We start from the raw sequence: 72,089 nt of genomic DNA, 5'->3' as shown, positions 1-72,089 counted from the left end.
AGGTGACAGTGGGGTATGCAGAGTTCAGTGTTTGCAGGAGGTGATTTGGTCAGGGGCCAGCTGGAGGGACGCAGGGAGAAATAAATGGTAAGTTTGATGACAAAGTCACTTTTGAAAGAAATTGAACAGTGGGAAACTAAAAGGGAGTTAAAGGGAGCAGGAAAAGCAAATACAAGGATGAGAAGAAGAGTATTGATGCAGAAAACAAATATTGAATGAATCCGACAGAAGATTGGGTAGAGAGAGCAAACATTCTTGGGATAAAATCTGGACAGAACCAAATCCATAAGGAGAAAGATTCTAAATGCAAAACATAAGACCAGTCAGACCTGAATTGGAGTCCAGGGATGTGGACCCAGGGAGCATCCTGACAGACGGACTCTGACTCTGACCCCCAACCAAGGGGCAGTTGGCATGGTCACAACCTCACCACAGAGCCCCTGAGCTCATCTGCAGGGGAAAGGTAGCTTGTTACATAAGTGGAATGATTATACAGGGCCCATCACCAAGGGAGAAGCCGGCTCCCTGCACAGAGAAAAACAGCCCCCAGGGAAAATAGTCCTTACAGAACACAGGGCTGTGTGCACCCTTTGTATATAGGACTGAAGAAAAGAACAATAATCGAGTGTTCTTGCCACAAGTACAAATGTTGAGAACCTGGGTTATTTTTAAATTCCACGCAGTGGCAATTAAAGGTTCAAAGGAAAAACAACACGTGACTCAAGGGACAGCTTAGCTGAAGAGAACACACCGAAATGAAAATTGACTCAAGCTTCCCCCAAGCCCGTACCTTTGCCAGTAAAATAAAACTAGAAAATCAGGCAGGTTCATGTAGGAGTCGCTCAATGTTCTGATCTGTTAAATTAGTTGGTTTGCTGTTATAAAAGAAAGATGGCGGGGCACCTGGGTGGCTCAGTGGGTTAAGCCTCTGCCTTCGGCTCGGGTCATGATCCCAGAGTCCTGGGATCGAGCCCCACATTGGGCTCTCTGCTCAGCGGGGAGCCTGCTTCTCCCTTCCTATCTGCCTGCCTCTCTGCCTACTTGTGATTTCTCTCTCTGTCAAATAAAAAATTAAATAATTTAAAAAAAAAAAAAAAAAGAAAGATGGCAGCGAGGGAGACGCAGTGGTTGGCCCGTGTTTGCTGTAGCTGTGTGAACTTGGGTACATCACCGAACTTCTACAGAAGAGCTCGGCTTTGAGAAATGAGTAAGGAATATTTTATCCCTAAGGTCTTTCTGGATCTCAAACGGTTGGATACCAGAAATCATTTCACTTGGGTAATGCCACATGCCTGAGAGTCAGGCTCATATCACGTTCAGGAGGTGTGTGATGGGTGAAGGGAAAGAAAGGACATCAGCAGAGAAGGTCCACGGTGAGATGATGTAAGCTGTATACAAAGCCCACACTTCATGGCGTGTCTTTCCCAACATCTACTTCCCACAGACTTGCTATTGCTTTCTGATTTCTATTCCTGCAGAGACATGGAGAAATGAAAAAATGTACTCTACCATGAAAAGTTTCTCATTTGTTAGTAGTCAAAAATTCAATGCATAGCACAGAAAATAAAAGAACAATATCAATACTTTATTCTTTCCTTGAAGTCTTAGGAGTTAAGTCAACAAGATGTTCATGGTTTGCTCACAGAGAGGTCCTTTCATGGGCACAATACACAGAATAATTCTTAAAGGTTTACCTCAAAAGTAGGTCTGAAGAAAGGAAGATTTTTCAAATGGAAGAGCCTATTGTTTACCATCTTCTGTTACACATTATCTTTTTTTCCCCTAGCATTCAGGGCCATGGCAATTAAAGGCACAGAAAAGCTATGCAAAGCTAGTCTAAAAAGCCAGTGAGATAATAGAAAAAATATATATATATATATTGGTTTCTGCCCCTGGTCCTGGTACAGAGCTCCCAAAACCCTTATAACATTCCTAGTTGATAAGAACATTTGGAGCATTGTTTTTCCTAATAGTTGGTCTTTGACCCTGGTTGCTAACACCTAAATCCCTCGGAATTTTCTGGGTCATTAGCCCATTAATTCTAGTAAGGTGCCTAGAATTCTAATAAAGTGATGGCTCCTGGATGGGGGGCTGGTTCCAGCAAGACCAAGGCATGATTAGAAGTTAGAATTTGCAGCCTGCCCCCATTCTGCAGAGAAGGGAGAGGGGATGGAAATGGAGGTAATGATTGATCATGCCTACATGAGGAAGCCTCCATAAAACCCCCAAGAGTACAGGGTTCAGGGAGCTTCCAGGTAACAACACATGTGGAGGTGCTGGGAGAGTGGCCCTCTTGACAGGCCATGAAAGTTCCATGCCCCTTCCCACACACTTTGCCGTATGCATCTCTTCCATCTGGATGTTCATCTGTTATCTTTAACACATCCTTTTATAATAAACTGGTAAACAATAAATAAACTGTTTTCCTGAGTTCTGTGAGCATCTCTAGCAAATTCCTTGAACCTAAAGAAGGGGTTGTGGGAATCTCCAATTTATTTGGTTGGTCAGAAGCACAGGGGACAGCTTGGACTTGAGATAGGCATCTGAAGTTGAGGGGGGCTGAACCGTGGGACTGAGGTCTTCCCCTGTGGGATCTGATGCTACCTCCAGGTAGAGAGTGTCAGAATGAGTTAAATGGCAGAACACCCAGCTAATGTGGCAGAACTGGTGTTGGGGTAAGAACCACACACACCTCGGGGTCAGGAGGGATGAGTGTGGTAGTCATGTCAAAGTGAAGGAGAGACACAGAATTAGTGTAGATTTTCCTTTTTTTTTGTTTTTAGTGTAGATTTTTCTTAATTCAGCACAGGAGGAGGAGTGAATTTTTTCTTTTCACTTCCATATGTACAAATATAGTGTTCCTTCTTTTACAGTTTGGCCTTAAAAATAATCAGGTAAGCCCACTGGATGTCATTTAATGTCCATGTCATTTAATGTACAGGATTCCCATAGTTCTTCTCAAATGAAACTGTAATCAGTTCTGATGAGTAACAATCCTTCTTTAAAGAATGTTCTGTCTGAGCTTTTAGGGTTTAAGTTGGATACACATCCATACATTTTTATAAAAATCATGATTTCCTTACTAACCTTCCAAAATTTTCTCTTAATAATATCTGCTGGACATTAGGAAAAGGAAAGGAAAAGTTAAGTGGGGGAAATTGGAGGGGGAGATGAACCATGAGACACTGTGGACTCTGAGAAACAAACTGAGGGTTTTGGAGGGGAGAGGGGTGGAGGGATTGGTGAGCCTGGTGGTGGGTATTAAGGAGGGCATGTATTGCATAGAGCACTGGGTGTGGTGCATAAATAATGAATCTTGGAACACTGAAAAAATAAAATAAAATAATATCTCCTTTAGTGAACAGAAAAAATATTAATATTGTTTGATGATTGAGTTCACTATATAATTTGACATCGTAGATTCACATATTCATCCTGCATTTAAACTTTTGGTTTTAAAAAAAAATTGTAGCACATTTTAGCTTAACACAACTTCTCCCAGTAAGCACAACCCTGACTTGGCCTGAGAAATGCGATCCCTGCAGAACCTAGAACTTCTCTGCCTTGGAAGAGCGCTCAGGTTCTTACTCCTATTCTTATAAGAAGCATCTGGACAAAGTGACATCAGTGATTTTTCTTGGAACAATAAGAGAACCGAGCTTGCAGGAAAAACTGGCCATCCCCAGATCAGGAGAGAATGACGAATACTGAGAGTTACAGCTGAGATCTCTTACCTGGAGTAGGAGCCCGAAGTCATAAACTCTCTAAGTGTTAAGAGACCCTTGAGTGTTCATTTTGATGAATTTCTGGAGGCTGAGTGTGCACCAGCATGAGAGAGAGAAACTCCTGATGGCCACTGTCTTAAGGGAGTCCTCATATTCTTGTAGGCTTTATTTACAGGAACCCTACCAGACGTCATGATGAACATCTGAGAAAGATCCCCTTGTGCTTGGTGAACATCTGAGAAGGATCCCCCTGTGGTTCTGGCAGGGTGATGGAACAATTCTTGTGTAGGGTGTCCTGAGCTTTCTCCAAAACAAATGCCTACTCTCCAGGGAAAGTGCTTAACCACAGCCTTCTCCCAGAGCTGTGAGGAAAGGGCACTCCTCTCACACCAGCCCCCTCTAGCCTTCCTGTTTTGCTTAAGGAGGGGGAAGGAAGTTCTACAAGAAAAACACATGTAAAGGACACAGGCCAGAGAAACAAGCCCACCATGTGACTGAGATTTAATTAACTGAGACCTCTGCCCCATTCCTTACAGCTTACCACAATACCAACTGGGCTTCAGTATAATAATAGTGAGTTATAGCTGGGAGACACAGCTAGCTTGTTAACAGCGGCAAGACCCAGATTTTCCCCGAGGAAGAGTAAAGACACCCAAAGTCTTGAGGGATAATAAAAATGAACAGACAAACAACAACAACGATGACAATAAAACTGAAGGAATTTGAATCTTCTGACCCTATAGCTATAGGAAACATGAAACGAAGCCCAACTCCATTTAGAGTAACATAAATCTTCACGCTAGAGGCCCGTTTACCTCAGTTCCTATTATCCCATATGACATATCCATCATTCAGTAGAAGATTATAAGATATGCCCAAAACAAGGAAACACAATCTGAAAAGACAAAACAAACATCAGAACCAGACTCAGATATGCCATAAAATGTGGAATTATCAGATAGGGAATTTTAAATAGTTATGATTAATATGTAAAGGCATCCCTGGAAAAAGTAGACAAGGTTAGATGCAAAATAGGTGGATAGTATAAGCAGAGAGATGGAAATTCTAAGAAATAACAAAAAAGATATGCTGGAAATAAAAATACTGTAACATTAATAATGTCTTTGAAGAGCTCATGAGTAGACCTGTCAAAGCTGTTGAAAGAGTCAGTGAACTCGAAGGTAGGTGAATACAAAATTCCCAAACTGAAATGCAAAGAAAAAAAAGGGATAAAAACAGAACACTACATCCAAGAACTGTGGGACAATTTCAAAAGTTGTAGCATATGTATAATTGAAATACTTGAAGGAAAAGAAAGAAACAGTACAGCAAAAGAAATATGTGATATAGTAATCATTGAGAGCTTTCCAAAATTAATGACATACACACATAATGATCCAAAAATCTAGGGAGCTCAGAGATTACCCAGGAGAATAAATACCAAAAAATAAAAACAAAAACAAAAAAACCCTATACCTACGTTTTAAAAAACAATTACAAACACTATTTATACCAAGTATGTCAATAATCCCTTTGAATGAATAGTCTAAATACACCAAATAAAAAATTGAGATTATCAGATAAAAAAGAAGACCCAATTTTATACTGCCCATGCAAAACCCACTTTAAATATAAAGGGTTGAAAACATATGTACTATGCTAACATTAATCAAAAGAAAACTGGAGTAGCTATATTAATTTCAAACAAAGCATATTTCAGAACAAGGAAAACTGTCAGGGATCAAGAGTGGCACTACACTATGTAATGAAAGATGAGTCAATTCTCCATGAAGATATAATTCCAAATATGGATATACGTAGCAACAGATCATCAAAATACATGAAGCAAAAATGGATGCAACTGAAGGAGAGATAGACAAATCCACCATGATACTTGGTGACTTTAACATCACTTCCAGGGATGGATAGATCAAGCAGGGAGGAAATCAATAAAGATACAGTTTATCTGAATAGCACTATCAATCAGCTTGATCTATTTGATATTTGCAGAATACTATATTCAACAATAGCAGACTCTCAAACTCAAATGGAAAATTCTCAAACATGGACCACTTTCTTAACCACAAATTATACCTTAGCAAGTAAAGAATAAAGTTAACAATTCTGAAACCACCATACACACACACACACACACACACACATATATTAGAAGTGAACAATTAAGTAAATGGGTGGCAGGTGTTGGGATTCATGTTTCTCACCATTGGTATAGGATATTATAGATAAGCAAAGGGGAAGAGGCCAGAATGAACCATGTGACGATGGATTAGTGTTGGACATAAGTATGAAATTATGTTAATATAGATACAGATGGTTACATATCGAAATATTTATGTGTATATACATAGGTTAGTATACTCATATGTATCTCTGTCAGCTGGCAGTGTCTAGAAGCAATGGCATTCCAGTAGCAATGTGCAACTTTGTGTCCAGGTTTTGGTTTCTGATACCATTCTCCAATAAAAAGAACCAGAGCTCCTTGGATCAATGAGTGATTTTAGGACTGGGGCAGGAAATATACAAGAAAAGCTTGGAACATCTTGTAGTACCCATATCCAGACTGTGTTCAAAAATATGAAACAAAATGAACGACATGGTTTAAAACTCAAACCTTACAATAATAGGTGGTAGGCCAAAGGTATGCAGTAGCCAAGTGAAAGAGCTCTCCGTGGTCAAAACCGGGAGAATTTGAGCAAGGAAATTAATAAAGTAGTATTGGATTATAACTCAGAGTATAAACTAAATATCCATGAACTTAGACTAATATAAATAAATGATTAAATAAATAAATGGAAATAAATAACTTTGCTGTGCTGGAGAATTCCAAATAATTTGTGTAGCTATTTTGTCCTTAAGAAGTAGAGCAGAGCTTTATTCACAATATCCAAGAGAGAGCAACAACCTAAGTGTCTGTCAACAGATAAATAGATAAAGAAGATGTGGTATATTTATATGACGGAATATTATCCAGCCATGAGAAAGAAGGAAATCCTTCTATTTGCAACACCATGGATGAACCTAGAGGACATTATGCTAAGTGAGATAAGCCAGACAAAGAAAGACAAGTACTATATGATCTCATATGTGGAATCCAAAAGAAAAAAGTCAAAGTCAGGAAAACAGAGAGTAGAATGGTGATTCCCAGGGGCTGGGGGTGGACAAAGGGAACAAACCTTCAGTATAAGATGAGTAAGTTTGGGGAATATAATGCACAGCATGTGACTATAGTTAATAATACCATACTGTACACTTAAATTTGTTAAGAGAGCAGATCTTACGCATTCTCACCACACACACATATGTACAAAAGTAGCTATGTAAAGTGATGGATGTGTTAATTGACTTGATTGTGGTGATCATTTCACAAAGCACAAGTACATCAAATCATCACATTGTACAACTTAAATATTTACAATCTTATTTGTCTGTTATACCTTAATAAAGCTAGAGAGAAAAAATGTAGAACATAATCCCCTATCCTTTAACTGTGGCTTATGCGTAGTGACTTTCTTCTAAAGAGCACAGCATGGAAATGTGGAAAAAAATCAAGGGAACCTCACAGCAGAGGCTCCTTCTGGTGGTGTTTGAAGCCAGATGATCCATGTTAAGACCAACAGTGATAAATCTCATTGATAGCATGTAGCCTCGCTATTACATGATGAGAATGGCCCTTTACCTCTATGGTTTTCCTCTCCCAACACATATTACCCTAGTTTAATCATGAGAACAACATCAGAAAAATCCCAGAGAGGGACAATTTACAAAATACCAAAAAACTTTAAAGGTTATCAAAAGCAAGGAGAGTCTAAGAAACAGTCATAGCCAAGAAGAGCCCAGGGAGACCTGAAGACTGAATGTAATGCGCCATCCTGGAACAATAATGACAACAAATGAACATTAGGCAAAGATTAAGGAAATTTGAATAAAGTATAGTCTTGTTAATGAGTATCAGTGTTCATTGATCATGACAAGGGTACCATAATAATGTTAGATGTTTTTAATAAGGAAAACTGAGTGTATAAGCAATAATTGCATAAATATGAAACTGTATGATACTGTGATGGTGGATACTTGTCATTATACGTTTGTCAAAACTCATAGAACGTACAATACAAAGAGTGAAGCCTAATATAAACTTTGGATCTGGTTAATAATAATGTATCAATATGGGCTCATCAGTGGTAACAAGGTGCCACACTACGGCAGGGGATTGATAACAACAGGGGAATTGGGTGGTAGTGGTGGTGTTGAGGGGGTGGTCATGGAAACTCTCCATACTTTACTTAATTTTTTTTCTGTAAACCTACAACTGTACCCCAGAAGTCTATTAAATGAAACACACACACACACAAATCAGAAAAAGCTAAAACATGTAAAAATTAAAAAGTCTCCAAACCTATAGCTCAGAGGATTTATCCCTACAAGTTGAATATAGAGAAAAAACAATCTAGAAAGGGCTTTAACAATAATTAGGGAAAGGCTCAAGCTGCCTGAAGTATCTTTTGGCCTCGAACAAAGTTTAGCAATGAGGTTTGCTGACAAAACAGAGTGGCTTATGGGGTATGTCAGAATGGAAGAAGGTTACCTACGGCCATGCAGGATGATAGAGCAGTTGTTTCTACTCCCCAAATTGTGTTCTCAAGGGAGGTGGTGTTCTGCTGATTCATGTTTTTGCAACATCAAACAAAAGAGGTTATCCACATTTCCGTCCAAACACATACCTACCACCTGGGATGGTAGATCCATTAAGCTTTCCCCAGTGTTTGATAAGGGACAGTCTTCACAGCTTCATTAGCAGAGACAAATATTTGACTTCATGAAGGAGCAATGTCCTGCTGATTCCATCTAAAAGAGACTTTGAGTCCCAGGGCCAGGTAGTGAGGCCCTACCCCTTTTAGATGAAAAGGACAACTGTCTCCTTTCTCTTTTCATTAGAGGTCTTAATGGCTCATTCTGAGGACCATGTCCTTTCTTCCCCTTCTTCTTATGTGCTTCCTCTCCCTCCTCCTCCTCTCCTTTATCTTCTTCTCTTTCTCCTCTGCCTTCCTTTCTGAAATATAATTGACATATAACATTATATTAGTTTCATTGAACATAATGATTTGATATTTGCAAAATGATCACCACAAGTCTAGTTGACATTCAACACCACATACAATTGCATTTTTTTCCTGTGATGAGAGATTTTAAGATCCACTCACCTAACAACTAATACAAATATATTATTTGTATTATTATTGCGTTATTATTATTAACTATAGTCATCATACTGTTCTTTACATCCCCAGGACTTATTTATTTTATAGTTGGAAGTGTGTGCCTTTTGACCTCTTTTACCCTGTTTGCCCATCACCTGTCCCCTGCCTCTGACAACTGCCAATCTGCCCTCTGTTTTTGGTGAGTTTGGGTTTTTGTTTGTTTGTTTGTTTGTTTGTTTTAGACTCCACATGTAAGACCATTCAGTATTTATCTTTATCTCTCTGATTTATTTCACTTAGTATAATGCCGTCAAATTCTGTTTATGTTGTTGCAAATGTCAAGATTTCCTTCTTTTTATAACAATTATAGATATATATACATATATTATACATAATAATACAATATATATACATTATATATATTATACATATATATACATACATATCTATATCTATCACATCTTTATCTATTCATCCATTGATGGACACTTAGGTTAATTTCACATCTTGGCTATTGTAAACAATGCTGCAATGAACATGGAGTGCAGATATCCTTCTGACTTAGTGTTTTCATTTCCTTCAGATAAATACCCAGAAATGGAATTGCTAGATCTCATGGAAGCTCTATTTTTACCTTTTTGAGGAATCCCCATACAGTTTTCCACAGTGGCTGCACAAGTTACACTCCTGCCAACAGTGCCCAAGGGTTCCCTTTGCTCCACATGCTCGCTAACACTTATTAGTTCCTGTCTTTCTGACAGTAGCCATTCAAACAGATGGCGGTGATGCCTCATTGTGGTTTTCATGGGCCTTTCCCTGATGATGAGGGCCAGGTACCTCTTTGCCCATAGGGAATCATCCCATAGTTTGTGGTTAAAGCACACTTTTCACTTTGCTCCTGATTCAGAGAGTCAGGAATTTGGCAAAGGTACGTCTGGGTGGCTGTCCTTTGATTCCATGGCATTGGCTGGGCAGTGGGAGCTGGAGGAGCCACACTCCAGGCCCCTTCTTCACACACATGTTTGGTGTCTTTGTGGTCCTTGGCCTCATCTCGGTGTCTCATCTTCCGGGGTCTCTTCACGTGCCATAGGCTTGTCACGGCGTGATGGTCCTGGAGAGTCATACTTCTCCTTCTCCCATGGATCCGGCTTTCCTTCAGAAGAGTAGTTTTCATGTTTTTGTTCCACAAAACATGAAGTGGAAGCTACTGGTCTCTTGTGGGCCGGGCCCGGAGACGTGTTGTGTTACTCCTGACACATTCTATTGACAAAGCAGTCCCAGAACCTACCTAAACAGTGGCACTGGAGAGGAGTGTCAGAGAATGAGTCCCCCTCATTAATCTGCCCCATAGCTTCTAATACCCAACACCACCGTCAAGATACAGTGTCTAGTCTAAGCTGGCATGTGTCCTATAAGCCAAAATAAATAGAATAAGAAAACCAAACTTCTAGGGAAGCGCAATTTTTTTTTTTTTAGGAACATTCTATCAAGTAATCAACAAAACATGGACAAAGATGAATATAAAACTATCTAAAAGGATGATGGAAAAGAATTATTGTCATACTCCATAACAAAACCTCTATCTTATTTCTTTGTTTGCTTTGTATCACGCTCTATCTTTGTCTCACTTAGTGGCAAGCAAACAGGAGGCCTTTGTGATAATAAATCTCCAGAGTTAAGTTGTTTGTCATTAGTTTTGTTATCATGCCTTTTTGAAAGTGAGAGACATTTTTTGAAATGTTCCAGAGACTTTCATTAGCTGCTACGTAGGGGGTTTAGTGCTGTGAACAACGTGCCTAGCATTTAGTACACAGTTCCTTCTTTTAGCTCCAGAAGAACTGTGGCCGGAGAGCTAAGTCAGCTTGTCCAGGGTCCCACAGTGACTTGGCGCATTAGCCAGAACCAGTATCAGGTGGTCAGTTTGGGGCTCTGCCGTCATATGGGGCATTGTGGAAAAAGGCAGGACCAGATTTATCTATAAAAGTATGCAGAAGAGCATTTAATCCCCACTCCTCAAAAACTACTCTTAATGCCTGAAATTCTTCCCGTTGAGACCCATTTGATATTAGTCTGATAAGTGAAAGTTATTATATATCAGAAGAATGGGAAGAAATTAAAACATCAGATTACTAAGGTTTGATGTGAACCTGCTTCTTATTCAAATCTCCCCTCCTGTCTGGAACAGCCTAGAACATGAACAACATGTACGAATTCTGAGCTGGAGATATGACAGAGGGTGTCAAAAAGAGGAAGAACAAGAAAGATTGGAAAAACAATGGGCCCTAATGACTTTTGTTTGTTTGTTTGTTTGTTTTTCCATGTGGCTGAGCTCCTTCTCTAAAAGGACAGATCTGCTGATAGAGGGAGAAGGAAGTTCCCATCCTTTGGCCCTCAGCTCGGAGCCCTGGCAAATACAGATGGGAAGTACAAAGGTGCGAGTTAGAAAAAGTAAGAGAAAGAACCAAGATGAGAAACTGTTAGCTGTCAAATGAAACCGAAGAAAAATTCAAGCCTAGATGTAGCATAACTGTTACGGTATATGTCAGGCTGTATCATGTGATTAAAAAAAATTAGCAGTGTCTTGTCTGTCTTTTTGTTGGTGTAGAGATGCTGCATGCCACAGATGTTCTCCATAGAAAGATGTCAAACCTGAAATGACTGTCCCGGCAATCAAAGACATTGTACATCAGAGAATGCAAAACGCAACAAATCGCCATCTACTAGCAGTAAATTCCCTCTGATTGCTGCGCCGACCGGCTCCCTCCCAATCATCACAGCTTAAGGATGTGACAGTCCTATGACAGGCAATGCAGTTTCCTGGGAGCCCAGTGCTAGCCTGGACCATCAGAAAGATACACAGCTGAGGAAGTCAGGTGATTCAGCCTACCACAGTCATAAAAGAAATGAACATCCACAAAATGCACACCTCCTTGTATGAAGTGTCAGCTTAGTCCCACTCAAAGGGTTTGAGCTTTGCCGAGTTGCTGCATCATGGACGTAACACATCGCTTGCCTCTTGGTGACGCTGTTGAATGTGGGTAGAGTCTAGATATCCCCACTTGCTTTACAAATATCCTACTGTGAAGACGTCTGGGGACAAATATCCAAAATGATGCCTAGAAACTCTATGGGACTAAGGGTTCAAGAACTGTGGTTTTAAAGACTTTAGAAATAGATCCATCCAAAGGCTATGTTGAACATACTCCATGTGACTTTCACTAACCTAGATTCCCCTACTATCGCCTTTTTTTAATGTCCCAATCAAGCTCTGGATACACAAAGATATGTAAAATACAGCAGATATCCTTAAGGTATTTCCAATTGATGGGAAGAGAGGGACAAATGAATTAATGATGCAGATTGCATTTGATACTCTCTATACTAAAATACACCTAGGAGGAGGCCTGCAGATTTTCTGGTCATTGGCTGGTCTTAAAGAACTAGTGAGAATGAGTTAGGTGGATTGCATGACAAGGCGTCGGAGGGAATGGGCCAGCTCATGTCTTGCACACATTGGAATGACACACAAGAAGCAGCTAGAGCTGTACCAGAGCATCGTGCCTGTTGAGTGGGGCTGAATGGCTAGCCAGAGCAGTGAGCTTGCTGCGGAGGGTAAGCCCCAGCTAGGAAAGGTTCCTTCATTCTGAAAGACAGGGAGAAGTGAATCCCAAAGAGGTTAGTCGCTTAAGGCAGCATCAGCCAACTGAGGAAAGGGTTCTGGAGTTGAGCCTTCACTGTTGGTATGTTTGTCTTAAATGAGGAAGTGCATTCTATAGATCACCTCCTCCCCAAAATAATTTCCTCTTTCTCTTTTAGGAAAATCTAGGGAGCCTATAGAAAGGGACTTTATTTGTGCTTGATATTCTACTTCCTCTTCCCTCTCCCTAGCTTGGCTCATGCAAACGTCCTGTGTTTGCTTAGAGGTTTGCTCTTTTTCTGCCTACCCAATCAATTCCCCCCACCTACTTTTTCCATTACACATTTCCACAGCCAGGAAGACCCATCTTGCCCTTTTAAGCATTCAGCCTTACTTTCTATCTCGAGACCTTTAAAAATATGACACTTGAACACGGCTTCTCCTCTGGGGCTTCTGAAGAAGCAGGCTTTTCTCTCTTGGATCATATTCTCTCCATAGTATTTTAAATGCATTTTTGTTACAGTGTGAAACAAGATATTCTGTTTTCCTGACAGTGATTTCGGATGGGTTCACTCATTATATCTCACTGCCTCATTTCAACTCTTTTGCAAAGCTTATCTCAGTCATTACCACGGCAAGGGTGAGAAAGAACTCAGCGGTCCCTTCTGAATTCTAGGGCTCCTTGCTCCTATGCGGATTGTTGTCAGTTCTATAGGGCCAACTCCCCGGGTGGAAAGGCAGTAGACAGTGGATCTGTGGGGGCAAAGGGAAGATACTCTGTGCTAACGTGAAACTGCACTTACCTTAATTACACAACTATTTACGCACGACTTACAAAGAAGCAACTGAACATACTTTGTTACTAACGACACAGAAAGGAGAAGATGCCCCACAGAATTACAAACACTCAAAAACCAGTTTAGTAAGAAGAGACTTGCAGGTTCTAGATGTTCATAGTCACAAAGCCATACCAGTTTACCAGCTGTATGACAAGTTGGCTCTTCTAATCTTATTATAAGGCAGAGTGGTGGGATGGGAAGCGTCGGGTACGCATGGGACTGAATTGAATTTTCCTATTTATTAGTGGTAAGATCTTGGGTTAGTTCCATAACGACTTAAAGTCTCAAGTCTTCACTGTAAACTGTGACTGGAAGTAGCTTATCAGAAGCGTATGAAGATTTTTCATTTTTTTTTAAGATTTTATTTTTTATTTGAGAGGGAGAGAGCAAGTAAGTGAGCACAAGCAGGGGGAGCTGGAGAGGGAAAGGAGAAGCAGGCTCCCCACTGAGCAGGGAGCCTGATGTGGGGCTCGATCTTGAGACCCTCGGATCATGACCTGAGTGGAAGGGAGATGCTTACCTGCCTGAGCCACCCATGTGCCCCTGATTGTCTCATTTTTTTATTCCTTCAGAAGGGAATCCCTGGTGACCCTTGTTAATAACAGTGTATGCATATTTGTGAAAGATGCTTAAGATGGTAAATCTTAAAAGTTCTCATTATGAGGAAAAAAATTGTACTTATATTATAAAATGTTAAGTAGACATTAACTAGACTTATTGTGGTGATCCTCTTGCAATATATACAAATACCAAATCATTCTGTTGTACACCTGAAACTAATATACCGTTCTATGTCCATTATACCTTAATAACAAACATTAGAAAAATAAGGCATGCAAAAAAAAAACAACAACAAAACCAGCTAATTTTCAGACAAGGATTATTTGGTAGAAAATCCCAGGGAAGTGTTAAGATTGTGGGAAGTGGGGGTGCACCTGGGTGGCTCAGTCAGTTAATCGGCTGCCTTCAGCTCAGGTCAGGATCCCAGGGTCCTGGGAATGAGCCCCACATTGGACTCCTTGCTCGGCAGGGAGCCAGCTCCTCCCTCTCCGTCTGCCACTCTGCCTGCTTGTGCTCTCTCTCTCTCTGTCAAATAAATAAATAAAATCTTAAAAAAAAAAAAAAAGAGTGGAAGAAGTGGGAAGTGGGATGGGGAAGGGAGGGAAGGGTCAGTACAGAGTACATTAGTGAGCAAGATGTAGTAAGGGCAACCAGAACCTACATGCTGCTGGGACTTCCAGGAGACAGCACAGAACATGCTTCTGATTTGTCCCATGAAGGGCAAAGAAACTAGGGTATGTGTTCCTGTCTGTTCTGGGCTGATCCTCAGGGCTGGAACACCCTAGCACAATGCACAAGCCTATCATACTGTGGGCCCCCCTGATAATATGAATGATAATAATAATAACCTAGATGGAAGGGCGCAGGGTACTGTGGTAGGAGTCTGATGGTGTGCAAGGCAGCTGGGTGCTTAGGGAACATGAGCAGTGTGCCAGCCACAAGAAGTATGACAATCAGGTGAGTTAGCCACGAGGACAGCCCTTGGGGCCTGAAGGCATTTAAAATATAGTGACATTAAAACAATCACAGAGAGCATGAACTGATTTAAAAATCAAGTCTCAAGGGAATCGATAGCTCGGGGGTCACATCACCTTCCAAGGCTTCAGGAGCAACCTTTCCACAAATACTGACAAATACACATAATCACCCACTGGGAATAACTCAAGTGTTTCAGGACCCCAGAGACAGGCACATCGTCACCAGTCATGTCAAGCATAGTCGGCCTTTACTTAGTCAAGCCAACACCTTCCTGCCAAGTTCTCCTAATATATCAAGAGTGAACACGGCAGCTACAGTATGTCTAGGGAACAATGCCCACTATTTCAAAGTTCTACTTGGGAAGGAAATAAATAAACAAAACAGTTCAAATTTTGGAAAAGTTAATTTGGGATAAAATAAAGGTCATTTAATTTCTGATGTTATTTTGGTCATGAGAAAAAGGTACAGGAAGGGAGGGGAGAAATGTCTGTGCGTGAAAAAAAAAAAACCATTTTTCTCAAACTCCTCAATTACCTGAACTGTCTGCATAATTATTTGGCTTTCAGGAAGTGGAGAGAAGTTCTGAGAAAACCGGTTCTAACTTCTTCATGTATTTTGAGCTCTGTTGATGATGTGTGAGTCTACAAAGCTGTATATCTTAATTAGCCTACTACAATTCCTTTTCTACCAAAAAGAAGGGTACATGTTAATTATTTCAGCATGAAGCGTGCTTTTTCATGTTCCATCGGCCCAAACTCACCAGATCACAAGGCTGCAGGCTAATTGCTTTATTCTCATTCACCGTTATGATTCGCTATTATAACACATGGACCCACCTTGAATCTGAACATCAGTACGAGAACCTCCTGTCAAAGAAAAAACCTTGAACCTCCCACAGTCATCTCTTATAGAAAAGGCAGCTGTGAGAAGTGACATTTAGGGAAGAAAGTTTAAGGGACGAAAGCCTAACCCCCTCCGTACTGTCTGAGTTCTGTCCCTGTAATAAATTCTATCACTGTCAGACCCCCTTCTTGAACTACATCGGCTTTATCTGATGCAGAATTGCTTTGATTGTGCAATGATTTCATTTTAGGCCCTCACTTGATCCAAGGTGTATATAAGTAGCCTTCATACAGAAACTTTTCCACATTTTAAAAAAATATTTTTTAATATTCTTTAAAGATTTTATTTATTTATTTATTTGAAAGAGAGAGAGAGAGAGCATGGGTGGGGTGAGGGGCAGAGGGAGAAGCAGACTCCCCACTGAGCAGGGAGCCCAATATGTGGGTTAATCCCCACACTCCGGGATCATGACCTGAGCCAAAGGCAGACATTTAACCAACCGAGCTACCCAGGTGCCCCTTCTGCATTTTTTTTTTTTTTAAACTGGTCTCAGGAAATCTTATATAAAATTTTGCAAGAAAAATATCTCTTTAGAATTATTGCCAAGGTAAACTGGTTTCCTTCCTTCCTTCCTTCCTTCCTTCCTCTCTCTTTCTTTCAGATTTATTTATTTCAGAGAAAGAGAGAGTGCATGTGCATGCAAGTGGGGGGGTTAGGGGGAGAATCTCTAGCAGACTCCCTATTGAGCATGGAGCTCAGACTCTGGGCTCAATCTCATAACCCATGAGATCACAATCTGAGCCAAAACCGAGTCAGAGCCTTAACCAACCCAGCCACCCAGGTGCCCTGATAAACTGGTTTCTTTCTTTCTTTCTTTTTTTTAATTTTTTCAAGCTTTTTTAAATTTTTGGCAATCTATTTTTTTATTAACATATAATATAGTTTTTGCCCCAGGGGTACAGGTCTGTGAATCATCAGGCTTACACTGTTCACAGCACTCACCATAGCACATACCCTCCCCAATGTTCATCTTCCAGCTACCCCATCCCTACCCCTCTACCTCCCAAGAACCCTTAGTTTATTTCATTGAGAGATTAAGAGTCTCTTATGGTTTGTCTCCCTCCTGATCCCACCTTGGTAAACTGGTTTCTTTTTTTTTTTTTTTAAGATTTTATTTATTTATTTGACAGAGATCACAAGCATGCAGAGAGGCAGGCAGAGAGAGAGGTGGGGGGGAAGCAGGCTCCCTGTTGAGCATAGAGTCTGATGTGGGTCTCAATCCCAGGACCCTGGGATCATGACCTGAGCGAAGGCAGAGGCTTAACCCACTGAGCCACCCAGGTGCCCCTAAACTGGTTTCTATTGAACAATTACATCCTTCTTTTTTGAAAAACTCTCTGCACTTTCCTAGTTTCCAGGGAACCCAGTGCCCAAATATTATCTGTTAGAACTCAATTAGCTCTCATGGTTAACATACTTGCTTCCTCTTTCCTTCTGTGAGTCCTATTATTTGTTTTCTTACCTTGTTATGTATCCATCCTTTATGTTAAGGTATATCAAATTCTCTCCTCTGGAAGGGCTCAAGTGGGGACAGGAAGCTGACATGTGCAGGCTTCCTCAGTGCCTTCTGTGCTGCGACTGTCAAGAATCTCTTGATTCCTCCTTTTGTCACTGTGATGCAAGTGAGGGGCCCTGAAACTTAAGCTTCATTTTCATTAGTTTCATGAAAAATATACCTCTGTTTTTGTCTTTGTTGCTTGATGGAAAGCCTGCTCTGACTTTAATAAAAAGCAGCTGGAAAGGTTTAGTGAATGCTCAGTATGGGCCAGCTCCTGATTGTACATGTTTTCTGTGTTTCAATCCATTCATTCCATGTATTAATTCATCTAATCCTCAAAATAATTTACGGAAGGTCAGTATGACTATTTTTCTCATTTTAGATATGAAGAAAGGTCTACAGGGAGGCCACATAATTTGTCAAAGTCTCATAGATGTTACACAAGGCGGGACGCAAACCCAGGTATAGAGCCCATGGGTCATGAACTCTGAACCACCCCACGATTCTGGTTTTCAAACAGGGAGAGTTCCTGACAAAGGACAGTGGGTCCCGCCACTGGCCACTGTTCCTCCCTCTCTGATTGTGATAGGCTTGGAGATTGGAGGGTAAAGGAGACCTAAGCCCAGCTTTGGGGGTGGAGCTCAGGGAATGGCAAATTTAATGCATTTCCTGTGCCTAGCACAGCAGAGGGGAGAGACAAGGAATTACTCTGGGCTGCCCTATCCAGGTTGGGAGGGCTCTGTTTCAAAGCTGAGACAGGGTGCCTCACAGAGAGATCGAGTCTAAGCCCTTCAGTGGACACTGCTCCATCCAGATCCCTTTGCATCCCTTGTACTGTCTATGGGCTTCTGTCTGGCAGCCTCAGTGTGCTTTTGAGTCTACTGGTGTTCTTAAAGATCTGACCTTGAACTGGCGGAGCTGTTTTGCAGGCACACAAAGTCAGAGTGCTTTCCTCCAGAACAGCAGTCCCCAATGACTGACAGTGTGGGAGTATGAAATCCCTGCTGCTCCCTTAGAAGACTCTAAGGTGTAATTTCCACACCAAGAGCTTCCTGTGGGATGGGGGTGAAGCCACCTCCTGTAGGATGTGCCCGGATTGCACTCCTGTGCAGCTTCCTCCCCTTCTTACCCCCTTACCACTCTTTCCCTGGAACTTTTCCTTTAAGAAAACACTGGCACAGGAATTGCCATCTTGGTGTTAGTACCTCACCTAAGAAAGCCCCAATGCTTATATATTTTAAAATGCTTAAAATCTGGGGCACCTGGTGGCTCAGGCATTTAAGCATCTGACTCTTGATTGCAGCTCAGGTCATGATCTCAGGGTCTGTCTTTGTCCTAAGTCATCCTTAGCCTTTGAACATTTCCTCTACTTTCCCCAAGTGGGACTTCAATAATGTTGTTGGCCTGTCATAATACAGGTGCCTCTTTGGCAGCCACGGGAATCCTACATTTCATCAAATGTTTCCCTTCCACCCCCAGGAAAGGCTGATCCCAAGAGTGACCCTTGTGGGTAGCCTGGCTTATATCTGCTTCCTGCTTTGATTGCTTTTTCTGACTCCTGGGGATTCGAATCAAACTGTCATCCTCGGGAGCAAGGGTCTAGTTCTGAACAAGATGCACTTTCCCAAGGGCCTGATGTTGGAGGAAATTACATATCATCTGTCCCCTTAGATTGATGAGTAAAGGAAATTGAAGAGGCCTCTGCCTCATTTGGTTGATAGGGGGCACACGGGCATGTGGGAATTGTTTACCACACAAATCCACAGATGTGAGGTTTGGGACAAGCTGTATAAGGAGAAGAATATGTGATCACCCGGGTGTGGATGAATCACTGTGGGTATCTCCTTGAGAGCCATAAAGGAGCTGTCTGACTACTACAATAGCGAAAAAAAGCTGGACCACAGTCTTGGGGCATAGGTCAATACTTTTCCTGTGTGAGGGTGGAGGAAGAGAATTAGTGACTTTTTCCTTTTCAGACATGTGAAAGCAGAAAGGTTTGTACCAGGAAGAGAGTGTCAATGACCCTGAGAGAGGGCAGGTGAACTCCATGGTGATAATTTAAACACTATCACTGTGAATGTTATGCCTGACTCCAAGGCATTTGAAATATTCAATTACTCTAAAATCTAAGTAACATTCAATCACTCTAAAATCTAAGTAAATCATGCTATGTGGGTCTGAAGGAAAGTTCAACTCTTCAGACCATGGGAGAATTGGCATGGACTGGGGGGATGTAGTGTAGGTCATTGTAAAGATAGAGAAGACCCTTCAAACTTCTATAAGGAAGGGAAACTGCATCAGTTCTAAGGTTTTCCTCTGAGAGCATAAAATCCTTCAAAATACCAGGATTAATGTAAGAACATAATGTAAGCAGAATGCTTCATGTAAGAACATAATAGACTTTTGGGGCACCTGGGTGGCTCAGTGGGTTAAAGCCTTTGCCTTCGGTTCAGGTCATGATCTCCGGGTCCTGGAATCAAGCCCCGCATCTGGCTCTCTGCTCAGTGGGGAGCCTGCTTCCTCCTCTCTCTCTGCCTGCTTCTCTGCCTACTTGTGATCTCTGTCTGTCACATGAATAAATAAAATCTTAAAAAAAAAAAAAAGAACATAATAGACTCTTTTTACTTTAAAAATTTTGTACTTCAAATTTGTATGTCAGAAGAAGGCCAAGTCGTTGTCTTGAGGAATTTTGAGCTCGTACTTTTTATCTAGTTGGCTCCCACTAAAGCTTACAACTCATGGGAACTTGAGGGATTTTATGGGCAATGGAAGAAATCTGAGAATGGAATACAATTTTCTGTTTGGAGGCTTAAGAGCAAGCCAAGTCTAAACTTTAACAGTGCTCCAGTTACTACTGTTTTGTAACAGGCTACCCTAGAATTTAATGACATAAAATAGTCATTGTATTATGCTCACAGATTCCGTGGGTCAGGAACCTGGATGGGGCACAGTGAGAATAGCTTGTTTTTCCTTTACAATGCCTAGGGTCTAGCTCAGGAGATTCAAAGAGAATGAGTAGGTGGCTGGGGCTGGGATTACCTGAAGGCATCATTATTCACATGTCTGGTGGGTTTTGCTGGTAGTTGCCTGGGATCTCAGGTAGATTGTTGGCTGCAGACCAACACACAGACTCTCCATGTGGTTTCTCTGTGAAGGCAGTATGATTTTCCTGCATGAAGCTGGGTTACAAGACCAAGTACCCCCCAAACAAGGCAAGAGTAGATGGAATTTTAATGATCTATCCTGGGAAGTCACATGGTATTATTTCTGCCATATTTTATTGGTCATGGCAATGACAAAGTTCCACCCATGTTCGAGGACAAGGGACATAGACTCCAACACTCAGTGGGATGAGTGTTGAAGTTATATTGTAAGAAGACCACACAGGGTGGGAAATATCATTGCAGCTGTCTTTGGAAAATATAATTTGCCACAGCCACAGTGATCTCCAGAACAACGTGAGAGACAGACAGATTGGTGACAGATGGAAGGATGGATAGAACAGACCAACTGTGTATTACAGAAATAGCTATGTCTGAAGAAGACCCAGGTTAGAGAATCTATACCTGTAGGTTCAAGGCCTGTGACCACAGTCTCTTCTGCGAACACATTTACAAATGTGTGTGGCTGGTCACACTGGGATGAAGGAAGAAATTTAAGTAGTTTGATGAAAACTGACCTCTACTGCTGGCCAAACATCTCAATGTCATGCTCTTCTGCCTGTGAGTTGGCATTGTGCCTCATCTTTATGTAGAAATGCAGATGTGGTTCCAAAGTTCTCCAGGTCAAAAAGTCTCAAGTCTCCTTTGCCTATTATTGGTCAGTCATGTACAGTGGGCCCTTGATTAACTCCTGGGATGCTAGACAAAGAACACATCACTTCCTTTGGAAGCACAAGCATGCACTATTCATTTTCCTAGATCATTGGTTGGATGCCATCTTACTTTTTGGAAGACTAATTTTGGGTTTGGTCTTCTAGGAAATTAAACTCGCAGATTGCATCTTGTGTGGGAATTACAAATAAGCAACATCACCTTTGCAAAGTCAAAGAACATTTCTTTATCCTTATTTTATTAACATTAGATGTATTTTTATAACTATATAGCTTCTTTAGAGGGGTTTAAAAGTCAGATGACTTATTTCAGGCACTAAAAAGGAGGCTGTTCAGTTAGCTTAGTACTTAAAATCATTAGGAGGTGCAAAGGTCTGCTTCTCAACAGTAATAAAAGTTTCCAAAGTGATCAAAGCCTCTTTCATGTCCTAGGGTCTCTCTCTTTTATAAGAACTACACTTGTGGGACTGACGGTGATAGCTCCTTCATTTTTCAGTGTATTGGGGAACCTGCATGGCAGGCTGGATATGCTCTGCTCTACCAAGTACCACAGCCAAGGCTCTGGTTGGCTGAGTCAGTCCAGATCCTATATCGCTTTCTTGTATGAAAATATTGGCTCAGAATCCCAATTTCCTATTAACAGTTAACTTTCAAACAAAACAGGTAAATGCACTGAAATGAATCAAGTCTTACTGCCAGCCCACTTGGCAGCTGCATTTGCATTCTGAGAACAGTTCGAATGAGTTATCAACTGAAGGGCTCCTGAAGATCTAACATGATCTTAAACTTTTTCAATATGCCTAAAAACACAGTCATGATGATGCTTGGAATGGAGATGGGAGGGAGACCCAGTAGATGCACAATGCCACCAACCGACAGCCCAGTGGTCTTCTATGAGCCTCGAATTGGAGCATCTTAATAATGAGATGGATGACACCGCTGGCCTTCCTGTTGCTAGGAAAGTGACACGGGAGTGCCATCTCTGGCAGTCCCCCGGGGTGCTTTTATAACAAGGAAGATGGAGGGGGCAAGGAGAGGAAGGGTCTGAAAGGGAAGAATTCTAGAGGCCCCGGAATCAATCTGTTCAAACAACTGACATATTTCGGTTCCTCTTGGAAGGTAGCTCTGTATTTTTTTCTTTGACTGTTCTTCAAGAGGGTGCTTGCAACCCAATTTATTACCTTCTCTTGAAAAAGTGGGTTTATGGAGCAAAACTAGTTCATACAGAGACATTTATACGTACACATGCACTTACACATATCCCTTAAATGTTTCTAGGACAATCAGTCTTTCAGTAGAAAGACAAAGGAGAAAAAGAAAAGAAATGGATTTCTAAAGGAAAACAACCAGGATTAATTCACAGCCTTAACATGTGCTGTTCAAAAAGCCATGGGCTTTCCTATATGCTTATCTGTCTGGGAGTTAGCAGCAAAGACTAATGACAGCATCATTCAACCTTCATTATATCTTAAAGTTATACAGCAAACATGGTGATTTACAACAAACACAACTACTCCAGTAGTATGAGAATCCAAAAAGATACTTTACCTGCCACTGTATGCACATCCAATCTGCAGGCTAAAAACATCCTAACAAGTCTGTGACTAACAGCTTGGATTCCAAGTATTGGAAGGCATGAGGTCAGCTCACTCCTCCTTTTTACCAAATAAGGGTTTCTCAAAAACTAACCTTACTTCAGAACAGACTAGTTTTCCTGACACGTAAGATGAAGGAAACATTACTTTCCTTCAAGTAGCTCCTAGGACAACTTACCATTTGTCCTTTATAAGATTTCAGGAAGTTGCATGGGCTATTACTTTCCAAAACTGGATGGATTCTAATGACTCCCAATCTATATCTTCAGCTTCAAACTGGCATCTGAACTCATTGGCAAAATAGAGATCTAGTATCTCATTGTGTAAAAGAAAAAATTATATGAAATTACGTATATAAATTGATTGTAATTTATCACCAGTACTTAAATATGATCCAGTTCCAATATCATGACTTTGTAGTCAATACTATACACTCATGATCTGTATTTATGGAGAATATAAGAGAGTCCATTTTCTACTTCACAAAGTGGCAAGACAAAACTCTTTTCTTGCTAAATTATATTTCAGCATGATTTCACATGCTATTAGTTTGGAAGGTGCTACACAGGGTCCTAGGTGATTTTTTAGCCACATGCATTTGTTTACTGTACAATGAATTCCATCATCTTCAAATACACCCCTATAAATTAATTACTGCTACTACTATGAATCCTAATTTATATATTACTATTCAAAGAGCTGGTCCATTTTGAAAGTTACATTTTTAAACTATGGACATATAAGGAAGAGTATTTTGTGTTTTCCTGAAAAAGACATAATCTGGGGAAAATTTTAAAATAAATTGGATTTGTGTGGATAATTGCTTCTCTAAAGTTCAAAGCATTCATTACCCATGAACAGTGCAAGTAGTGCCTTAATTCCTATGCTGCCAAAATGTCAGTGATGAATACAGGGACACTGATTGATTGAGCAAAACTAAGATACAAAGCAATCAACTCAACCTCCCCATGACAATCAATTGAGTTTTTCATACTATCTGATGGCAGAATACCAAATATGGAAGTGAAGAACCAACCAGACTTCATCAACCATAAAGCAATCCCATGACAACTCAGCAGTCATATAATTGACTTAACTCTACAGACATATTCCAAATTTAACCATTAGTCAAAGTGGAAAAAGTTAGGCTTCTTGCTCCCTTCATGTGACCTCTGAGTATGAGGAACAGAAGGGAGAGAGGGAGGACTGAAGTAGAAAGAAGAGTTAAGAGGGGTAACTGGAAAAAGGCCAGTCTCATGTAAGCTCTACATTTCAAGATATTGAGGTGGCTGAGAACCAAGGCTTTCACAATAGCCTGAACTACTTTTTTTTTGACCAGCCACTGTCCATAGACATCACAAGAATAAATATTCTTGTGACATCTCAAGACCACCATGTAATGCTCTTTGCAATTATCCTCAAGATGAGCTTCACTCCATAACTCCAACCCACACCCTGTAGACCCCACAGGTTAACAGCTCAGTCCCACAGGAGACTGCTCACACCCCAGAGATGTCAATTTCAAGTAGTAGGTCCCCAGATTACCCACGACTTCTGTCCCTCTGGTTATGAATCAGAGGTTCCTGTGACCTCCTCCTTGGATTCACTCATTTGCTAGAACAGTTCACAGAACTCAGGGAAACTTTTAATTATGTTTACCAGTCAATTATATAATCAAGGATATGATAAAGGATACCAATGAACAGATAGATGAATAGATGATAGGGTAAGGTCTAGAAGGGTCCCAAGCACAGGAACTTCAGTCCCATTGGAATTAGAGTGTTCCATTCTCCTGTTACATGGATGTGTTCGCCAGGTCCAAGCTCTTACAAGCCCTTATGTTTGGGAATTTATGGAGACTTCATCACTTAGGCATGATTCATCATTAACTCAACTTCTACCCTTCCTCCCTTTCCTGGAGAATAGGGGTAAGGGGCTGAAATTTCCAAACTTCTAATCATGCCTTGATTTTTCTAGTGACTCGCCCCCATCTGGGAGCCCATCAGGCATTCTCTCATTAAATCAAAAGACATCCGGGACGCCTGGGTGGCTCAGTTGGTTAAGCGGCTGCCTTCGGCTCAGGTCATGATCCCAGCGTCCTGGGATCGAGTCCCGCATCGAGCTCCTTGCTTGGTGGGGAGCCTGCTTCTCCCTCTGCCTCTGCCTATCACTCTGTCTGCCTGTGCTCACTCACTCTCTCTCTCTAACAAATGAATAAATTAAAAAAAAAGTAATTAAAGCAAAAGACATCCTATCAGGAAGTTCCAAGGGATTTGGAAGCTCTGTTCCAGGAGCCATGATCAAAGACTAAATATCAGAACAAAAGATGGTCCTATTATTCTTTTTTTTTTTTTTTTTACAGATTTTATTTATTTATTTGACAGAGAGAGAGATCACAAGTAGGCAGAGAGGCAGGCAGAGAGAGGGAGGGAAGCAGGCTCCCTGCTGAGCAGAGAGCCTGATGTGGGGCTCGATCCCAGGACCCTGGGATCATGACCTGAGCTGAAGGCAGAGGCTTTAACCCACTGAGCCACCCAGGTGCCCCTGGTCCTATTATTCTTAACATGTAGGAAATTATGAGGATTTTAGGAACACTGCCAGGAACCAGAGGCAAATATATATATGCTCTTATTTCATAGCTACAAGGTGGATTTTTAGAAATTATTGTAACTTTGTCAACAATTAAAGAATTAGTCACATTAAAAACAAAACAAAACAAACTTTATTCAACCATTAATGACATCCATTTGGATACTTCAGAAGGTCCTCTCAACGTTGAAACACATTGATTCTGAATCTTAGCAAATGGCCCAGCGTAGTGGTTACCTTTACAGTACTCATGCTTACCCAACCCTTTTTGCCCTGATGCACAGAACTCTGACATCTTTGAATACACCACCTCCCCACACTCTCCTTCTGCCTCCAAAGTAGAGCAACAAATCATACTATAGAAGAAGACCCTCCCTTGTCTATATGCTGACAGTTTTTAGATTTGCATAACGCAAGAAAAGAGAAACTCAGACTCAGAGTTCTGAGTGAGTGACTGGCATTGGTACCATTTTACTGGTGAGTACCTTAGAATGATAACATCACTGTTTACAAAAACTAGAAAAGGACTTAGATTACTTTTTTCATTCAACTTTCCATTCCACAAATGAAGAAGTCACACCACAGAAAGGTGGTAAGTCAAAGGTCAAATATCTAGGTTAAACGTAAGCCAGGGATTGGAACCCAAACTTTCTGACTCCCCACTCAGTTTTTTCCATTACTACACTGTTATCACAATCATTATTTGCATAATATTTCTCAAGTATTTTGCTTAAGAATTAGGAACATGTTTGAAAGCTTCTTTACTGTTTCTAGTCAGGTTCAAGAGGTAACCATAATGCTTTTCACTGCTTTGTTTTGCTAGTGCACAGTCCAAGCTGTTAGGTATCCCACTGATAAGCTACTCTAAAAAGGACAGGTTGTTGTGTGAGTCTCTGATCAAAAAACTATTACTTTTTTCCCTCTCATTTGATGCTTATGACATTTTCCCATATTAAAAAAACCTACTGCTATCAGCAAACACAAAATTTAGACATCAGTGCCTGAAAGCCTGTTACAATCTTAAAGGTTAAGATTCTATTCATCATCTAGAGATTTCTGCTAGTAAGAAATATATTCAGGAGACAGCAAGAACAGATGGGAGAAGGGAAAGAAATAAAGAGTGTAATTAATGTGACCTGAAACCAAAATAAGAAAATCTCCTTTGAATAAACAACATCAAGAGATATGGGAAATATTTCTTTGGCTAAAGAGAGAACGTTTTGGATCTGATTTCTCTGACAATGAAGTTCTCAAGTTGAAAAATGCTAAGGGTTAAGAGATAAAGCTTACTCCTTAGAACCTTATGTTTATGCATGTTTTGAGGTATTTTTAGGAATCTGAAGGTAGATAAAGATTGTGAGGGACAAATTTAGATGTTTTGTTTCACAGAGAGAATAAAGTGATTAGAACTGAAATTAATTAGTATGGAGGTGGAAGAGGGGGTGTTTATGAAGCCATAGAAGTGTCCTGGTAGATTTTAACCATAATCTTTCTATTAGCTTTAAGAAAATGATGGAAATGCTGACAGCAACAGAGGTGCAAAGCAAGACAAGAGAACCAGGGTTGGAATGCACTGGGACAAGACTCGTTCACAGAAGCCCGCCCCAGGTGTATAGAAAAGATGCCAAACATGTCATCAGAATAGCCACTGTGTTTTCATTACACTAGAGAGGAAAAAAGAAATCTCTCTAAAAGGAATCGCATGTACTCTCTCTAAAAGTGCACATTCTAAGAAATCCCTGTGTATATAAGCAGAGAGAATGCAAACTTTTGAAGATACACAGTGGATTTAACCAAACTGTTTTGTTTCTCCCCTAAACCCCACCCCTTGGCAGCTTTCTCAGGTGGTACCATTCCCATAAATGCCTCTTCTCCCCTCCTTGTGCCTGGATAGAGGATACTCATGGTTCTAAGGGATCAGCTTGACTCAGGGTTGAGCTACCTCACAGCATGGGCACCCACTCAGGGAAGCGGGTTTTCATTGTTCTGTCCACTGTACACATATCTGTAGGTGATTGATTAAAGGTGGTTCAATTTTACAAGGTGGGTGACTTCTGTGCTTCTTGCTAGCTGCATATCCTCAGTAGGGATCAAGGAAGACCTGTTCTGTGCTGTTTCATGTTGGAGCAGATTGTTTCGGCAAAAGACCCTAGTATAATTAAGAGATCAAAGGATGGTTAAATCACAAAGCAAATAGAATATTCTAGTTATAGGATCCTCTATGGCTATAAAGTTTACAGAAGTTAAGGTAGAGAAACATGGCATAGCAAGTATCCTTGAAGCTCAGGCTGGTACCCCAAACTTAGTAAACATGTACTTTCTATTTCCTTTCTCTCATCTAATGATACCTAGGCAGGTTTTGACATTGCATCATTGATTGTCATCCTCATGAATGAATTTGAAATAGACAAATTTTGCAAGAAAGTCATAACCAACACAGATCCTGTGTCATCCTTGGATACCTCTTGGAATAATGTCTGTGCTCATTCTTCTAATCAGATTTCTTCCCTTCAAGGGTCAACTTTTTTCTTACATACACACCAGCCCCAGTGGGAAATTCCCTTCCCTGAACCCTCAGCATCTCCAGCTTTCCCTTCATGAATGGATGGTTCAAAGGGCTGTCTTGTGACCTTTCTTTGCGTTTTTGTCTTGCAGAGATATTCAACCTTCCCCATCTTCCTGTCTCATCTTCCCGTCTCATCCTCTTCGCTAACTACTACATCAAACTCTCTGTCCATGAGGATTTTTGCCCCATCCTTATTGAACTTACATATTTTTGAAACATACCAACAGCTAAACTAACAACAACTAAACATGCAGAAAACTTGAGTGATACTTGCAGAAGCTCCATCCTACCCACAGCTCAGTGAGTCCACAAGGAGAAAAACACCCTAAATTGACATGATTCACTGGGTTCCCACAGCAGGAAAATCTATTCATCCTCTATGATTTCTTCAAAACGTCTTGCTGAAGATAGGTATTATATAAATCTAAGAGATTCCTGGTATCACAACGTGGCCTGATATAATTCTTAACTTTAAGTACCTTTATTGATTTTAAAGAATTCATCAGAAAGAAATGGAATAATAAGGTACATTAACACTTTCTATGATGCATAATCCTTTTCGGGAAGATTTGATGCCCTAAAGGACCCAGAGCTGAGAACAATAATTTGCTCTCCAGCCTCCTGTGACTCTTCTCCAAGAAGGAAGGCAATTTCGCTCAGCAAGGTTTGCATTTTACAGACTGTTTTTCATACCCAAGATGTTATTATTGTATTAATCTTCTGCTTGCAAATGGATATGCAATATTAACAAGGGTTTATTTTTGTTGTTGTTCTTTAAATAATGCATGCTGTTTCTTCACAAAGCCTGGAATTAAAAGAAACTCCTTAGTTCTGACTGCATTTGACAAAATAGGAAAGTTGATAAGCCCTGAATTCATAGTTTTCCTGGCCATGTGTTTAACCAGTTGTTCTTTACCTAGAAGTTTGAGCCATAGAGGTCAGTAGGTACAAGAGAGATTGAGAGGCTTGTAATTCCCCTGGAGCATGATAGAGTTACTGGACTGAAAATTAAGGAGAGGGGCTATTCATTTCCTTATTTAATCATGCAAACTGTATTTATTGGTTGCCTACCATGTGCCAACCACACAGCCATAACTATACAAACAGAAACTAACAACACAGACCTGCTTCTTGCTTTCATGGGATTTATACTCCAGTTTGGAGGAAAACCATAACTCATAACCCTATACATAAATATACACTTAGAGTGCACTGGAGAGATTGAGGCATAGGCTAAAAGGCTATGCCCTTGGTCCTGCCTTCTTTCTCTAGGCCCCCACTTTGCTCTTCGAAGACATCCGGGTAAAAATCATGATGGACTTTAAGCAGGAAGAGACTGAGAAGAAACTTGGAAAGAACACTTTGGTGTTGACGTCTGTGGGGCTAGGGAGACACTGAGTCCTGAAAGCTAGATTTTTCATCCGAGCCCTGACATCTTGGACAATTCAGTTCCTGTGTTGGAGATTTGAATTTCATCTTCTGTATAATAAGGAGGTCTGGCTGATGGTTAGTGAGGCTCCTTCCAGACCCAAGACTTTCTGTCTCAAAGCACAATTTCTATACTTTATATTTTATCCCTGCGTCCACCCTCCAAGCAAGTGTAATGGGTGACAGACCTTGAATAAGTGGCCCCTTTTCAGGCATCATTGTGAACTTCTGACAAGTGCCAGGAGCCATATCAAATGTGGGGGAAACAAACCATGGTTAAGACATGAGACATAGTCCTTGGCCTTAGCAAGTTTCAGCCTAGCTGGGAAGAACAAGACACATGGAAAGGAGCTTTAGTACAAGTGGCACAAGGTGTTGTGATGGAGGAATGTTCAAGGTCCATGGGGCACAGAAAAGGCAGGCTTCTGAACTCTTTGGGAAGGCGTCTACAGGAGAGCAACAGAATAGGAAGGCCCACACTTCAGGAGAAGAAGAGGATAACCAGGATATTGATGTCTGGTCTACTGTCAAAGCAGGACCATTAGCACCAGAGCTAGGGATCCTTGGGCTTACGTTGGTTAACCTCCCACCCATTTCCATGACCTCCCTCTCCACCTCCCCCATGTAGATGCACAGGCTCCTCCTTCTGACTTCTTTCTTTTCACTGAGCTCTGCCTCTCCCAGCCAGTCACTGGGACTCTGCTCCTCAGTGAAATCTTGGACTTCTCCTTCTTCCTTGCTCCTCCCTCTCCTGACCTTATCCTGTCAGTTGCCAAGTTCCAGATATGCTTTCCTCATGGTCCCTCTTTTCCTCACTTTTCTTAGCATTCACAATTCTGGTCCTGTATAACTGCAAGAGTCTACCTTCTGCTCCCTCTAGTTTTCTCCTTTCTCAGTCCATTGTTAGTGATGTATGTGGGATCCTTCTTGGGTTGTGGTGACAGTGTATTTGTCCTGTTTATTGCACTACTAAAGGAAGCCCTGAGGGTATCCATGTCTTTCCCATGGGGCTGGGTTAGTAAATGTCCATTAGGGTCTGGAAGAGGCCACAGGAGCTCACCTTGCAACCAATATTCCTCCACCACACATCCCTCTCCTTGAAAAGAAAAGTCGGGCGATTTCTTCCCAGACCCCTGTGGCATTTCTGGGTACTAAAAGAGAAGGCTTACTGATTCTGTGGCCTTGAGCAAGTAACTCAGTCTCATGAAGCCAAATCAGTGAAATGGGGATGATTCAATTAAATGAGATAATGTTGAGAGATGCTTTATGTAGTGTCAGTGCTCAGTAAATACCAGCCACTCTGTTTGTGTGGTCTGACCTTCTATCAGATCCTTCCATGTTTTTTCTGCTTCCTGACCTTTTGACAGGCCATTCCTTCTTCTTGGAATGATCTCCTCCACCTGACAAACTCTGATCAATTATTCAAGTCATTCTTCTGATCTCATCAAACTCATGCCCGTCCCATTGCGTGTGCCCATTGCTTCCCTCGCACCTACTTCTCTTAATACAATTTCTCTTCTCCTAATATAATAATTCTGTTCTTATCTGTGTTTTTATTTGCCTAATGACCATCTCTTCAGCAAGGCTGCCAGCCCCATGAAGGCAGGGACCATGCCATGGAGTCTGTCACTATCTTTCCAGAACTCAGTATACACCCAAAGCTCAATAAATATTTGGCAACAGAACAGATGCTCAAATTAAAAGGCTCAATCTTTTCATGTTAGCCCATTTTAATATTATGTTTGAAACCCAACATCCAGTATATATTCAATATATTCACATATATTCCCAATCTAAGCTGAAATGCTTTGTTTTAGAAAACCCCAGCAAATTTTTCCCATCCTTCTTGTTTTCTAAGTGTAGCGTTCAGCTATTGTCTGGAGCCATAGTTTTCACAGCATTCCTCTCCCCACCTTGACAAATTAGCAGTCGCTCAGGAAGCTCTTCTCTATGCTTTTGCGCAAGTACTTTATAAAAGGTTAAAACCAACCTTTTTTTAAAAATGAGCTTTTATTGGCAATTTATTTCTCTAATTGATGGAATTAAACTAAGAGTGGCAAATTAGCCAAGTTTGATCTCAGGTACAGAGATCGACATGAGTAATCCCTGTAATGCAGTTCTAATTGCTATCTGCATGACTTTGTGATTAGGAACATTACATTATTTATTTAGCTTTTGATGCTAATCTCAGAACCAGGACTAACCAAAAGCTCTTTAAATTTCTACTGGCAGGTACTGTCTGCTCCTTCTGCAAAGTCAGACTACAGGCCCAGGAATCTGTCCATGGGGTTTTCAAAGCCTAATAAAGGGCATCATTTCTGCCTTACCAGTCTGGGAAGGGGGGAAATCCTGGGTACTAAAATGCTGGGGATTATCAGAACAGCAATGGGGGGTCAATGGGACTTTCGCGGTTCTGCCATGTTTTGGAAAAAGAACCATGCCTGGCAATTCTTTGAGATTAGCAAGCTTGACAGTAGAAATAGCCATAGAGCAAATGGTGAGGTAGGCTTGTTTTGCCTTTGGCATCCCCCCATCAGGGGTCTAGATCTCCTGCAGATTCCACTCATACCCATTGTGAGGGTCTCCCTGATTTGGTCTGCTCCTTAGTCCTCATCAAAATTATTCTCCTAGGTGATAATTTCAGGGACTGGTCTGTTCTCAATTACTCTGATGCGGGAGGCAGCATGCTATCATGGCAAGTACAAGAGACTTGTTGACACAGGGACCTGGATTTAAATTCCAGCTGACAGCCACAGGACCTTTAGCAATATTTAATTACCTTTTGCCCAACTATAGTTTTCTCACAAAATATCTGGGGATAACAAGAGCTCCCTCATAGAATTTTATGTAGTGCAGACTAGGATCAATAAAATATGACTTTCCTTTTATTTATAACTACTAAAGTCTCCATGTGTTAACTTTCAGCTAACATATTTGCATTTTCATGAGAGTTTTATCAAAGATAACATCTAGTCCAAAGTTACCATGTGTTGGTAAAATTTCAGATACTGGAACATGGGTGTGTGTGTGTGTGTGTGCATGCGCGTCTGTATCTGTGTGTTGAGGAATGGAGTATTTTTGGCACAATGTAGTAGATTGAACTATTGGTTTCTGTCCTTTAGTCCCCCGAAGTTGAGTTTTTTATCTTGTCATGGGCCCAGCATGCTTGAGTTTTTTATCTTGTCATGTCTCATAGGGGCAGTAACTGGCCTCCTGGCTTTTTTTCTTAAAACTGAGGACCCTCAACCCCCATATCTAAAACACCATCAAATGATCTCTCCTCTCCGTTGTTCCAGGCCAGAATCTATGTCTGGATTCCTGGTGCCCGTACTCACCTGGTTGGTCCACTTTATTTACATACCCAAACACCTGCCAAGTAGAATATGTCTGGTTCTTGAGTTCTTGTCATTGATGATCTCTTCCCTTTCAACACTGACTTGAGGACATGTTGTGACAAGTGACCATTTGTCCTTTACAAACGTCTGATACCATGTAATCAGCACAGACGTTTAGCAGGTAGACCACTATAGGAACTGCATTCAGAATTGACTAGGATTCCACTGCACTTAGCTACACAGTGGACCCATTACTATTTTTCTGCCATAAAGTCTGTAAAAGCTTTGTCATTAATTCTTAAACTTCTCTCTCAGAAGACCTAGAAAGGGAGGAAGTACTCAGCATTTCTTAAAAAGTAGATTTATCCAGGGGCTCTTGTTTGCCTCAGTTGGTTAACCGTCAACCTTCAGCTCAGATCATGTTCTCAGGATCCTGATCAAGGGGCTCCCTGCTCGGTGGGGAGTCTGCTTCTCTCTCACTCTCTGTCCCTCCCTCACCCTCTGCCCCTCGCTCCCTCTCTACCCCTCCCCTCTGCTCATGCTTTCACTCTCTGTCTCTCTCAAATAAATAAATAAAATCTTAAAATAAACTATAAAAAGTGGATTCATCCAAGATGGCCTCTTTAGCATCAGTTACAAAGTTTCCCTACACACAAGAGGTCATTTGATGGAGTTCACCACTCTCCAGTCAACACTGTTGAGACTGCAATTTATTTTGGATTAAAGTCTTACCAATGAGAAGACACCGTGAGAGGTCTCAACGCAAAGTCATGCTAGGAAAACACTGAGAAAGCAACTGACAATTGACAGTTTTCATCACAACTTAGAGTTTTACCTATCTTTCAACAGAACTGAAGCAAATGTATTCACTGCACATCACCTGTGAGTTTAGCACAGACTTGGGGGCTTTGGGAGAAGCAGAAGTGTATGATATAGTCCCTGCCATGTAGGTGATCACCCTTCATGGAAAGGTGAAACTTCTACGATGAAACAAGCAAGGATGAAGTAAACTGACAACAGTACTTGATTATGAAATAAAATAATGATGCAACTAATACATCACTCAAATTTAACAAATATCAACACAGCTTATTTCAGGTTCTCTCTCTCTCTCTCTCTTTTTCAATGAATAATGAAATACTTTCTTTTTTTTTTTTAATGAATAATGAAATACTAGAAATACAGGTGAAGCCCTCAGTTGGAGGTGACCATGACTTGAATTTGGTGTGCTTTATTCTCAGCCATAATTTTATACTTATACTAAATATATATATACCCATAAAAAGTGTACTCAACATTGTTTTTAGAATCACATTTATTGATACATATAGGCCTAGTTCATTAATTTTAAATGCATATATTATTCCATTTTATTTAAATATTATAATCTATGTGTGTATTTCTTCTATTGATTGAAAATTAAGGTACCTGATTTTTATTTTTTCATTATAAATTGTTCTGAAATGAATATCTTAGAACATAGTTCAGTGTTCGTGCTTGAGAATTTTTCTAAGATATATGTCTGTAAGTAAAGCTGGGTCACAGAGTACCTGCAATATCAACTTCCTATCTATGAATATGGTATATCTTTCCTTTTATTTAGATTCTTCTACACGTACTTCACTACAGTCTTAGATTTTTCTCCATAAGAAAATAAATTGTACTTATTTCAATAAATATTTATTTCTAAGAATTTTGTTGCTCTTTTGGATGAATTTATTATTATTATTATTATTATTATTATATTTTTAATTAGTTCCTGATATATAGTGATCTTGTATCCAGAAATCTTGCTAAATTTGTAGCAATAAATAGTTTGTATAATGGGGTTTTTTCCAATGTAGACAATCGTATCATCATTAAATAGTGAGTATTTTGTTTCTTCCTTTTTAATGTTTTATGTGTTTTCACGTACTTAAAACATTATCAACAATGTGAATAGAAGTGAGTAAAGTGGCTATCTTTGTTTTATTCCTGAAATAAGAGGAATGTTTCTAACATTTCACCATTAGAAATAACTTTCATTGGCATCTGCTTTTAGGTAAATTAACTTCCCCTTTATTTCTAGCTGTCCTTGTTTGTTTTATTTTAATAATTCCTACCATGAAGTGGGTATGGAATTTTATCAAAAACTTTTTGAATCTATCAAGATAATTGTATGCTCCCCCTCAGTTAATTTAATAAAGTCATTGAAATGTTTTCTAATTTTATGCTATCTTTTCATTATGTGGGTCAAAATTATTATTTCTTATATCTTACTAGCTAACGTGTGTGCATATTTCCTGTTGGAGTAAAAGACAACAGCCCCTTGTGAACTTGTGACCAATTTACATAGTAATATCATGTGTTCATCCACCTGACCCTCTGAGTTCCTGTTGTTTTCATTCAAAATAAAGCCAGGATCCTACATCTATACAGCAACCATTCATATCTACGAAGTGTAACTCTTCCCATTGTTTTTATATTCATTCTTAGTACTGTTGTCAGCCACTATCTATACAACTAGGGAACCAAAGAAATGTATAATCCTAATCTGTTGTTGCTAGATCTTTTTCACAGGTGTCCTGGCCATGTATGGTCTGTCCTGTGTGAGAAATTGAGACAATAGTGTCAGATCATTGGCAGCAACATCATTCCCACCAGAACTAACCCCAGCTAAGATTACTAAGACTGTATCTCTGTAGGCTACCCATCACACCCAGCCCAGAAGGCTGCCTGCAGGTACTCGTTCACCCTAGGATTTAGGAGTCCTTTATATTCATGTTCCAGCGCCACTCCTAACTCTCATCTCTTAAGATTTTACTTCAAAGAACCCCTTGTCCTTAACTCTCTTTTTATTGCACAGAGAACATTAGGCACTTCTTTATTCTTCCATCCTTGTGTTCATTTTTACTGCTATGTACTCAAAAGTTCATCTGAGGACTGGTGCCAGGATATGCTATCAGACTGCACTGAAAGTAAGCCTGAAAGTGACGTCACAGGAAGTTTCAAATTTCAACAACAGATTGTGTAGCCCAATATTATCATCCTTTCAACATGTAGTACTAGACATACTTCAAGTTTTTAATAGCACATGCAGCATGAAGCCACTATATTGGTCTATTGGACAGAGTAGGTTTTTTTTTTGTTTGTTTGTTTTGTTTTTTTAATTTTTAGAGAGAGAGAGGGAGAGAGAGAGAGCAGGGGGCAGGGTCAGAGGAGAGGGAGAAAGAGAATCCCAAGCAGACTCTAGGGTCCAGCATGGAGCCCAACATGGGGCTCAACCCCACAACCTTGAGATCATGACCTAAACCATAATCAACAGCCAGATTCTCAACCAATTGAGCCACCCAAGTACCCCAGAGCAATTTTAGATCAAAATTCCTACACAAATGGCCCCAAGCCTACTTCTATGACTTGCATGTACCCCATTCCCCAGGTCTTTCTCTTTAAGATGGGTCATATTCAGAGTGTATGTAATCCTTGGCCCAAGGGGTGACGAATAGACAACAGCTTATGAGTAAGAAGAGAAGACAGAATGGAGCTTGAGCATGTCTCTGGGACAGAGCCCAGGCTTGTGAGAGCCCAGAACTGCTGGTAAGGAGCCTTCATTGATGCTTTTGCCCAGCCCACCAATGTTAGAGACAGACCTGACTTACCCAGCTAGAAGTCTTTGTACCGATCTTCACCCAAGCTACACCTTGTAGGCAAAAATCTCCAGTATGATTTTTTTTTTTAAACCCAGCACCCAGTTTCCACTTGAGAAAATGTCACCTAGATCCTTTTTTTCTTTTTTTTTAAGATTTTATTTGTTTGTTTGACACAGAGAGAGAGAGAGAGAGAGAGAGAAAGTGCGAGAGCAAGCACAGGTAGGCAGAGGGAGAAGAAGAATCAGGCTCTGCACTGAGCAGAGAGCCCGATGTGGGGTTTGATCCTAGAACCCTAGGATCATGACCTGACCGAAGGCAGTAGCTTAACCGACTGAGCCACCCAGGTGCCCCTCCAGTATGATTTTTTTTTTTTAACTTTATTTATTTATTTGACAGAGAGAGATCACAAGTAAGCAGACAGGCAGGCAGAAAGAGAAGGGGAAGCAGGCTCCCCGCTGAGCAGAGAGCCCGATGCAGGGCTTGATCTCAGGACCCCGGGATCATGACCCGAGCAGAAGGCAGAGGCTTTACCCACTGAGCCACCCAGGCGCCCCTCCAGTGTGATTTTTAAATCTGAATCTATCATACCTCTCTCCTCCCCAAACCTTGAATACACCTCTGCATTTTACTGCCCTCCTCTACGTCACATTCTTACCCCAACTCAAAGAGTAATATTTGTGGAAGACTACATTTGGAACAGCATGCCACAGCTATTCCAAATATGCCATGGTGCTTCAGACTTAGGAAATGGTGCTGTTGCATTCCAGTGTTTCATGAATAGTGTCTTCTGTGTCCCTTTAGGTCTCTGTGTAGCTGTCTCAGGAATTCTTGATATTTGGCACACGGGACATACTCTGGCATGCCTCCACCAGCACACAGTGAATATCATCAAGTTAGAATAGTGCAACTGACCTGAAGAAACTAGGATTCCTAAGGGTCTTAATTTGGAATCTTTCCCCCACTGCCCCCTGCCAGTTTGAAATGATACAACTAGTCAAAGTAGTTTATCTAGCAGGAAGCTTTGTGAGGCAATGGGAGAATCAGACAGAGAAGAGAGGAAAGAAGATAAGAGGAACAGTATAGAGTGAGCTCCTTCTCTAGTAAACTGGAGTTCCATCCTGTTAGGGATGCCCACAGAGTATAGAACATTGCAGAATTGTCTCTTGCAGGCCAGGGAAGTTGGAGCATCTATCTGCGAACTTTGATCTCTCATTTACTGAGGGTCACTCCTGGGGCATAATCTTGAGACCCTTCTGGCCTCCTCTGGCCTCTTCCTGGGACAAGAGGACACCCCTCATGTGGGCAAATATGGAAGCCATGGGACTTATGGGTCCCTGTGAGGTGATCTCTGGGGCCAGGCCACAGGTTTCTGGGTGGGCATAAGTCAGTTAACATATAAATATCCCTCTCCCTGGGATGCAAAAAGGCAGTTTATAGAGAAAGTACAAATGGCAATAAACATATGAAAAGTGCCCAACTTCACTATCAAACAAATAAATGCAGATTTAAATGGGACTTGACCAATTTAGAAGAATAACACTCGGTGTTAGAGGAGGTATCACAACGTGGGCACATTCAGAAACAGCTGATGGGAATGAAAATTAGTACAGAGAATTTCACAACATAGATAGAAATTTTGTCTTATTGTCCTAGCAGTTCCGTTGCTAGGAATTTATCCCAAGGACTTGCGCTCAAATATGTAAGTATGATGATATTCACTGCAATGCTGTTTACAATAGAAAGAAATTGGAAACAAGATAAATCTCAGTAAAAGGAGATGGGTCAACTAAATGAGTATAAGTCCCTCCAGGGAAATATTTTCAGTCACTCAAAAAGCTGATGGAGACCTATGAAGAGTATACTCTGTTTTCCTTTAAAAATAAAAAGTATGTTTCTCTATAGTTATGTGACTATAAATACCTGAACCATAGGTAACCAATGGTTCTAAATCTTGACCGCACATCAGAATCACCTGGGGAGCTTTTATGAAATACCAATGCCCACCTCCAACTTCAGGTCAATCAAAACTGAACCTGTGAGAGGTGGGTCCCAGCATCTGTGGTGTATGAAAGGTTCTCAGGCGACTTTGATGCCGAGTGAGGGTTGAGAACCACTGACAAATGCTATAATGGTAACAGTGGTTACACGCGCCAGACAAGGTCTTTCTTTTATAAATACATTTCTAAGCTATTTCCAATTAGCTGGTGGTTTTTAAAGAGGGGGGAAAAGAGAGCTAATTTCACAGTGTTAAGGAGATTTTGAGTTTGTACAACTTGTCAAGTTTACCCAGCACAGGCTGGACGTCCCTGACACACAAGCCATCTACAGCCTTTCCATCCAAGAGTGGTCTCAGCAGTGGCATCCTCGCCTCGAGGCTTGTTAGAAATGTAGCATCTCAGGCTCCACCGGAGTCCTGCAAAATCAAAACCTACATTTTAACAAGGTCCCCAGGGGATTCATGTGCTCAAGAGAGTTTGAGAGGTGCTGATCTATTGAACAAAAGATATCCTAGGCTTTAGCATCTCCTAAGATATGAAAGGTGCTGAGAATCAACATCAGTAGCGCCCCTCTAATGAGCTCCAAGAAGAATAACTTATTAACATTAAAAAATAATTTCAAGTTCAAAGTTCCTAAGCATCCCTCTTTTGAAGCCATAGTGGTAAGCTGTCTTATGGTCACATTTGTCCATAATGCCATATATGCCATAAGTATAAAAAGCCCTCTCCAGTGTGAGGAAAACTCCTTCAGTAGATCATTCTGATGGTAAGTGAGACCCTGCTCATGCTTCTACTATCCCATGAAGTACCTGTATTACTCATCTAGAACATGTATTGGAGGACCTAACTAATGTATATTTTTGTGTTTCCAAGTTTTTCCTGAGAGACTAAAATATGTTCTCTGCTGAAATGTGCATTAATTTCTCCTTGCTCTGTTTTCCAGGAGAGTGAAGAAGAGCTTATCATGGCCCTAGAATAATAACTTATATTTCTAAAAACCAGAACCCACAGCAAACTCAAGATTATTCAGATTTAGAGACTGTTTATCAAAGCCTCTGTGGACTTTTGAAAAACATAACTTTCAAGCCTTCAAATGTTTCTGCAACGTTCTCAATCTGAGTAGGCTTTTGGCACAAAATAACTCCTCTACAGGGGTCTGCCGGTAGGTGTCTTCATAAACATCATTTTTCATGTATTCAGAAGATAAAATACATGAAAAGGGCTCCATTGGGAGTGTTTTTCTTTATCCTCTGACAATTAGCCAATCACAAAAGACAAAGAAGTCAAAAGCAAGCAGGAAACCTATACACTCAAAAACAAGCAGCCAAATGAAGTCCCCATGCTGAGAGCACCAGCTTGCGAACCTGAGATGAAGAGTCCCCTTCTCTCTGCAGCTGCTTCCGTGTTTCCTACAGACCATGAATTAGTGCTGCTGAGCACATTCATCTCATTTGGCAAAATAGCATCAACGAGGTACACATTTCTCTGAAGGGCTTGGTACTTACTATGTTGGGAGGTCCCACTCCAGTTTCAGGTAAGGGTTCCCAAGAGAAGAGAGAGAATATTCAAAATGGTAACACACCACATTTGTCCACTGTTTATGGTATTGAGTTCATGGAAGAACAAGGTCAGGTCATCAGTAAATGTCTGCCTTAAATTAGGACAATGACATTCCTTGAGATTTTTTGTTACTCATTTTAGGTGAGAATGGAAAAAAAATCTTTGTGATTACTATATTTGGATAAATTGGGTTTATGAGAATGACTATTATTTTTTCACAATATAAGGGATCACATTGGAAAAAAACCATTGTTCTAAGCTTTTCCTTGGTGTCCAGATTCCATTCGATAATCCTGATTTATGGGTTATCAGAACCATCTGACACCTTCTAGAATATCCCAGATCAGTCAGTGTAGATCTCCAGAGTGGTTTTGAGTAGGAGAACTGCTAAGGTTTGAAAAGAATAAACACAATAGACCTTTCCACATTGTTTCCCCTTGAACATGGTCTCAGGATCAAGGTGGTTTGTATGGGGAAAGATGACCTGACCCTGAGCCCTTTCTTTCTAACAGAGCTGGTGCTATGGCACAAAGGTGGGCAACAGGACTTCCCTGTGGGATTCTTAGTGGGTCACAAGCCAATGTGTCAAAGTCCTGAATACTGTTCTTATAACTGCACAAAAGCACTGTTCAGAAACCCTGGGATAAAATGGATATATTTTCCCCCCATTAGCACAAATTAGTTCTATTGATTGGTTTATTGGAAGGCACCCAGCACAGAGCAGGTTTCCAGGAGGATAACACCTACATAGTGATTGAACTATTTAATTAGAAAGCATAAGGGAGACGCCAAGATATCCAATGGAGGCAATAGAATTGGACAGGGGGAAGGGAAGATGATAGAGCAGGACAAGATACAGATAGGTACCAAGCAGAAGATGATAGAGCATGGTTTTAATATCTACCAGCTCCCCACTTTGCTACTTATTAGCTCTGGGGTATTGGGCACATTTCTTAATCTCCCTGAGTCTCTATTTCCTGTTTCATAACATGAGCAATGACATTAGAACCTATGTCCAGATGCTGAGTAAGCATTGAAGAATTAATGATTCCCATCTGTGTAAATGGCACAAGCCAGCATCTCAGAGTCCTTCTTAATACTCCCTTTCCTCTCTCCTCACATCCATGAACTCATCAACTCCCATGCATTTTCATTCCTTGAGATGTTCCTTTTGCACTCATGTCTCCCCCTTTCTACACCTGGTCATGCCTCCCAAACTACTTTGACCTCATTGGTAAATTCCTAGACTGGTTCTCCATTGGTTTCCCAATTTGTGGCTTATCTACCCCACACTTTCTGAACTCTAGAACTAGAGCAATCTTTTTAAAATGCAATGAGACTCTTCCCCTGCCTCTACCCCTTTGCTGTAGTTTGAACTTGTCAGAGGCTTCCTGCTTCACTTACTCTTAATTTGTCCTTCACAGTCCCCAACGTTGCTCTGTACTGCCCTCACCTCCCACCCGTCTTGTTCACCATGTCCCAGCCACATGGGTCTACTCTCCGTTTCTCCAATTTTCCATATTCTATCTTCCCTCAGGACCTTTGCACTGGCTATTGCCTCCACTTGAAGTGCTCTGATCCACCTTTTCAGTTTTCTCTGGCTTATCCTCCAAGTCTCAGCTGAAAGGGCATCTCTGAGCACTTTTCTCCGAACCCCAGATGAATCAGGTCTCCAGTGCAATTTATCCATCAGAACCCTCATCCTAGCACATGCTTTATTCATCTGATTGTTCAACTCATACCTGTCCCCTGACTTGTCTATCCTCCCTGCAGGGGCAGAGCTGGTGCCTGTTCTGCTCATCATTTTGTCCCCAGAACCTATTGCAGCTCCTGGCTATGGGGAGTATTCAATAAATTCTGTTTGAATAACAAATAAAGAAGTTAGCTGATGAACGGATAAAACGTAGTACAGCGCCTGATACACTGGAAGAAGCATTCTGTATCTGTGATAGATGATTATTATCATGGCTGTTGATTAGGGCAGCAGAAAGGAGCGTGAAAGAAGATAGATGATGGGAAGTCAAGAACAACATGGCGGCATGTCAAAGGCAAAGCATTTTAGCTCATTCCATACATTGCTGCCCATGCTGTCCATGCCCAGCCCCTTCTCTCCGGGTTGGCACGTGCACATACTGAGGGCTGCTTCTTGGAAACACCTATGACTCTTTGCTTGGAAGGTTGTTGTTTGTACATGTGGTTTCCAGCCACAGGAGCCCTTCCTATAAGCACTCAGGACCAGCCACAGGGGTTGGAGAGCTAGCACCCCAGGAGGCTCCCTTCAACCACCAATGGCCACGGCTTTGCAGGGAAGTGCTTTCTCTTCCCTTGTTAGGTAATTGTCATGTTTTTGTTGCCCACAGACATGACTAGTGTGACAACACTGTTCCCACGATCTGTTTCTGGGATAACCCAAGCTAAGTTGCCCCCCCACCCGCCAAAGAGTGTCTTCCCCCATGAAAATTCTCCTGATTCTTTTTTTTTTTTTTAAGATTTTATTTATTTATTTGACAGATAGAGATCACAAGTAGGCAGAGAGGCAGGCAGAGAGAGAGGAAGGGAAGCAGGCTCCCCGATGAGCAGAGAGCCCGATGCGGGGCTCGATTCCAGGACTCTGGGATCATGACCTGAGCTGAAGGCAGAGGCTTTAACCCACTGAGCCACCCGGGTGCCCCTCTCCTGATTTTAAGACTGGGGTGAAAATCCTCAGCAATGTGCCCAGAGGAAGCTAATGGGTTCTTTTGTTGGCCACCAGCATGTGTAACATTTAAAACTTTGAAGATCCCTGGGAGGGGCGTGGACACTTGAACTTGATGGTCTTTGTGACATCCTGCGACCTTGCTGCTGACAACACATTTATATTACATTCCTGGCTGGTGCAAGTTTCTGGGTTTGTGATCGTTGCTAAGGCTTAGCTCAAAAATGCTTCGTGAAAGCTTGCCTGACCACTGAGGCTGAATAACGAAATCCCTGCTTCCTCTGGGTCCCCATAGCAATATGTAAGATGTGCGCAAGCTTCTGTTAGAGCCCATCTCCCACAGCATTAGAATGAAGTGGGTGCACCTCTCCACCCCTCCAGGCCTCTCGCCTTCATCCTTACCTTCTTTTCTTTCTAAATTCAAGTGAAATACGCATAATACCACATTAACCATTTTGAAGTGAAGAGCTCAGTGGTACATTCACACTGTTGTGCACACTGTGTACATTCACACTGTTGTTTAACCATCTAGTTTCCAAACATTTTCATAACCCCCAAAGGAAAGCCCACACCCATTAGGCAGTTACCCACCATTTGCCCTTCCCCTGGACTCCCCATAGCCACCAATCTGCTTTCTGTCTCTGTATTCTTAGCACTAGGCCTGAGGTCCGGATTCAATACCCTGTCTTGGGTGAATATATGATAGTTCACTGTGATAGGACACAAAAGGAAGGGAGTCTGCAGCACCTTTGAATCAAAGCACACCGTGGTTGCAAGGTTCTTTCCACACCCACACTACCTGAATTTGGACCCCAAGTTTACAGCTGCGTAACTCGGCAAGATAGCTAGTTGTGCCTCAGTTTCCTTGTCTGTAAGATGAGAACAATAACAGAGTCTGCCTTGAAGTTGTTATGACAATTATGTAAAAAGCCTTCAGAACGGGCCGAGTGTGTGGAATGCCAGGTTAGTGGGCTCTAAATAACAATGGGCGCCGAACTCCATTGATGTTGCAGAGACAGCCTGCGGGTTCATCTTCAGGGAGACTTAGGACAAAAATCCGGGTCTAGAAAACCACCATGCTGAACGAGAAAGGACAACCATGCAGCTTTGGCTCATCAGGAATTGTCCGCCTTGTAATCCCACTCCCGGGGACCCGACCACCCCACTGCACCCCTTCCCCTCCCCCCCGACACCTAGGCTGCCCGCTCTGGCTGGTCTCACTGTTGTCCTTTAATGCAGCTAGCTTGCAAGTTCCATGAGGGTAGGACCAAGTCTGTGTTATGCATCCTGCGTTTCCTACCCCTAGCCCTAAAGGACGCTCCATGATTGGCTGTTGGAGAAATACAATAATGCATGTATAAAGTGATGTATCCTTCCAACCCCAAAATTTCAGAGTGTGTCACCCTCTCTGTTTCCTCAGCTGCTCCCCTACAGCCAAAGGAAACTTGTCAGAGCATAAAAGGTTATGCTTAGGCCTGCTTCTCCCTCCACTTCCTGCCCGTACCTCTTCCCTCCTCCTTTCTCCACCTCTGCCATTGGTGGGGGAGCAGGAGATGGGGAGAGACCAGAGGACCGATCCCTGGTGTTCCTTTGCCTGCGAGCTGCTCCCTGCACAGCTTTATGTTCGAGCTGGGTCCCAGCCTTGACGTAAAACTCTCCAGTTCTGTATAAATAATGGTTGTAATTAATAATAAATGAGCAGCCCTGGGGAATTGCCAAGCAGGATTTAGGGGCTGGAGATTTACACAGCTGCCTTTGGTGCCAATAGGAGTCACGGATGTGGAAAAAACCCACGGAGCTCTCATTTCAGATCCAGGATACTGCTAATAAGCGCCATGCTCCTGGCAGCTTGCAGCCCTGGAGAAAATCTCAGTTGTAACCGCACATTTTCCTGGGTATGAAGGCGAGGAGGGTATTTTTATCTTTTTGGTCTCTCTTCCTCCGCATTGGGGTTGGAGCCTTCCAAAGCCCAGGCGATTCATGTTGGGGGGAGGCAGAAATCTGAACAGGAAGGTGAGCCTGAAAAAAGTATCTGGACTTTCAGAAGGAAAGGGCATGGGAGACTGTGTACATTTATAGTCTCCATTTTTTCATTGAAGTATAACGGACTCACCACGTGACATGAGTTTCAGGTGTACAATAGAGTGGACAACTCTGTATGTTGTGTTGTGTTCACCCCAAGTACAGCACCAAGTGTCACCGAACAATGCTATTATAATCCACTGACTGGATTCCCTCTGCTGTGCCTTTCATCACCATGACCGATCCATTCCATAACTGGAACATTGTGTACTCTTAGGAGAACCAATGGGACTGGAGGGTCTTGAAGAGATGATGAAGAACCACTTCTACAGGAAGCAAGCAAGAATGGACCATAGGCTCATGGCTGGGGTCACAACCCTGTGATCCTCTTAGCTCCGTGTTCTAACCCGGTACTCGGCACCGACTGCAAGCTTTGTCATACCACCTGGTTCTTCCAGGCAATGCATGTCTACAATTCTTAGTCCAATCCTGCCACCTGCTTCCAAATATTGATTTCCTGAGATGGAAGTCAACAGCTGCAAGCATTCTCAAGGTCACTTAGCGGATCAATTGCTCATAGGCAACAAGGAAGCAGGAGATGGACTAACACAAGGTTGTTGCCAGGATTCCGAGGCAGCCTGTGCGAAAGGCTGAGCAGGGTGGCTGACCCCTAGCAGGCACTTAATGACCGAAAGCGATCATGGTGATGCTCCTGGCTCAGACCTGCCCGAGATCCACACATCATCTCTGGTGCTCTAGCTAAAACAAACAAGATTCAGGACACTGCTATAAGGCAGCTCATTGCATGATAGAAAATTACAGCTATCACCATGCCTTTTTCTGGATGCAAAGGAGAATATTGCTGTCCTTCCAGTACCATTGTCCTTCATGGATAGAAGCTGAACTGAGGCTTTAAGATTTTAACTAATCTGCTCAAAACAACAGCTTGTAAATGGCAGAAGTATGTTTGAAACACAGCTGTGTCATTTCCAAAGTTCACACTCACCTGTCTCTAATCCCTCCCTGATCAGTCTCCACTCCCCTGGACCTTGAGACTAACATTGTCTGTGTGGCAAGACAAGAAGCATCATCACTAGGAGTCCACAGGGGCTCATCAGGTTAAAATCAATCAGACGATTCCTGTCTCACATTGAGGTCTTTTATCCATTTCGAGTTTATCTTTGTGTACGGTGTAAGAGAATGGTCAAGTTTCATTCTTCTACATATAGCTGTCCAGTTTTCCCAGCACCATTTATTGAAGAGACTGTCTTTTTTCCACTGGATATTTTTTCCTGTTTTGTCAAAGATTATTTGACCATAGAGTTGAGGGTCCATATCTGGGCTCTCTACTCTGTTCCACTGGTCCATGTGTCTGTTTTTATGCCAGTACCATGCTGTCTTGGTGATCACAGCTTTGTAGTAAAGCTTGAAATCAGGTAACGTGATGCCACCAGTTTTATTTTTGTTTTTCAACATTTCCTTAGCAATTCGGGGTCTCTTCTGATTCCATACAAATTTTAGTATTATTTGCTCCAGCTCTTTGAAAAATACTGGTGGAATTTTGATTGGAATGGCATTAAAAGTATAGATTGCTCTGGGCAGTATAGACATTTTAACGATGTTTATTCTTCCCATCCAAGAGCATGGAATGGTCTTCCATCTTTTTGTGTCTTCTTCAATTTCTTTTAGGAGTGTTCTGTAGTTCCTCGAGTACAGATCTTTAACCTCTTTGGTTAGGTATCTTATGGTTTTTGGTGCTATAGTAAAAGGAATCGATTCTCTAATTTGCCTTTCTGTATTTTCATTGTTAGTGTATAAGAAAGCCACTGATTTCTGGACATTGACTTTGTATCCTGCTACATTACTGAATTGCTGTATGAGTTCTAGTAGTTTGGAGGTGGAGTCTTTCGGGTTTTCCATATAAAGAATCATGTCATCTGCGAAGAGAGAGAGTTTGACTTCTTCCTTGCCAATCTGGATACCTTTTATTTCTCTTTGTTGTCTGATTGCTGTTGCTAGGACTTCTAATACTATGTTGAACAAGAGTGGTGAGAGTGGGCATCCTTGTCGTGTTCCTGATCTCAATGGGAAGGCTGCAAGCTTTTTCCCATTGAGGATGATATTTGCTGTGGGTTTTTCATAGATAGATTTGATGAAGTTCAGGAATGTTCCCTCTATCCCTATACTTTGAAGCGTTTTAATCAGGAACGGATGCTGGATTTTGTCAAAAGCTTTTTCTGCATCAATGGAGAGGATCATGTGGTTCTTCTCTCTTCTCTTATTGATTTGTTCTATCACATTGATTGATTTGCGAATGTTGAACCATCCTTGTAACCCAGGGATGAATCCTACCTGGTCATGGTGGATAATCTTTTTAATGTGCTGTTGGATCCTGTTTGCTAGGATCTTGTTGAGAATCTTAGCATCCATATTCATCAGTGATATCGGTCTGAAATTCTCCTTTTTGGTAGGGTCTTTGCCTGGTTTGGGGATCAGGGTAATGCTGGCTTCATAAAAAGAGTCTGGAAGTTTTCCTTCTGCTTCAATTTTTTGAAACAGCTTCAGGAGAATAGGTATTATTTCTTCTTTGAAAGTTTGATAGAATTCCGCAGGGAATCCGTCAGGTCCTGGGCTCTTGTTTTTTGGGAGGTTTAACGTGAGACAGGAATCCATCAGAATCCTCGAGGAGAACATAGGGAGTAACCTCTTTGATATCAGCCACAGCAACTTCTTTCAAGATATGTCTCCAAAGGCGAAGGAAACAAAGGCAAAGATGAACCTCTGGGACTTCATCAAGATAAAAAGCTTCTGCACAGCAAAAGAAACAGTCATCAAAACAAAGAGGCAACCCATGGAATGGGAGAAGATATTTGCAAATGACAGTACAGATAAAAGGTTGATATCCAGGATCTATAAAGAACTCCTCAAACTCAACACACACAAAACAGATAATCATATTAAAAAATGGGCAGAAGATATGAACAGACACTTCTCCAAGGAAGACATACAAATGGCTACCAGACACATGAAAAAATGTTCATCATCACTAGCCATCAGGGAGATTCAAATCAAAACCACATTGAGATACCACCTTACACCAGTTAGAATGGCCAAAATTAGCAAGACAGGAAACAACGTGTGTTGGAGAGGATGTGGAGAAAGGGGAACCCTCTTACACTGTTGGTGGGAATGCAAACTGGTGCAGCCACTTTGGAGAACAGTGTGGAGATTCCTCAGGAAATTAAAAATAGATCTTCCCTATGACCCTGCAATTGCACTGCTGGGTATTTACCCCAAAGATACAGATGTAGTGAAAAGAAGGGCCATCTGTACCCCAATGTTTATAGCAGCAATGGCCACGGTCGCCAAACTGTGGAAAGAACCAAGATGCCCTTCAACGGATGAATGGATAAGGAAGATGTGGTCCATATACACTATGGAGTATTATGCCTCCATCAGAAAGGACGAATACCCAACTTTTGTAGCAACATGGACAGGACTGGAAGAGATTATGCTGAGTGAAATAAGTCAAACAGAGAAAGTCAAGTATCATATGGTTTCACTTATTGGTGGAGCATAACAAATAATATAGAGGACAAGGGTAGATGGAGAGGAGAAGGGAGTTGAGGGAAATTGGAAGGGGAGGTGAACCATGAGAGACTATGGACTCTGAAAAACAACCTGAGGGTTTTGAAGGGGCGGGGTGGGAGGGTGGGGGAACCAGGTGGTGGGTATTAAGGAGGGCACAGATTGCATGGAGCACTGGGTGTGGTGAAAAAACAATGAATACTGTTACGCTGAAAATAAATAAAAAATAAAAAAAAAAAGAAAAAATAAAAAAAAAAAAAGAAAAAAAAATCTATCAGACGACATACAGCGCCTTCCAGTAAGTGATGGATAAGGAAGACGCTACAGACATATGCAGATCGTATAAGATATTGGATAAAGGACTACAATGACCACATGGTCAGAAGGAAGAAATGTGAAGTCGATTCCAGTGCAGGTAACTGGGGGCTGTTGGATGCAGGCTTCCAGAAGGGTTCTGGCATCTGTACTGAACAAGGAAAATTTATAAACTTTTATTCATTTCATGTACAGTTACAGCTTGGGCAATGTGCAGGATATCGTGGGGTACTAAAGGACATGTCAAAAAATAAGTACTGTCTTAGGTCAGATGCCCTAGAAGCAGAGCCTGAGACAAGGACTTGAATGCATTTGATTTTTTTTGAGGATATTCTCTTAGGAGAAAAAGGCAAGGGAGTGAGGATAGGGAAAGACATAAGCAAGGCTATAGTTGCAAAGGAAATTTAGCCTTGGCCTCATTCCCAGGGGTGTTCTGGAGCATAAATTATATTACCCAACTGTCCTCACCTTGAAACAAAGGGGCTAGAGTTTGCACTCTGCATAAATCAACCATATCTCTGGGTTTCCCCTCCTGGGGTGGGACATCCCATCAGCAGAGGGCAGTTCTCTGGGGAGGGGGCAACCATGAGCCATTAACAGCCAACACTAATGGCGTCTGGGGAACGGTTGCATGGCAGGGCACTAAAACAGTCTGCTACAGACATTTTCCCTACAGGAAATGTCATGACAGGTGAGAATAAGTCTCAGGAGACAGACCTAAGCAGGCAACGGGTTCAGAGGGGTCGGAAGAAGCCAAAAGAACAGGTGTGATTAAGAGGCTCATGAAGAAGATGACTTTGAACAGGAGAAGGGTGTGGTGGGTAGCACTGCTGCTCTCAATTCTTTGCTCCCTCCTGGTTATATAAATAAGTGTTCCCGCCATTGCCATGGCTTCGTAGTGGGCTGAGGACACTTCACCGTTTGTTTTGGGCCTCACCAATGGGATATTAATGAATACCACTTGACCAATAAGATATTAATGGATATCCATTAACCAATGGGATATTAATTAATGCTTTAACCAATGGGATAGTAATGAATACCACTTGAACAGAGACCCTGAACATGCTTCAGCCAACTGGCTCACCTCTCAGATTCCTGGGAACCTCCATGACAGAGGCATAATCCTAACGGCTGCTGGTCAAGGACAAATGTATGGAGTAGACCTCTACTCCACTGGTGCCTTGAACCATGTCTAGCAGGGTCACAGCTGATCCACAGGCTGAAGGCAAGAAGATAAATGTTGTTGTGAACCAACTCTTTAGTATGTACCAGGGTCTCATAGTAATGAGGATATTTAATTGACTAGAGGAAAGGATTTTCATATGTCACTTTCACAATTATAAATGGAACTAGGATTTTACTAAGGCAACAATATGAAAAACATAATTTTATTTATATTTTTAAAAGACTTTATTTATCTTTTTGTCAGAGAGAGAGAGAACAGAGAGTGGCAGGCAGAGAAGCAGTTTCCTCCCTGAGAGAGCAGAAGGAGAAGCAGGTTCCTCCCTGATTGAGGAACCCGATGCGGGACTTGACCCTAGGACCCTGGGATAATGACCTGAACCAAAGGCAGATGCTTAACCAATTGAACCTACCCAGGCGTCCCTAAAAACACAATTTTAAAAAGAGAATAGAGCCCACGTTTTTTGACCTCCCAATATGCCATCTTTCCTTACAGGCTTTTTGGCTAGTCCACCTTATCCTGGCCAAGAAAAATAGCCCAGTGACTTCATTTATCAGATTGAGAGAATGAGGCTAGAAGAGTAGGTGATTTGCCATCATTGTGCAGCTGTTTAACCATAAAGCAGATTCTCAGTCCCAGATTTACTCACTAGGACATGTTTTATGTAGCAGGTGCTGCTGATGTCACGCCTCTCATCCCCCTAGCCCACCTGAGCTCACCTCTTCCTGTTTTCACCTGCCTGAGGGCTATCCAGCACCTTTGGAGCTTGTGCATCTATGAGAAGATGCTCCCAGGGGGTGCAAGGGAGTTGATGCCTCCGGGACGACTGTTACCCAACAGAGGATTGAGAACAAGTACAGGAGCACCCAGCTTTTCTGCTCACTGGGACACTGACCCTGAATACTAAGCAGGGTTGAGTCCATCTGTCCCCCAACCCCACCCCACCCCTGAATAATACTCATTCACATGTTCTCTATTGGCTCTGCTTTCCTGCCTCACTCAGCACTTCCTCATCATGCTTGGGGGGACTGTGTCCCAAGTAATGTATCTGCCTGCAAGTCCTTGTCTCAGAGTCTGCTTCTGGGAAAAATCTAAACTAAAGCTCTGTGCCACTTCTTCCCAATGCTGTTTGAAATGGCAGAGGGAAAAATTATCTGTGTTAGTAATGGCTTGATTAAAGAAATAAAATTCTACAAGTGATATAGAATGAGGACTCAGTATGGGGATGAGACTTTATGGCTTTATGGAGTTGGCTGAGCAGTCTCCGTAAATCCAATGCCTTTGGGTCTCCTCCTCAAAGCTGACTCTTAAACTACTATTTGGTTTTCTTCTCCAAAAGTTCTAAAATTTGATATAACTCTTCCAAAAAAGGTCTGAATAATTTCTGTATGTGCAACACATTTCTCTACTTAGAGCCATTCAATCGAGGGAGCAAAGTCTATGTTGAATAATCATTGGTCCAAATAGGTCAAGTACTTTGTTGACCTGAATGTTCATTGACATGCTTGGGCCTTCTCTGGTGGGGGTGAGCGTCACATATGGAAGTAAATGTCAACATTCCGGGCTGCTGAATTGCAAGTCCAGTGGACCATGGCTGTTTACCACCATTACAGCCTCATTGCCTCAAAATGGTTTTCCAGAATGTGTTTCAAAGGAGGCCTAAGTAATAAATGCCAGTTTTGGTAACATTGCTTTTCCTAGCACAGAACATTGAGAAAATTAGCACACATAAAAGTTGTGTATTTAGTTTGTTCCCATTCTAACTTGACTTAGCTCTGGAAAATGTGATATTGAATTAGAAACATATCTCAGTGATATCGTGGGTTCAGTTCCAGAGGATTGTAATAAAGCAAATATCACATTAAAGCAAGTCAAATGAATTTTTCAGTTTTCCAGTGCATATAGAAGTTATTTTTATACTGTACTATAGTCTATTAAGTATGCAAAAGCGTTATGTCTAAAAAATGCATGTGGCTTAATTTAAAAATACTTCATTGCTGAAAAATGCTGACCATCATCTGAGCTTTCAGCAGGTTGTAATCGTTTTCCTGCTCGAGGATCTTGCCTTGATATTCATGGCTGCTGATTGATCAGGGGGTGGTTGTTGAAGGTTGAGGTGGCCGTGACAATTTTTTAAAAATAGGAGGACAAGGAAGTTTGAAGCATCTCTTCCTTTCATGATGATTTCTCTGTAGCATGTGATCCTGTTTGACAGCATTTCCACATAGTGAAACTTCTTTGGAGAAAACTAGAGTCAATCCTCTCAAACCCTGACCCTGCTTATCAGCTAAGCTTAGGTGCTATTCTAAATCCTCTGTTGTCATTCTGACAATCTTCGCAACATCTTCCCCAGGGGTAGATTCTACCTAGAAATTCATCTCAAGTATATTCTATCACTTTCTTTGATCATCTATAAGATGCAGTTCCCCAAAGTTCAAAGTTTATCATGAGATGGCAGCAATTCAGCCACATCCTCAGGCTGCACTTCTGATTCTAGTTCTCTCGCTATTCCTACCATGTCTGCCCTCAGAACACGCATGACATGTATCCGTTAACTTTGCTGTCTTATATGGGCATGCTTTATGGGGCCTCCAAAGAGTTACAATGGCAGCATCAAAGTTCACTGATTACAGATCACCATAAAAAATACAATAATAATGACAAAGCTAGAAATACTGTGAGAATGACCAGAATGTGACACAGAGACACAAAGTGAGCAAATGCTGTTGGAAACTGGTGCTGGGACACTTGCTGGATGCAGGGTTGCCATTAACCCTCAATTTGTAAAGAATGCACTACCTGTGAAGCACAATGAAGCAAAGCACCATACAACAAGATAGGCCTGTACAGGAAATTAAAACCTGGCAAAGGAGAAATATTTCCCTATTTACCATACACGTGTATGTTTGCACACATACACGCATGCATACATGTACCCAAGAAAAACCCTAAGGGGCGGGATCCAGCTTCAACGTGATAAATAGGTTCCATCCAGTCAATTAAAAGGAGTAAATGAGAAATGAGAGAGGGGGAGAAATAGAGCAAATACAGTGTGGAAAAAGCCAATAATAACTTAAAAAAAGAACATCATGACAGAGAGAAAACTGTTTCAAGAGAATCACTTCTACTAATTTTTTAAGAGCTGGATTTTTAATAGAAAATATAAAATTTAAGCAGGAGATTTTTTTTTAAATCAAGAACTTAGAATATGCTGTATATAACAGTGCAAAAACAGGCAAAAATTCCTCCCCTTCCTCTATTTATGCTGCTATTTTCCTCCTATACTGACTGTGACCTTGGCCATAGGTCAATGGGACAATAGCAAGTGTGACAGGAGCAGAGGCTTAAAAAGTGCTTGTACATTGGACCTTTCCTCTCTTGCTATTCTTGAAAATCTTCCACCTTTATGTAAATGAACCCAGGCTAGTGTGCTGGCTGGTGAGAAACAGGCAGCCCCACCACCCTGCTCCACTCCAGGGAACAACCAGTCAACTCCAGAAGCAGAACAGCCTAGTTGACAATTAACCGACCACAGATCTGTGAGCAAGCCCAGACAAAGTTAGCAGAGCAGTCCACCTAAGCCCAGCCTCACATAATCAATTCACAGAAACATGAGCTAAATAAATGTCTGTTACTTTAAGCTACTAAGCTTTGGGATGCTTTGTTATGCACACCTAACTTGTACATCTAACATTATGATATGAGGTAGAGCAGAAGAAAGTATCTGACAAGGTCCCTGTTGGCAGGGACCTAGAATCTAGTTGGGAAACAAAGAACACAGATAAAATATCTAGTTAATGAGGCAGCATGCTGTCTGTCATCATTCTGCTCTAATTTAATAAATTATAGAAAGGGTGGTAATTGGGAGTAGAAGCAGGAAGTGAGAAAAAAAAAGGTGTGAGCTAACTATCATTAGAGAAGGAAAGGTAGGTCTTCTTGAATTCCTACAATTCATGTGGGTATGTAGGGAGGCAAGAGAAAGGAACAAACACAGGAAATCAGGTAGATAAGTCAAGTGGATGCAGGAGGGTTTGGGATCTTGTTGGCCAAAGAAATTCACATCCAAACAGAAGGCAACAAGTAACTGCTTAAAAGTCTAGAAACACCTAAGATTCAGCAAATTCAATAATGTGCTTGACTTAGAGACTGAATTGAACTATTAATGAAGATGCTGAAAATAAGTATCATAGATATCTAGGGTGCCATCTGCCCTGACACATCCCTTCTTTTAGGAACCCCATGATCCCAATGACAATTTTGGGCTGCCAGGTGATTACTTTGTGTCTTTGATTGATTCAATGAATTCTCCTGGAGGGAGAAACAGGAAGAATTCTAAATTTCTCTGTGAAGCAGTAAAATATAAAACTTGGGAGCTGCCTCAGCCATGCTTTCCTCTTCATGGGAGAGAAAATAAAATTATCACAGTGAGGCAGGCATGGAACCCATGCACAGACCAAGTGCCATTCCCCTGGATGAGTCCTGGGTTCATCCATATCAGGGAGGGGGTTGGGAACAGTTTTCCTGGATGCTCTTAGGGGCCCTGGTTGGGTCTGAAAATTAAACTAACAAAGACAGATGAATAGCAGAAAAACATACAAATTTAGTTAATGAAAGTTTTATGCAGCACAGTAGCCTTCATAAGGAAATAAAGACCCATAGAAACAAATAGACCTATGCATATTTATGCTGGGTTTGATGAAGAGTGGATGGTCATGGAGGAATTTGATAGGTCAAAGAGTGTGAGGTAAGCAGAACTAACTGGGGGAAACTCAGCAAGACCTGTTTGCTAGGATCCTTCTTGCCATCCCTTTGTCTTCAGAGATAAGGATGCTCTTTCCCCTGAGTGTAGGGAGGACACTTCTCACATGAGGGTTTGTGACCTGTTTCAAGGGAGAACAGTGGGAAGAAAGTCAGAATGACCTCCCTGCTTCTGTCATTTTCTCATACTCCTTTAGCTTAAAATATTCAAGATGTCAAGGTGCCATATTTGGGAATAACGTGTCCTGAACATCATCACTTGACATTGTCGTTTGCAAGGCTTGGTTGTACAACCCACCTTGATCTGGCTTCAGCTGGGTTTGCAACCAAAGGGACCCACCATGAAAACTGAAGTGCATGATTAACATGCAGACCAATATTTTCTCCAGTAGCATCTGCACTCTGCCCTTCTTTCACAGACTTGAGAGAGACTTGAACAGAAAATGTTCCTGGGATTGGGGATATTTAATGAAAGTCAGGGAAAACCATCAACTGTGGTTAAGGGGTGACCATGAGAAGGAGTAAGATGCTCTTTGACAGGAAAGAATGAAGAACACACCATAAGGAAAAGGTGAAAAGGGACTGGAACATCAGAGACAAAACCCTGTTCTCTTCTCTCCATGCATTCTGTGTGTACACAAATGGAGCCCATCTCTGATCCCCTGGCATTCCTCACACACTTTCACCATGCACTTGCACCAGCCAATCTTGACACCAGGAGGTTCCAGCTGCCTGCTTCAAAGCCCATCTCTCCCATGATGTGTCCTCAGATCTTCCCAACCAAAGAACTCTCTCCCTTTCCTGTGGCCTCATGGCATGCCTACATCACGCCCAAAGTTCTTACCACACCCTGCCTCATTTTATTGTTGATCGTTGCATGTGTGATCTCCCCACCAGAAATATGCTCCAAGAGTATAAGGAGAGAAGGTGGTAGAGTCCAGAACATCAGTCTAGTTCGCATGGACAAACACAGGATTGAAAGGGGTTCTCCTAGCTGAGTCCGTCAAATCTTTGATCCATCTGAATCCAAGATTGGAGAAAACAATTTTACTAACTCTGACTTTCCCATGGCCACTCCCAGCTGCAGAGAGGTCTGGAAAGCTAACAACTTGTGGCCAGACACATGTTCACTTTGAGCAACCCAGGATCTGTGAGGACAAGGCAGAGGAGAAGCCAGCCAGCAGCATTCTGCAAAGGAATTCCATTTCTCATACAACTCAGGGAGCCCAGCAAAGGAAGCATTTCTGTCTATGGAGATGGACTTCAGATATGATTTCAGGTCAGTGTCCTCATCTGTGAAATGGGGGTGACAGTCATCCCTTGGTCAGAAGGTGGCTATCAAGATGACATGAAGCAGCTCGTGAGAGTGCTTGGAGTAGCACCTAGCCCTCAGCACAGGCTAGGTAACTGGGAGTTATTACTACAACTTAACATTGAGAACACTGAGACCTGATGTGACTGACCTATAAACCAAAAAGTTGAAAAAAAAAAAGTGACTGAGGTCAAGGTGAGCTTTGTGAGTCAGGATTGGCCCATGACTACCTTGAAGGCGTGGCCATTAAGACAGGGTGAGCAGAATTGGAAGGTCGGCATGGTTCTCCCTGATTGCTGCTCCCTTCTACATCAACTCTGGGACAGAGCACGCAGCTCCAGGGAAGTACTCCAGCCCCTGAGTGTATCCTCTCTGGAGACAATTTTATAATATGCAGTTCAGTGCTTTCATAAAGTTCCCTTGACTTGCCCAGAGTTTGCCAGGACCACCAGGCCACTAGCTCATTGGTGGGCGTTTTGTCACGCAAATAAGATCTCCAGCCAAGCACAGACTGGAAATGTTGGGAGGGAGACAACTGCTGTCTTTCTTTAGTGCCTGCACGAAGCAGTAAGCACAGGGAATATCTTCCTTGGGAGTCCAGACAGAAAAGCAGCAGAGATAAAAGGCAAAGAAATTCTCTCTGTGGGCTACTCTAGCTTGCTTTGCTGTAGACAATGGTAGGAAGGACTGGGTAGGGAGCTGCCATAAAGGGCAGTGAAGCTAAGAGGTTAGGGGTTGAGACAAGGGGCTTCCTTCTCCCAGGGTTGAACCTGCTCTTCTTCTGTGGTGGTGAATTTCATCGACAACTTGATTGGGCCACGGGATGCCTGGATAGCTGGCTAAACATTATCTTTGGGTGGGTCTTTCAGGGTGTTTCTGGAATAAGTTAGCATTTGAATTCATGTACCCAGTAAAGCAGATGGGTGGGCATCATCCTGTCCATTGAGGGCTGGATAGAACAAAAAGGGAAGAAGGTTGAATTCTCATTCTGCCTGAATGTGGAGCTGGGAGGGACACGGGTCTTCTACCCTCCTGTGATATCCTCGGTGTGGCCTTCAGACTCACATTTCCATCTACACCAACAGCTCTTCAGCTTTCAAACTACCAGCCTTCCTAAATCTCCAGCTTGTAGATGGCACACCATGGAACTTCTCAGCCTCTATAATTGTCTGAGCCAATACCTTATGGTAACTCTCTTTACCCCTGTGTCTGTATATACATCATTTTGATTACATTTGATTACATTTCTCTGACCATGCCTCCTTTCTACCTTCTCTTCCTCCCTCCCCTCCTACCTCATCTTTTCCTCATTGCCATGTCTTTTATGTCCTTTCATTCTTACTTTGTTCTCCTTAGCACACATTTCCAGGTGCAGAGATTAGAATGGAAAGAGAAGAATATGTGATCCCGGTCCTATGGAGCAAGGAGCTTTTGCTTGGTCCGTCAGTTGGTGGAAATGCATAAAGCAGAAAACCTGTGATCAAGTGACATCTGTGATTTGTGTAGGGAGAAGGACTATGCACCCCGTAGGCTCCATCTATGTCAAAAGTACCAAGAAGAGGATGGCTTTTTTCTTACAAGACAGAATAAAGCGATTCTAGGGTCTTACCTCTGTAGTATGTGTTGGGTAATGTCTCATCATGTGAAAACCCTCCACAGGCTCTCAGAGCTCCGAGAATGACTTGCAGGGTTCTGTCTAGCCCTCAGACCCCACCTGATGTCTAGTCTGCTGCTATAGCCCTTCTGGCCTGTGGAAGTCACCAAACCTGTTCCTACCTTAGAACTTTGTCTTACTGTTATCTCTACTTAGTCACCCCAACATCCATCCGCACACACCTCCCAGCCTGATGAGGCCACGACTAGTTCATGCTCATTGCCCATCTCAGTGCAAACATGCTCCCCGGAGGAATCTTTACCACTGACACCTCTTATCCATGTCCAGTTTAATTTCTTCATAATAGTTATCACTGTTGTATGATAGTGGCACTCTCATTCTCTGAAACTCTTTTTTTAAATGTTTACTTTCTTACCAGTTTCTTCTTCCTTTTACAGAGGTGGTAGAGCCTAATGGTTAAGGATCTAGGCTCCACAACTAGAGCATCTGGTTCTAATTCTAGTCCTGCCACTTTCTAGCTGTGGGATTGTAGGCAGATTACTTTACCTCTCTGTGCCCAAGTGCACCCCTCTGTAAAATGGGTATGTGGTAATAGTACCTACCTCATGCAGTGGTTGCCCGGGCTGGGGAGAGCTCAGTTGATGTGTGGCATGTGGGCATAATGTAGCTGCTTACTCTTGGTGCTATTACATCCCGCTCACAGGAACATGGGTTCCATGACAGGCCCAACGCTTGACCCTGTGCATCTACCAAGTGCCTAGAACAGAGTGCACGATCAATATCTGTTGAATAATGAATATCTGTTGAATAATGAATGCTTTCACCATTCAAAGCAGTGGGGCCCACAACCAATTGGCCAATCTTTTGGGTATGTGTGGAAGTTTTTGCCAGGCTACACTTTCCTGAGAATTATCATTTAAAAATCATAAATGAATAAATATTTGTCACATAAACATGCATACTACTAAGTGATTCTGAAGAAAACAGAATTATTCTAGGGAATATAAATGTAAAAGAGAGACCTAATGCTGTACAAATATTTTAAAGAAAGCATTTTCTTTCCTTACTGAGTATGGATTTAGCCCCAGGTTGTGATTTCCTTGAGGGCTGTGGGCACTAGATTTCTCTCCAGGCTCAAGAGTTATGTTGTTCTAAATGTAATATTAAGGAACTATAGGTCTTATGGGAGAAGAGTCTATTTATGAACCTGCGAAAGTTCTTTCACTTGGGTATTTTTCCACTTACTTTAATAAAGTAGTAAAGTATTAGTATTTTAACTTAATGGGAAAATACGTTAATGATACTTTACGTATTTTGCGTTAATATGACTCTTGCAGAATCGACACATTGGGACATTTTATCCATTTGCGTATCTGTCCAACTTTTGTGAATTTGTCCTGTTCCTTTAGCTCTCCGTTGTCTGTCCAGCCCAGAGTGGAGAAACTTGGCTAGAAGATCTAACAATAGTAACTTCTACTATTCATTGAGCACTGTGCCAGGAAATCTGCCAAGTTCCTTATATATATTAACTAGTTAAACTTCATGAAACTCTCTTAGAGGATAGTATTGTAGTCCTGTTTTATAACAAGGAAATTAAGAAATCAGAGAAGTGAAGGATTTGCCTAATATCATAGAGGTATTAAGTGGCACAGGGGAGATTTGAATGCTGTTCTTTAAACTCTAAACCCCATGCTGTTAAGGATTACCTTAAAGGTCACCCTGGGCAGAGTGGGGCAGAAAAGCTAGACTTTGTGGTCATCCTACCTGAGTCCTTGATGCCTCCAGACCTGAAGCCTGAACTTGGGTTCAAAGGTCCCTCTATTCGGCCCTCTACTTGTGCTGAGCTGGCCCCCAAAGGAAACTTCCTAGAACAATGCCCATATCTGTTGCCCTTAGCTGGACTTTCCATCCATCCATCCATCATCCTCTATTGGTTTCAGAGTTGGCAGGAGTTCTTAATGAGGCACTTAATTTCTCATCCGGTTACAATGACACTTGACCAACACCAGCATTTCAGAAATGACACCATTTTTAAGTTCATGGCCCTTGTTAATTAATTCAGAGATGTCCTCTCTCACAATTAAAATCTTTCTGTCTGACCTGGAAATATTTTCACCCTCGCTGTCATAAACTGGTGGATTCTTTAACTCTTTTCTGTAATGTATTCATCTAGAGGATTATTTGCAAAAAATTTGCACAACTAAAAGAAAATTACAAGCTCTTAAACATAATGTGAGTGTTACAGCACTTCCTCTCTGAAAATATCTATGTGATTCTTTTCTTTTTTTGAATGTGATTCTTTTTTTTTTTTTTTTAAGATTTTGTTTATTTATTCGACAGAGAGAGATCACAAGTAGGCAGAGAGGTAGACGGGGTGGGGGGGGCTGGGAAGCAAGCTCCCTGCCGAGCAGGGAGCCGGATGTGGGGCTTGATACCAGGACCCTGAGATCATGACCTGAGCCAAAGGCAGAGGCTTAACCCATTGAGCCACCCAGGCACCGCTGAATGTGATTATTTTCTTAAGGAAAAGGAACGTGGATCACTTTTAAGGGAAATTCACAATTTCTGACCAGATTAGAATTTGGAATGCCACATGAAGATCGGGAGCCAGGAACCTATAGTTTGGTGCTAAATACAGAGCACCATTCCACAAAGAACTCGCACGTTTCTGTAAGTAGGACCAATAGTACCCAATTCTTAAGACCATAGCAAGGACTAAAGGAAATAGTGCCTGTAACGCATCTAATACCATGTCCAGCACATTGGAGGTGAGCCATCTGAACTTCCATTCTGTAGTTCAGGAGTTCCCTGAAGGGGAATGCAAGATACCCTTGCCTCAGTTTAAATTCTGTTTAACAGAGAAAACACATGCTAGATTCTAAGGCTCCATGGCATATGAGGCTGCTGAGGGCCTAGAAAAGCCCAACCCTCTTTCCATTCCCATGTGAAAACACCAGGCATTCCTCCAAATATCTCCCTCAAGATCTCCAAATGTGATGTTTCCAACCCCTCACTGAACATTTATATTCAGTTCTCCTTTTAAGATGTCCCTTTGGCCCTTCTCAGTTCTGACTCCGCACTGAACATCACTAGTTCTTCACAGATATTCATAACCCCTCAAGCGGCAGTATCCAACATTTAACTGGCCAAACAGAGGCAAAATGCTGGGGGGGGTCCCTGCTCTGAAAGTCTGAAGGGAAGTGTGTCCCCCAAGTTTGTGAATAGACCCTACATCACCTGACAATAGAATTTTAATGTTTTTCTACTTCCGTACACGTTGACCAAATCGTAATTCACTACCGCAAAACCCAACGGCCTGTACTTTTTCACGTAATTTTATTAGATTATTTCTAATCATGTTTTAGCACTGAGTAGAGCAAACTCATGTTTCCATTTTGAGCCACTGAAGTTCACTGGAGTCCAGTGAGGGCCTCTTGAGTTCAGAGCAGGAGAGGAAAGGGAGGTAGGTTTGGTCCCCAGATGCCCATACCATATTGCGGGGCAGACTTTGCAGCCATCTTTAGAGTAGATCTGCTCGTGCAGCCACACCCCCTCATCCCACCTTTCTTTCTTGGCACTGCTTTTTTCTCCTCTCTGCCTCTTGTATTATACAGCCATTTGGATAAACATCCATTCCTAAAAGCGTCTTAGCATGTTGCTTCCAATTAGCTTCTTCTGTTGATTTGGCTCCATCGACAGCACACGCTGAGGTGCCCAGTAATATCCACAAGGTTGTTTTTGTATAATTGCATATGGCAGAGGGATAAAGCCTGTGTGTGCATGTTAAAGCAGCTTGGAAACTGATCTGAGACATAAATATCCCGGGATGTGATTAATAATTTAAACCCTGACCCAAGCTCAAAACAAATGTGCTATGATCGAGAAACATGAATGATCTGTTGCATTGTGTGGGGAGTGTCCAGTGGATGGGGATGTAGCTCCTGGTGAGAAGCCCTCAGTGTGTTGGTCTTGCCTGCCGTTCTGGGTCAGTGTCCCTCCAGGACACAACTGTGGAGGGGAGTTGAAGAAAGGACCTTGGATTCATGCCAACTCATTTCAAACCAAGGTCAAAGTGAAGAGATTTTTTGGGCTACTTATTTCTCCCTGATTTTAATCCAGTCACTTTGGCATTTGGCATCTGCAACTTTCAAGTTCCTTAATTTATGATTCTTTATCTTTTTGTGCTATGATCCCATTGGCAATCTGAGAAGGTACTGGGTTCTCTGTCGGGATGATATTTTTAAAGCAGAAAATACGTAGGATTTCAAAGGAAAGTAATCATTTTGGAATACTTTTATCAAAGTATTAGAAAAAGAAATTGTGGTAGAGTAATACATGTGGTTATTTATTTTTTCTGCAGTTCCCAAATGTAATTCTTTTTAGCTTTTTATTTTGAAATAACCATAGACTTACAGAAATGTTGCAAAAATAATATATAATGTTTCAGTACAACCTCCTCCCAGATTCCCCTAATATTCGCATCTTAGATAATGATGGGACATTTATCAAAATATCAAAACGAAGAAATTAACATCAGTACAATTCTATGAACTAAACTCTATACTTTTTTGGATTTCACTGTTTTTTGTCCCCCCCCCCCAAATCGATGTCCTACTGTTCTAGGAACCAGTCCTGGGTCCCACATTTTATGTAGATGTTATGTTTCTTTAGTCTTTTGTGACCTTGACACTTTTGAAGAATTCTGGTCTGTTATATTCAGAATGTCCTTTAATTTGGGTTTATCTGGTGTATCTTATGATTAGATTGTACTTCTGCATTTCTTATAAAAATGTGTTTTCTTATGAATGCATTTATAATCAGGTACAAAGGAGCGCCTGGGTGACTCGGTTGGTTCACCAACTGACTCCTGATTTCAGCTGAGATCATGATCTCAGGGTCATGAGATTGAGCCCTGCATCAGGCTCTGACCTAGGCAGGGAGCTTGCTTAAGATTCTCTCTCCCTGTCTCCCTCTTCTCCTCCCCTCCCTCATACATGCCCTGTCTCTCTCAAAAAATAATTATAATAATCAGCTACATAATAACCATGGTAAATAACTACCAACTTCATGCACTAAATAACCACTCCACTATGTAGCTACCCTAATTTTGAAGTGGTGATGGGTGTAAACACTATTTTGTGAGCTGCGACACCTGAAATAAATGTGTCATGAAATTATCTGCAGCTTCTGTGAATGACAAATCACAAATAATGCTAATAGTGTTGTGGATTGTTTCTAAGCTTTACACTGGAAGGAAATGGAAAATATCAGTCGGGAAAATGAACACTTTTTTCAAGCCATGTTCAGCTTCATCCTTGATTTATATAAAACACGAAATGAGTCACCCCCTCCAACAGGGGCTCAAATGCACGCAGATGAAGACAAAAGTGTTGAGTGTTGTTGTTGTTTTTTTTCTCCCAGATTCACAAAATCATGGAAAAGGGGGAAGTCGGAGGTAGAATTTTATTTGCTGCTTTGGTAAATGCATAAGGACAATCCTACTTGTAAATCGCATAGGTGACTGCGAGGACCTTGCATTGCAAAGAACTGTCAAGACAGTGGGCTGATGCTTCGGGCAGGATTAAAAGAAGAGCTAAAACTCTTCTTATTTTGTTGCAGATGAGACTAGACAAGTGTGCCCTCTTCGGGTGTTACTACCTCACTCAGCACTGTTGATCCAGATCCAGTAGCTCCCAAGTCTTATCTAATAACTGACCACAATAGTTTATAGATCTGATCGTAGTATGTTTTAATCAAGTTACTCTTCAACAGTACCTCACATTAAAAAAATTATTATTTTCTCTTATTATTTCTTATTCTTATTTTTCTTATTTTTATTTTCTTACCTTTAGCTTATTTTTTATTCTTATTTTTATTTTCCTGTTCTTATTTTTATTTTCTTATTCTTTTTCCTATTTTCCTTTATTGTTTTTGCTTATTCTTTCTTATTCTTATTTTACTTTTCTTCTTATTTTTATTTCCTTATCATTATTTTCTCATTGTTTTGTTTCTTATTCTTATTTTCTTATTCTTATTCTTATTTATTACTTACTGTCTTTTTCTTCAATTTGTTTCTTAGAAACAGACTGGTTTACAGGATAATTAGTAACCAAATTTCCAAAAAGAGTTGTTTTCACTTGCCTGGGAATGTCATAGTAAAATGATGGGTCTTATTATTCAGCCTTCATCAACACATCATCTTCAACCTGAGTAAAAAAGAAAGGAAAGTACTTTAACGGACTCTGTATTTCTTGAATTGGAGGGATGTGCAAAAATTCACAAAGAGAAGAGAAATTTTGCAACTGTCATTGAACCAAACCTCATGGAGGGGTCTTATAAAAAGTTTAGTTAGTAGTTTTACCCTCTAGACGAGGGTTCCAGGATGAATTTAGGTCACTGTCACTCAGTTGTAAAATTCTTTCTTTATTTGGATTATAGCAAATAGTCCCAAACCAGAGCACACTATTATTAAATTTACTTCTCCAGCATGAAGGTCATCCATGGCTAGTCATTTTCCAACAGTCACCTTAGTGCAGAATTCCACTGTGTTCAAAGTTCCTAGTCCTGAGGGCGTTGCTGGAGCCGGGGAGACGTGTTTTCAGGGAAAAACAAAACCAGCTTGTTATACTGAATCTTTTGTACTTATAATCATAATAACAATTACAGGTTGATTAAGGCCAATTTATACATGGAAGAGGAAGAGTTTGGGGAAAGGCTATTTTGGTTCTGGTCACTCTATTGCTCATACATTCAACAGATACTTCCGGGAGCACCTTCTTGGACATAATACAGTGGCTAACAGTCCCACGTGGTTGGGGTGGAGCCCTAGGCCTGGGGTTTGTGGGTGAGTCAGACAGGTCTGCCTTTTTGTCAGATCCATGCCTTTTTGTCAGATCCAAGACTTTCTTTCTTTTTTTTTTTTTTTTAAGATTTTATTTATTTATTTGACAGACAGAGATCATAAGTAGGCAGAGAGGCAGACAGAGAGAGGAGGAAGCAGGCCCCCCACTGAGCAGAGAGCCAGATGCGGGGCTCGATCCCAGGACCCTGAGATCATGACCTGAGCTGAAGGCAGAGACTTTAACCCACTGAGCCACCCAGGTGCCCCTATCAGATCCAAGACTTTCTGTCCTGTCATTGACATCAGTGTGCACAACATGTTCCTCTTGGGGCCCTTGTTTGGGGCACAGTCAGCTTCCAAAGGCTACAGGTCCCTCCACCCAGCAGCCCTCTATGATGCTACCAGCTCACATTTTCTACTCATCAAGCATGCTTGCTTGTTACCTCTAGGTCAGATGTTGGTTTCCACAGTGACAGTGATAATATGTACAGAAAAGTTTGGTTTTCTAACTATAACTATTTATCTCTAACTTCATCTATTCCTGCAACCCCAGGGAAATTTACAATCATACATGAGAAAATTTACCATGTGAACCGAGATTATTTCTAAGTAGTGACTTAGTAATGATTTCTTGGGTTTATCTGTACTTTTAAAAATTTCCACACTGAGGATTTATTATTTGCTTATTAGAAAACAGTGAAAGTTGTCAGTCAAATAAAAAGCCTCAAATATAACATGTTGATTCTTCGGTTTCTTCCGGCTATGTCAAGATGGCGGCATGGGTAAAGCAAATGGAGTTCTTTTGTGACTCTATTTTCTGAAACCTTCAAAACAGGGTAAATCTCAGTCTTTAATGTAAGTGTCAATGGTTTATGCATTGCTGTTATTTTATTTTAACAACATGTGTTTGAGATTTCTGTATTCTGTTAACATTCTAGGACTGGAGGAAATAATTTTTTTTCTTTTCAGAAGGTCTAGTCCTCCTGCTGTTGATTTTAAAATAAACCAATCTTCACAGGAGAAAATTTGCACCTTTTATAAAATATCGGGGGTATTTGTTCATTATTATTTAATTTCTTCCAACACACATAACACAAAGCCAGCGAAGCGACTTCAAGCCCTCAGAAATGATCAGAAATGTATCCTCCACAACCACTGGTACACTAAGGTATACTGGGACACTTGACGCTGTCACAGGTACTGCTCATTTTTTTGGTCATAATTACAACAATGCCATTGGGGGAATTCTGGGCTGAATAAATGAGGTTTTAGACAAGTGATAATAGGTGTAGAATAGCATCAACCTAGCCCTAGAGATAAATCCTGTTTTTACTGAAGCACTGCAAAATGCTGGAATTTTCCTTGTGTATATGGAGGAGGGTCTTTTGTGACCATAAACAGTTCTAGAAGGGGAGTGATGAGAATAATGTGGAAACAGACTATACTTTTTATAGAACTTTTGGGGTATTCCTACGCCAAAGTGATGCTTATACTGTAATTATTACTCATGTGTTTAAAGCTTTTCCTAGTCTTTTAATGCCTTCTGAGGGACACCACAAATTCCAGTTACTGAAGTGTGGCATGAATACACAATTACATGTGCACACACACAGACACACACACCAAGCTTAAGAACCATCGTACTACAAAAATCCCACTTCAGCCTCCTCTGAAGGTACTTACCCAGCCTACACTTAACTTTTTCCACTTACAGAAGCTCAGTTTCTTCCATGGAAGCTTTAGAAACATGTTAATTTCTTTTGATTGTTGTTAATTTCTGTTGTTCTTAGGTTGATGTGAAGAATACCACCTACTGATATCCACCTATTTGTCCTAGTTCTGACCCCAGGAATAAGAGTAGGTTAGCATAATTATTCTTGGGGAGAGGCTTCCAACCATTTGAAGAGCAACATTGTATTCTCCCCAGCCATTCTATCTACTCACTAAAACTTAAACATTTGCCTTAAAAAATGAGATTGTTTGAGAATGCTTCATCTGAGAACCACTTACCGAAAGTCTTTTCATTTGCAAGAGGATCCATAATGGCATCAGATTTCAAGTATTTTTTGTTTGATCCTACTGACTCTATCTACATCTAGCAATAAAACCAGCATACCCAGTGTATGGTTGTTATTCCTCTGCTGACTGGCTGAGGGTGTTGGACATTATTCTTGGCCGTACTGAATATCCCTGACCAAGGCATTATACCACCATCATTTTAAAAATGCATATTAAGAACTTGATTGACTGAAATTGATCTTTGGATGGGAATTTTCTCCTTTCCTGGTGCAGGGTGTGTGTGTGTGTGTGTGTGTGTGTGTGTGTGTGTGTTTGAAAACATTTGGTGACGAGATGTAATCAAAGAGAAATTATCTTACAAACCAAGAGATAACATTTCTGCCCTTGAATGAGGTGAGACTAGCATTCATAAATTCTGGTTGTGCCTTTCTCCAACCCAGCAGAAGCTGACTATGGAATTTTCTTAAAAATCAATGGAAAATGTCGTGGTGATTGCTGAACTGGATAATGGGTTCCTAATAAAAATCAGAGATGTAGACCAAAATTTATGCTAAATTCATTGCTAACTCAAGTGCCTTGAATAGTACCTGGAACAGGTAGGTGCTCAATAAAAAATAAGAGAACCTGATTGCCACACTATTTATAATATCACAGAATCAGAATCCATAACATTTTCAAGAGTAGACAATAGTTGAGTATATCATGAGACAATCTTATACAATAGATTATTATGTGGATATTAATATTGAGCATAATATTAAGCATTAACAGGGACACCTGGGTGGCTCAGTCAGTTAAGCATCTGCCTTTGGCTCAGGTCATGATCCCAGGGTCCTGGGATCAAGTTCCACATCAGGATCCTTGCTCAGCGGGAAGCCTGCTTCTCCCTCTGCCTGCTGCTCCCCCTGCTTGTGCTCTCTCTCAATCTCTCTCTCTCTGAGACAAATAAATAAATAAAATCTGAAAAAATATTAAGCATTAACATTATTAACATTATGAAAAAATGTATGGAACTAGAAAATGCTTATTGCAATATTAAGGGGAAAAATCAAGAGTCAAATCACAGGCATGTTAGAACAACTGCCAATGTTAATATGTACAAATGTTGACTCTCATCTACCTATCTTAATCCTTTGTCAGAGAACAGAACAAAGAAAAAATTGTTTTTAAGGCAGAAAAAGTCATCAAGATGGAAAAAGCCTCCCCACTTGTTAGTCACCCAAGTCTTCTCACAGAATCTACCAGGACAAGCCATTTGGTCTTGTCTTAATCCTCAAGTGTCTTCCATGAAGCAACAGCCACAGGAAGCAAGGTCACTCCAACACTCCCAGCGTATCCACATGGATTATGGTCAAGGAAGCCATTGGTGGATGATAATAGGTAACATGTATGGAGTTACTTCACTGTGAAGCAAGCGCCATTCTAAACATTTTAGATTCTTTAATTTTTCACAATTGTCACTACAACTGCTACTGTCCCCATTTTACTGTCAAGGAAACTAAAAGACTAGGTTTCTTACCCAACAAGGATTTAAACCCAGGGAGTGTGCCCTTGGGGTCCACACCCTTAAACACACAGTAATCTGTGTCTCAAATCCCTGTTCAATAAATATTCCTCTTGTGATCTCCTTTTCCTACAGAGCAAATGCTTCTCAGACTCTTTCCCTGGCTTTCCCCCAGGTAGAACTTTCGAGATCATACAGGCCTTTGCCCTCAAATTACAGTTTACTTCAAATGCATGTGGGATTTCTCACTGTATTATCATTGTCCTAGAGGAACCCATAACTGGAGCAAAAGGAGTTGTACCTGCTTGGTTTCATATTACCTCAACTTCAGCTTTATCTGGTTGAACTCCAAAATGAGTTTTTGGCCCACATTTTTCTTGTCTTGAAAATGTAAATATTGTGCAGTCTCTTCCTCCTGATCTGTTTCTCCCAATGTCTCATTTTCCTAACACATGTCATTTCTAGTACCATCACACATAAAACATTTCCAAACATTCCTAAACCAAACTCAACCTGCCAGTTACATTTTGTATGTGTGTTCTTAACCAAATTCATCATTCTCTTCCAATACAATAGATTTTTACTTCCAATCATTTAACACTGACATCTATGGAAAATAAAAACATTATCAGTGTTCCCTCTTTAGGGCAGCTGGCTTTATGAAGAATTTTTATTCAGTTTTGTCCCAAAACGTATAAGTGGTATTTTAAATAAAATAGAATTCTTTTAGTGTAAAGGGGTAGATTCTAGGGCACCTGGATGGATGGCTCAGTTAGTTAAACATCTGCCCTACTCAGGTCATGAACCCGGAGTCCTGGGAGGGTCCTGGGATTGAACCCCACTTTGGGCTCCCTGCTCAGTGGAAATCCTGTTTCTCCGTCTCCCGCTCCCCACCCCTGCTTGTTCTCTCTCTGTTTCTCTTTCTCTCTGTATCTCTTGCAAATGAATATAAAGTCTTAAATTTTAAATTAGAAGGGACATTCTGTTTTATTTCAAAAATAGGGAGCGCATAAGTGATTGTAAAGGTAACCAATAAGTGTGTAATATATTTTAAAGCCTGAACCAAGTTTATACCTTTTCTTTTTATTTTCTTTCTCTCTCTCTCTCTCTTTTTTAGAGAAAGCACGCATGTGCACACAGGGGAGGGAAGGGCAGAGGGAGAGGGAAAGAGAGAATCTCTCTCTCTCTCTTTTTTTTAAAAGATTTATTTGAGAGAGTGATCTGGGGACATGGCCAGAGGGAGAGTCTGAAGTGAACTCTGCACTGAGAGGGGCTCACATCCCATGCCTTAGTTTTAGAACCTTGAGCCAGAATCAAGAATTGGACACCTAACATACTGAGCCCCCAGGCACCCCCAAGTTTATCTCTTTCTTCACAAAGCTCTCTACTGCCAATCTGTGAATAAGCTGACATGTGCCAATGGGCCAGCCTCTGCTTATAAAACAATTCACATCATAAAATAACCCGGCCCTATACAGTTCACAAGATCCAATGGTAACAGAACTGACAATAATCTACAACATTAAAATGATTTACAGCAAATAATTCATAGTTATTTGGGCTATATATGTCTATAGCAATGTCTATAGCAACACCAAAGCTGCTACATTGTAAGTACCATGGCTTTCTTGAAGAATAAAAATTCAAACTCATTGCAAATCATTTATGATGTTAGACATAGACACAAATTATTTTCATGCATATAAAGCAGTCTTATGTTTTTCTTCAGAAAATAATTGGCATATTAAAATTACAGCTCTGAGTCACTTTGATCATTCCGGAGCCAAGTGCAAGTAGATGTGTCTGCTGGCTTCGTTAAAAGGATCCATATTGCAGGAACTCTAGGGAGCGTGGAAGCCAAAGCCTTTACTCTCCTTTCCTATGACCAGCTGACTTGAACAAATGCTTGCCTTTATATAGAAAGAGTATTCACAAGGCATTGGAAATTGTCCTTAGTTAAATTCTCCACTTGGTGGTCGGTTATGGGACCAATAAAATGGACCATCGAGTCCAAATGTGATGGAGAATTCACCAGCTCAAATGATAAAGTTTATAAATACATGAGCTGGTTGTGAGATAATGAGCCAGTGAGTCACCAAGGAAGGTTGCTCAAGAGTGGTTTCCATCTGGCACCTTCAAGAAAGCCAGGAACATCAGCCCTGTGCAACAGAAGGGCGAGAGAGGGTTTGGCTCTGCTTCGCTCGCCATCTGCAGATTTAATCCCAGTTGTATTGGAAGAGTCTCTGCTCTTCTCAGCTTTCACATATCCCAAGAGTCACCTTTATTTAAGAACAACAACAAAAAAATTAAACATCCTCGACTATGCAAACACATCTAACCACTGCCCTTTCTCCTTACCTTCACAGCCAAGTTTCCAAGAGCAGCATTCCTGTTCAATGGTGGGGTTAGTTGAGTGCAGTCATTTTCATGCTATATTAAGTCTGCTTAGTCAAAATGTGAAATTACCACTTCTTACTACTGGATAATTCACATGATTGATGTACCTCACTATTGCTCCATCCCAGTCTCTTACTTTAATTTTAATTCCAAAGCCAAGTATGAGGACCTTTATCTTATTCATTTCCGTATTGCTCAAGTGATTTATGGTTTGAGAAATTTTATGATTAAAAAATGAAAGTCTGGGGTGTCTGGGTAGTTCAGTCGGTTAAGTGTCTGCCTTTGGCTCAGGTCATGATCCCAGGGTGCTGGGATAGAGTCCCATGTTGGCTTCCCACTAATAGGGGAATCTGTTTCTCCTTCTGACCCTCCCCTTGCTTGTGCTCTCTCTCTCTAATAAATGAATAAAATTTAAAACAAAAATAAAGATTCACCCTGAAGCAGAGACTAGGAGCTCACTCTGAGCAATTCTCCCAACCTCCCCACAGTTTAAGATCCCAGACCAATGGGCTGCCATAGCCAGGCCTCTGAAGTGAACATGATGGACACTCTGAACATTTCAAGTAGAAAATGGAGTAAGTTCTACTAATAATAGACAGCTATAAGTGACATCATCAACATGGTAACATAGGTTGTTCCCAACTCAGTCCCACACACAAGAAGACCAACTAGCAGCTTTCTATAGACAAGACACCATTGGGATAAGCCCAAAACTAGAGGTGAGGGTGAAGTATTTCTTGGACCACAGAGGCTGAGAAAGGACCACATTCGAAGAGTAAGAAGAATGGCTACACTCTGCCACCCTTGCCCCACCTCCAGGCTAGCACAGTGATGTACTGAGGGTGACCCCTGGCCTATGGTTTCTCCAGTGGGAAGAAAGACCCCAAGATGGACATCCAGCTCCCTCAGGCACTACCCAGGAGTCTCACTTGAGTCTACCTCACAAGGACAACTGGGGGGATTTACTAGATTAAATCACTGGGGATCAGATAGGAACAGAGAAGGGGGAAGTGGCTGGTAGTAAGTAGTACTCAGATCTTGGTGGATTGCCTTCCTGCTTGCAGCAGCACCTGAACACTGAGCGAAGCCAATGGCTTCATTTAGCCAGGGAGCTCAGCAGGCAATTCTGCCTGAATTGGATTCCCAGACAACAGGTCATACTAGTGTGGAGCTCATTCTGCGACCCCACCTGAGCAAAGGAGCAAATTCCTAGTCCTGCTCAGCTGCTGAGCAGAGCCTCCAATCCTGCCCCCTGGGAGGCCTGGCCACAGATGCCCAGCTGCATTTCCTAAGGTCCACACAAGCAGGGAAGAAAACTTGCAGTCCTGCCCAACTGTTAAGCATATAGCCCCTAGCCCCACATAACCAGGGGGAGCCTGAACAGTGATTCTGAGCAGTCTTGGAGCCCAGCCTACAGCCCTAAGTAGTAGTGGAGCCTAGCATATGGCCCTGCCAGATTGCTGAACACAGCCTACAGCCTCACCCAGGCAGGGATGACAGCAAGAACGCAGGTAACAAAAGCAAAAATTAAGAAAGAAAAAAAAAGGAAGAAGAAGAAAAAGAAAAGAAAAGAAAAAACAACAAATGAGATTATGTCAAATTAAAAAGCTTCTGCACGGCAAAATTAACAATCAACAAAATGAAAAGGCAACCTACAGAATGGGAGAAGATATTTACAAAGGAAATATCTCCCAAGGAATTAATAAGCAAAACATATAAGGAAATCATAAAATTGAGCAGTGAAAAAACCCCAAAATAATCTGATTAAAAATGGACAAGGGATCTAAATAGATGTGTTTTTCCCCTCAAAGAAGACATACAGATAGCTAACAGCTACATGAAAAAGTTCTCAACATCACTAATGATCAGGGAAGTGCAAACCCGAACCACAATGAGATATCACTTCCCGCCATTAGGACGGTTATTATCAAAAAGACAAGAGATAC

This window comes from Martes martes, assembly GCF_963455335.1.
Source record: "Martes martes genome assembly, chromosome: 9".
NCBI classification, from domain to species: domain Eukaryota; kingdom Metazoa; phylum Chordata; class Mammalia; order Carnivora; family Mustelidae; genus Martes; species Martes martes.
The sequence above is the reverse complement of the archived record's forward strand: the minus strand, read 5'-3'. Positions refer to the sequence as shown.